Source organism: Megalobrama amblycephala, linkage group LG2 (assembly GCF_018812025.1).
Source record: "Megalobrama amblycephala isolate DHTTF-2021 linkage group LG2, ASM1881202v1, whole genome shotgun sequence".
Classification (NCBI taxonomy): domain Eukaryota; kingdom Metazoa; phylum Chordata; class Actinopteri; order Cypriniformes; family Xenocyprididae; genus Megalobrama; species Megalobrama amblycephala.
This window is the reverse complement of record NC_063045.1, coordinates 40,473,661-40,545,749: the sequence shown is the minus strand read 5'-3', so window position 1 is coordinate 40,545,749 and position 72,089 is coordinate 40,473,661. Positions and strand designations below refer to the sequence as shown.

Here is a 72,089-nt window from a genome sequence, read left to right as displayed (position 1 = left end):
CTTGGACTCTTCTCCTTTGCTGTCTTCTGTGTCTCATCTTGCAACACATCATCTACAAGGTAATTACGTGCTTTTCTGTTTTATTTAGCAAAGCTCTTTCTAATACATGTTTTTTTCTCTATTCTACCAACATGCTTTTAATCAAATCTTAAAACAACAGTTGTAGTGTCTTTCTTTATAAACATTGTATATATCCCCTGTGTCTTGGTCGGTTGTCGTCTTTGTATCCCATCATTATTTCATGTCTATTTTGTGCCATGTATGTTGATCTCCTGCATTTGTTTATTAAAGTCCTTTTGATTGGCGCTCCATCGTCTGCGTGTGTTTCCCACAACCATGCTTTGTGACAATATGTCATAAATCATAAGTCTCGTAGACGGGGTTCTAGCCTCAGAAATAGTATTCAAAACTCTCTCGGGGAGGTCCACAGGCTCCCAACTGGGGTTGGGGGCACCAAATTGTTCTGTTCACCTGAGAGAGGAGGTCCCGTCTCAGGGGAATGGGTCACGGTGCTGCAGTGAGCAGCTAAGTCAGCTCTGAGAACCAAGGTTGGTTCCTCCAGAGAGTGGGCCACTGGGAGAATCACGTGTTTTTGTTCCCTGATTCGCCTGATGACCTGAGGGATCAGAGGGATCAAACAATGAGAGTTCTTCCAAGGGACCAGAGCTGCCATGCAGGCCTGGTTCACCTTGATACATAGGTGTCCATGACACCAGGCATGGGCTGGAAACCGGGGTTTCAGCCAGTACTGTATGGGCTGCATATGTAGCAAGCCCAGCTGAAGCACTGAAGATGTGGAGGCCAAAAGGCCCAGCATTCTCTGAAACAATCTGATGCGGAGCCAACTTTGAAGAAGGCCGTGAGCTGTTGAATGGCCAGAGCATGCTCTGATGTGAATGCGGCCCTCATTTGGGTCGAGTCGAAAACTGCTCCCAGAAATGAAATCCGTTGGCTGGGAGACAGTGAGCTCTTGGTGAAAATGATCCTGAGTCCCAGGCACTTTAAGTGGCTGAGGGGGCAAGGAACTGTGAGAGTCTAGCTCAAGGTCAAGGTACTATTTATTGTCTCCCTTAGGAGAAATTTGTCTTGGATGAGAGAACTGTTGCACATCACCCCTCCAAAACTTACATTATTCATACATACATCCATACTACATGATACATTCTGCCCTATAAAATAAAATACCTATATAAAATAATGCACCTTTAATTAAATAATTTTAATTTAATATGTAATTACCTTAAAAGTGTATTATATTAGAACTATATTATATTACCTTAACTATATTAGAACTATATTATATTACCTTACCTTATTACCTTATGCATTTATATTACCTTAAACTGCCAACAGTACATTCAGTTATATCATCACCTTACTGGAGTTAACCATTAATCAATTTTATCGACAATGGAACAAATTAATGTTTATAGCGATTATGCCTACATAATGGGACCCTGTATCTCCATCCAGAGTTCATCAACACATACTCAGGATACAACACATGTGAGGGGTCCAATACAATCTTACTGACCTGCTGTATCATAGACATCTCAAACATATCTTGTAAGGTGTTTAGTGTCTGTACTCCCATAATTTTTCCTGCTACTTTAACCAAGCTAATTATTTGAGCTCTCATTTTCACCATTAGGTTCCCAAACCAAATGATGATTCCATAAGGCAAGACAGACTCTATCGTAGCTTTATAAAAAAAAAATTGCATAATATTGCTTCTGACACTGAATAACACTTAGTCTTCTTAAGAAATGTAATTGCTGATGAACTCTTGAACAAACACTTGAAACGTGTGTGCCATTTGAGCTCGCTGTCAATGTGGACTCCCAAGTATTTGTAAGAATCCACCTGTTTAATCTCCTGTCCATGTATTACAACAGAGCTCCTGTCACCCACAGATCTTGGATCTATAAAAACTTCTTCAGTTTTCTTAACATTGATCAGGAGGTGATGAGCATCACACCAGCCCTCAAGCCCTTCCACAGCTGCTTTGTACTCAATGCTGGAATCTCTTGTTAACAGGTTCTCAATTACCGTATCGTCTGAAAATTTCTATACAAATTGATTTGATTGGTGACTAATACAGTCATTTGTGTATAAAGTGAGTAGAAAAGGTGAACTTACACATTCTTGTGGGGCCCCTGAGCTGCTTACTGCAACATCAGATAACACTGAGTTAATTTTTTCTTGTTGTGTAGTATAATACCAATGTATCAAAGAAGAATTAACATTTTAATTAACTAATTTCTCCAGCAGAATATGTGGTTGAATCATGTTGAACACAGAACTAAAATCTATAAAAAGCAACCTAGCATAGGCAATGGGGCTTCAAAACAAGGTGCATTAGTGTTGAAATAGCATCATAAGTACCACGGTTAATCTTGTAAGCAAACTGAAAATAGTATAAGGATGGCTCCACTTGCCTTCGCACCTCTCCTATAATAAGCTTTTCCATTGATTTCATGACATGCACTTTGTGAAAGTGTGTGGAGCTAGAGACAGTCTGAAAGGAAGGATCGTATATTGATATGCCACGCCCTTGAAGGCGAATCTTAAGAATCGCCTGTGTTGGGAGGCTATCTGGATGGGGAAGTAAGAATCTTTCAGATCCAGAGAGAAGAACCAATCCTCTTGGCACACTTGCAAGAGATTTGTTTCAAAGTAGTCATCCTGAACGTCCATTTCATAAGGGCGTGGTTCAGGTGTCTGAGATAGAGGATGGGCCTGAGGCCGCCATCCTTCTTGGGGACAAGGAAGTAGCGGCTGTAAAAGCCTGACTCACTCTTGGCAGGCGGAACCATCTCCACGCCTCCTTTTGCCAGCAAATTCATCACCTCAGAGTGGAGGAAGCGCGGGGGTCTGCAAGCAAACTGATGTGTGTATCCTCGTTCTATTATCTCCCAAACCCCTTTTGACACTCTGGGGATGGCTTCTGTGTGGCTTCCTCAGCCCGTGTGGCAAGGGGTTGGATTGGTCTAAGTGACAGGCTACTGTGTAGGGACCTGATGCTCAAGGTGCCGAGCTGCTAGCACCACATTCAGCTGAGCACTGTCAGCACTGTGCTTGCTCTTGCATAAAGAAATGGGGACTCCCTTTACTGCGGGGGGTGGGGGGGTGAGACACACAGGAAATAGACCGGTGTGAGCTCACTTAGTTCCACTCAATCAGCCCTGCGATTCCATTGTTTCCTTGTTTTGAGATAAAGATAATGGTGGAGAACGAGGGGAGGAGCCATTTTCCAGAGAAAGCTGCCGTAGTGAGAGCACTCATTCTCAATGAACGTGGCTTGCAGGGACAGAGCTGGCAAGTGACGCGCTCAGAGGTTCAACATTTTAAAACCAGATGCCTGTGAAAAATGCTCTTTAAGAAAATAGTTATATGAGTTTTACTTGATAGTCATAGGGGAGAACGTCATACATAAATGAGCTGCTAGCGCATTGAGCTGAGTGCTGTCAGTGCTGTGCTTGCTCTCGCAGTGTGCAAAGAGCTGGGAAATCCCCTTGCTGCAGGAAGGATGAGACACGTGGGAAATAGACCAGCGTGAGCTCACCTAGTCCCATTCAATCAGCATTGTGATTCAGTTGTTTCTTTATCTCATGCTAGAGAGAAAGAGAACAGTGGAGAATGAGGGGAGGGGCTGCTGCCTTATGTGAACACAGTGAGGTGAGACTCACGCTCTCGAAGTGAGAGTGTCCATCTTCAATGGATGTGTTAATAGGAGTTAAAAAAAAAAAAGTTATAGGAAAGTTATAGGAGAGAACATCATGTCATAGAGCTGTCAATGCTGTATTCAGCTGAGCACTGTCAGTGTAGTACTCGTCCTCACAATGCCAGCAGCACCAGGAAATCCCCTGCTGCAGGAAGAGTGAAACACGCGGGGTACAGACCGGCAAGAGCTCACTTAGTCCCGTTCGCTCTGCCCTGTGACCCATTGTTTCTTCATCTCAGCTTGAGAGAAAGAGAACAGTGGAGAATGAGGAGCCACAAGGAGCCACTGCAGTCCATGAATGCAAGTGACGGGAGTGCTCAGAGGTTTGGCATTTTACAACAAACACCAGTGAAAAGATGCTCTTTCATAGTGAATATGTTCCATGAGTCTCACCTGAGTCGTAGGGGAGAATGTCATGTCATAATTAGCTGAGCTGTAATCAGCTGAGCGCTGTCAGCATTGAGCTCGCTCTCGGCCACTCGTAGTGAGAGTGCTCGTCCTCAATAAATGCGGCTTGTGGGGGCGGAGCCGGCAAGTGACACACTCAGAGGTTCGCTCTTATATAAAATATGCTCTTTTAGAGAAATAAACTCTGTATACTCACAGAAGCAGGGGAGTGTCATTCTTAGAAATGCATCGGGCAATTGTTGAGGTCACAGCACAACATACTTTACTACACAAAAGAAATGAAGCAGGCAAGATAGATGGGGCATAGTTTACAAACTGTTTCATTGAGATATAATCACATCATAACTTTTTTTTTAGAGGTCAGGAGTGCATAAGACGGACGAGGAATCATTCTGCCTGACTGAACCTCTTGCAGTCACTTAATATCAATAAATCAGCCCTGGAGAAGGAGGTCGTCCCTTTTGACTGTATATCTCCCCTGATCTGCGAGTCAGTCCACCCAGCCATGTGGCACAGATGCAACATTAATTATCATAAAACCATTGGCCATGTGCAGGGACTTCAAAGTGCCTAAACATCAGTCTGAGCGACTGCAGAGAGCCTCAGTGTGACTAATGAGCTAGCCAAGTAAAAACAACAGCAAGAGGCCAAGTGTTGGAAAACCTTCCCTAGTGAAGCAAAATCAATAAAGTAAACTGTTTTCAGTGTGGGAGGAATATTTTCTTTTCTTTTTTTTTTTTTTAATAATGCTATTCATGTCTCTCTAGCAGTGGTGTTGACTTAGTCAACATAAAACACATTTAAACATTTCTGAGTATAATGTCTGTCTACTGTATACACTTTTTCCATTTATGTTAAAGGTGGGGTAAAGTCATTTTTCAAAAACACTGTTTGGAAGTTAGTCAGGCTGACACTAACAACAACAACGTGTAACTAATCAGCATTAGGGAGCGTATGATGGTCGAGAAGAGAGAACAAGCATGAAGGAGATTTGAAGGAAAAAAAGAGAGATGCAGAAACAGAGATGAAACAAATAAAAAAAAAGAGCTCAAAAGAATGTTACTGGAATGAAGGTTTATGACTAGGCAAGCAATTTAGGACACACGTTAAGATTAGAAAAGCTTTCCAGCTGTTACAAATTTGCTGTGTTTGGACTCTTATGTTATGTTGTGTTTTGCGTTTATAGTTCATATTAAGTTTTCCAGGTGCTTCCTATTTGCCACACCCCCTTATTACCTTGTTTAGTTGGCTTTCCCTGAGTATTTATAGTCCTTGTGTTCATTCATGGTTATGAGTCGTTAACGTTTGTTTGTATGTTGTGATTCATGTTTCTTTTCTAAGCCTTATCATTAAATTGCTTCTGCACGTAGATCCACTCCTTCGTTTGCTCATCTCACATCCGAACGTTACACCAGCACTAGAGAGAGCTAAGTGGGAAGGCCTGAAAACAGACATGGAGGCTGCTTTGATTCCGCTTCACATGTGAGTAACACTGGGTTTGAGTGTCATTGATTGTCTGGAGCTGCTGTGCTGTTGACAACTAACAACAAACTCTTATTTGTATTTACTCTTGTGTACTGTACGTTCATTTTTTGTGCTTCCTTGTCGTTCGTTCTTCATCGGGGCTTTATTTTTTGTGAAGCATTATTTTGTTGCGCGTCAGCTGTGATAAACAGACATCCACTCTCACATTGCATGTGTAACCGTGGCCAGATAGTGAGAGTTGTGCAGGTAAACTACTGCGCATTGACGACCACTTGAGAATGTGGTGTTTGTGCGTCATTGTTAGTGCTCTCACCTTGCCTGCCAGCAGCGATCAAGCCAGGGTTCAAGACTGAGTCTGAGCAGGTTGGTTAGGATTGGAGGGTGAGTTTTGGAGAAAATGAGTCCAGATGAAACAAATCCCATAATTGATAACATCTGGCTTTAACACTAGAAATGCTACCGGGTAAAATTTACCCGTGGCTGTCTTTCAAATGTACATAACCGATTTTAAATAAAATATCCCAATCTTCCAGTCATTGACTTACACTAAAAATTGACTGTTATGTGTGTTATTTGCAATGTTATTTGCAGTGTTAGTTTTCATCTCTACTGCGACATAGGTCTAAGTAAAATGGCTTCTGGTACAAGAACAAATGTAGGGTGGGACTTGATTTCATCCATAGAAGAATCAGAATTGATTTGATGGTTGGATGGTTGTGGACTATTGGTGGATCTGTTTGTCAAGTGTTCATGAGTGACAGGTTGTGTCTGGTCCGCTCCTCTGTAGCGTCGAGTCAGTAAAGAGGGAGTGTGCGTGTGACCAGAGTGATCTTCTTTGCCCTTTTTCTCACTCTGGATAAGTACAGTTCTTGGAGAGTGGGGAGGGTTGTGCCAATGATTCGCTCAGCAGACCGGACTACCCTCTGTAGTCTTCTGAGGTCAGATTTGGTAGCTGAGCTGAACCAGACGGTAATTGAAGTGCAGAGGATGGATTCAATGATGGCAGAGTAGAACTGTTTCAGCAGCTCCTGTGGTAGGTTGAACTTCCTCAGCTGGCGAAGGAAGTACAACCTCTGCTGGGCCTTTTTCACAATGGACTCGATGTGGTTGTCCCACTTCAGGTCCTGGGAGATGGTGGTGCCCAGGAACCTGAATGACTCCACTGCAGTCAAAGTGCTGTTCATGATGGTGAGTGGGGGGAGAGCAGGTGGGTTTTTCCTGAAGTCCACGATCATCTCCACTGTCTTGAGCGTGTTGAGCTCCAGGTTGTTAAGACTGCACCAGACAGCCAGCTGTTCAACCTCCAGTCTGTAAGCAGACTCGTCACCGTCCTGGATGAGGCCGATCAGTGTGGTGTCATCCGCAAACTTCAGGAGCTTGACAGAGGGGTCTTTAGAGGTGCAGTCGTTGGTGTAGAGGGAGAAGAGCAGTGGGGAGAGCACACAGCCCTGAGGGGCGCCGGTGCTGATGGTGAGGGTGCTGGATGAGAATTTCCCCAGCCTCACTAGCTGCTGCCTGTCTGTCAGGAAGCTGGTGATCCACTGACAGACAGAGGTGGGCACGGAGAGCTGAGTTAGTTTAGGCTGGAGGAGTGATGGGACAATGGTGTTAAAAGCAGAGCTGAAGTCCACAAACAGGATCCTCACATAAGACCCTGGTCTGTCCAGATGCTGGAGAACATAATGCAGTCCCATATTGACTGCATCATCCACAGACCTGTTTGCTCGGTAAGCAAACTGCAGCAAACTTCATCCATAGGGAATTGATTTGATGGTTGGATGGTTGTGGCTATTGGTGGATCTCATGTGAGTGACAGGTTGTCCCGCCCTCAAGTCAGTAAACGTGACATCAGAACAGAAATTCTGCAAGAGGGAGGGGAAGTGATTTTGATTAAAGATTATGAGACACATGAATTAAAAAAAAAAAAAAAAAAAAAAAAAAAAAGATGTGCATAGAAAAATCATGTACAATAAATACTGAACTATAAAATACTGTTAAAAAAAAACAACAACAACAAAACTCTGGTAACTTTAAGAATAGCTGTGAGACTGTGTTGGAGTAACCCTGCTTGGCTAAAAATCATTATCCCTTTCCCCCTAATTAATACATTTTGTTAAGTAATTATTTGTAAATCAAATTACTTTAAGCGAATCAATGTATTTACATGTGAATTGTCTATTGTACAACCCTGTGGGAAGTGCTTCAGATAGATGCAGTTTCTATGCACTGCAGTATTGCGTTTTTGCAGTATTGGTTTATCGTGTTTACGCAGCACATCTCAAGAGCAGCTTACATGCCTCTTTTCTAGTGTATCTTTAAAATTGTCTTTAATTCACATCATAAATCACATTAAAGTCCATAATTGGTGGAAGCACATGAAAGATGCCCTGTGTCTGGGATGGCCACATCTTCAGGGTTTATCAGGCATTTCTGCTAATGAGATCACTCTCATGAGAGACCTTTCGTAATTACAATTATCTCAGGAATTTAAACCTTACAAACCTTAACTTGACCCTTAACTTGTGTGTGTGTGTGTATATATATATATATATATATATATATATATATATATATATATATATATATATATATATATATATATATATATATATATATATATATATACACACTGTATTGCCAAAAGTATTGGGACACCCCTCCAAATCACTGAATTCAGGTGTTCCAATCACTTCCATGGCCACAGATGTATAAAATCAAGCACCTAGGCATGCAGACTGCTTCTACAAACATTTGTGAAAGAATGGGTCTCTCTCAAGAGCTCAGTGAATTCAAGGGTGGTACCGATAGGTTGCCACCTGTGCAATAAGTCCATTTGTGAAATTTCCTCACTACTAAATATTCCACTGTCAACTGTTAGTGGTATCATAACAAAATGGAAGCAATTAGGAACTAAAGCAACTCAGCCACAAAGTGGTAGGCCACATACAATCACATAGCGGGGTCAGCGCCTGCTGCACAGTGTGCAGAAGTCACCAACTTTCTGCAGAGTCAATAGCTACAGACCTCCAAACTTCATGTGGCCTTCAGATTAGCTCAAGAACAGTGCGTAGAGAGCTTCATGGAATGGGTTTCCTGCATCCAAGCCTTACATCACCAAGTGCAATGCAAAGTGTTGGATGCAGTAGTGTAAAGCACGCCGCCACTGGGCTCTAGAGCAGTAGAGACGTGTTCCCTGGAGTGGCGAATCACGCTTCTCTGTCTGGCAATCCGATGGACGAGTTGGTGAACCAAATCCTGAAATGATGGCATGACTAAATCGACCATATGCGACTGTTATTATCTTGATATGTGATTATGTTACTGTGAAAATATATATATACACACACTGAACAAAATTATAAACGCAACACTTTTGTTTTTGCCAACATTTTTCATGAGCTGAACTCAAAGATCTAAGACTTTTTCTATGTACACAAAAGGCCTATTTCTCTCAAATACTGTTTACAAATCTGTCTAAATCTGTGTAAGTGAGCACTTCTCCTTTGCCGAGATAATCCATCCACCTCACAGGTGTGGCATATCAAGATGCTGATTAGACAGCATGATTATTGCTCAGGTGTGCCTTAGGCTGGCCACAATAAAAGATCACAATTGTGCAGTTTTACTGTATTGGGGGGGTCCGGGGGGTCCGAAAACCAGTCAGTATCTGGTGTGTCCACCATTTGCCTCACGCAGTGCAATACATTTCCTTCGCATAGAGTTGATCAGGTTGTTGATCGCGGCCTGTGGAATGTTGGTCCACTCCTCTTCAATAACTGTGCGAAGTTGCTGGATATTGGCAGGAACTGGAACATGCTGTCATATACACCGATCCAGAGCAACCCAAACATGCTCAATGGGTGACATGTCCGGTGAGTATGCTGGTCATGCAAGAACTGGGATGTTTTCAGCTTCCAGGAATTGTGTACAGATCCTTGCAACATGGGGCCGTGCATTATCATGCTGCAACATGAGGTGATGGTTGTGGATGAATGGCACAGTAACGGGCCTCAGGATCTCATCACGGTATCTCTGTGCATTCAAAAAACCATCAATAAAATGCAGCTGTGTTCGTTGTCCATAACATATGCCTGCCCATACCATAACCCCACCACCACGGGCCACTCGATCCACACAAAGCCATACACACTGTCTGCCATCTGCCCTGTACAGTGAAAACCAGGATTCATCCATGAAGAGAACACCTCTCCAAAGTGCCAGACGCCATTGAATGTGAGCATTTGCCCACTCAAGTTGGTTAGGACGACGAACTGCAGTCAGGTCAAGACCCCGATGAGGAAGACGAGCATGCAGATGAGCTTCCCTGAGACGGTTTCTGACAGTTTGTGCACAAATTATTTGGTTATGCAAACCAATTGTTGCAGCAGCTGTCCGGGTGGCTGGTCTCAGACGATCTTGGAGGTGAAGATGTTGGATGTGGAGGTCCTAGGCTAGTGTGGTTACACATGGTCTGCGGTTGTGAGGCCAGTTGGATGTACTGCCAAATTCTCTGAAACGCCTTTGGAGATGGCTTATGGTAGAGAAATTAACATTCAATTCACAAGCAACAGCTCTGGTGGACATTCCTGCAGTCAGCATGCCAATTGCACAATCCCTCAAAACTTGCGACATCTGTGGCATTGTGCTGTGTGACAAAACTACACATTTTAGAGTGGCCTTTTATTGTGGCCAGCCTAAGGCACACCTGTGCAATAATCATGCTGTCTAATCAGCATCTTGATATGCCACACCTGTGAGGTGGATGGATTATCTCGGCAAAGGAGAAGTGCTCACTAATACAGATTTAGACTGATTTGTGAACAATATTTGAGAGAAATAGGCCTTTTGTGTACATAGAAAAAGTCTTAGATCTTTGAGTTCAGCTCAAGAAAAATGGGGGCAAAAACAAAAGTGTTGTGTTTATAATTTTGTTCAGTGTAAATTTAAAATGCAGTTTTGCTTCCCTAAATTCAAATTCTGTTTAAATCAGGAACTGGGTTAGAATTTAAAAGTTTAATTATCTCAAAACCCTGATGTGGAGAGTTCTAAATCAGTCACTCATGAGGTTCTATTCCAATTCAGATATTGCCATAGAAGGCAGCAGCTGACAGCAGGACAGATTAGTAAGGTTTTGGAACAGAGCCCATGTGTGAGAGACGCGCGTGTGTTGAGGTACTTGTAAGCAGCTCTGATTAAAGAGACGTTGGATGTCATTCTACTAGGCAGACCTATGGGACAGCTGCCAATATAAGCCCATCCCCAGGGGTGTTGAAACAGAGATAGCAGTCAGTAACTGACACAAAGTGCATGGCAGTAGAGGGCTTCTTTGAAGGACAAAGGTTGGAGTTGTGCGGCATTGTGATAAACATCCTGGCAGTCACAGTGTGAGATGTGAATTGTTCCTGACTGAGAGATCGACTGCAATGTTACAGCACTTTTCTTTTCTTTTCCTCATTTATATCTAGCATTTGGACACACTTAAGCTGATATTCTAATATTAGTGGAACTGCAAAAAAAAAAAAAAAAAAAAAAGAATTCTGATGAGATATGTTTAAATTAAGGCTATCTGTTAACAAAAAATAATAATAATAATAATAATAATAATAATGAAACTAATTACATGATGTGCCAATTAAGTGAAATTAATTAAAAGTTTTTTCTCATTAAATTATTATGTGAATGAACTGAAAAGATATTAAACTGGCTTACTAGAATATATATATATATATATATATATATATATATTTTTTTTTTTTTTTAATTTCATTTAATTGAACATAAGTTCAATGTGCTCCCCAAAAAATGTTAAATTAATTTAAGTCATTAAAATCTGAATAAATTGTGTCATGTATTTTATGAGAAAATATATGGCACTGGCCTTGTTGAGGTCTAAATTCACACTGGGATAATAGCCACATGTCTGCTTCTAACCTGCAAAGATATTATTATTATTATTATTATTATTTTATTTTTTTATTTTTTTTGGTCATACTATTAATAGTCAGTAAGGTAACTGTTGTAGTGGTTATGTTTAGGTATGGGTAGGATTAAGGGATATAGAATAAAGCCCTATTCGGACGGGATTAGTTTTACATGGGGAGGTGGGGGTAAAGTAATGATTACCAGAGCTTCTCAGTGATTTTAGTCCCGTCCGAATGTGCCATCTCGGTAATCATTACGGACAATGTCAGTAAAGATTACGGCGACTTTTACCTTCTGTAAAAAGGTCTGGAAAAATGACCTCAGGTAATACTAATCCAGTTCGAATAGACCCGCTGTAAATATGTATGGTAAAATTCCGTCATTTCCTGTTTAAAAGTAGTTTTCTGCGCATTTTTCAAGCATGGAAGCACTTGAAGATACATTCATTTGTGTTGTAGGTGGTGGGACAAGTCTGTGGCAAACCTCAAGTATTTTCTACATACCATTCAGAGCAAAAAGAAGATAGAAGCAATTGTCAGAGGCACAAAACTAATTTTATCTTTAGCTAAGTGCCTATTACCATCATAATCCAATCAGAATTTAATTAATAAATCGGACCTAACTGTTATTTATAGTAACAGTATTCACATATTATATGTGTTTTCGCACATTGTATCAGGATGCAATGTATACCCACATGACGACAGGGAGGTGATGGCGGTGCGTAAATCGAGTTACCCCTCCCACTTCTGCTAGTTTTACTGAGAATTGGTCAATTAATATTACAGACATCCTGAGGTAAAATTACTTTACTCCACCTCCCCACGTAAAACTAATCCCGCCCGAATAGGGCTTAAGGTATTAATATGTGCTTTATAAGTACTAATAAGCATCCAATATGCTAGTAATATGCAAGCTATTAAGCAACTAGTTAATAGTGAGAATTGGTCCCCAAACTAAAGTGTTACTCCTTTTTATAATAAAATAAACATTATTCAATACTTTTTGCAATCTCCATTTGCCAATTTAACAGCTCTGAGTTCTCACCCATAATGCCTGATGAGGTTTCAGAACACCTGACAAGAGATCAGAGACCATTCCTCTAAAACGAATCTCTCCAGATTCTTCAGATTCCCAGGTCCATGACGGTGCCTCTTTTCAGTTCACCCCACTCATCTTCATAGGGTTCAGGTCAGGGGTCCAGAATCACCATGGCAGAAGGTTCATTTTGTGCTCAGTGACTTATTTTTGTGTTGATTTTGATGTTTGTTTTGAATAATTTTCCTGATGGAAGATCCAACCACAGCCCATTATAAGATTTCTAGAATAGGGGGTCAGATATTTATTTTTTACCTGTTCATATCTGATAGAATTCATGATGCCATGTATCTGAACAAGATATCCAGGACCTCTAGCAGAAAAAAAGGACACAAAATTAGAGATCCTGCAGTACTAATCTCTGTGTGTACCCATACCAAAGCTGTTTGATGTTTTTGTTTTTTGTTTTGTTTTTTAATTATTTTTTAATCTAAGCTTCTTTTTTGACCCCAAGACTCCAGCTGTGATCCTTGGAGCGTATTTGGCCAATCAAACTATCCTCCACACCATGCAATAAAACAATATAGACACATGACCTCTTCCAGGCTGATTCATAACATGTTGATTGGAATTTTTTAATTACTGACCTGATGGTGGAAATGACTTTCTATTTTGTGAAGCTCAACAATCTTTTGCTGCACATCAGAAATATATGTGCTCATCTAGAAGGGAGAAAGAACTCTTTCCGACAACAAGAGTCAAATTAACAGCTTAAGTTGTTTCATATTTCATCATCCAACGCAGAAGATATTGATTATGACTTCGGACCAAACCATCAAGGATTTCTCCTCAGCCTGCAGACCCAATGCTCCTCAACAGAGTAAAGACATTTTGCAAGTATCATACATTTGAACACTAAACAGCGATTTAGTACTAATTTGTGAACCAACTTTGTTGTCAAAGGTGCTTTATTACTGAGAAAACAGATGGTCTTTTTCAGATTGTTTTTGACTTTTTCCTATTGCTCCATTTCCTGTCCCACTTCCGGTTCCACTCTATCATTGCTCATTTTTACCTATGTATGTGTGTGACCTGTGTGTATGTTACGTGTTTGTTAGTTTAGTTATGGGTTCATGATTTAGTTAATAATGTACATGTTTTTATATAGTCAGATATTTTCTTTCAGCTGCCTTCTCAAACTTTCACTGCAGCCATAGTGTTTTTTCCCGCTTTGTAAATGCATTTTATTTCATGATATTTTTCATAACGATCTCTTAATCCTCAGAATATGTAGCAAATTAACTCAAAGGGGAAATATTAATAATTATTAATAACTCAATATGATTTATTAATTATGATTAATCATGAATATGTAAATCTGCTAATCAGATTTACTGGATATAGCTACATTAATCTTAATATTACAATCAATTAACCTGTTGTCAAGGCAACACTTAGTGTTGATTGTTTAACAATTCTAAGAAATTTTCATTTCCAGGTTATGAAAATAACATTCTTATCGCACCGTGCTACTTAGAGCATAGGTTCAGGTCTATATCACTTAAGAGGCAATTCATTAGCAGATGGAGTCAGAACCAAACATGTATTGTGCACAATCTTTATTAACTAACTCACAAACACATAACTAAACTAACAAACACATAACATAACATAACATAACATAACATAACATAACATAACATAACATAACATAACATAACATAACATACACAAAGGGTCACACACATATGTAGGTCAGAATGAGTAATGATAGAGTTGAACCGGAAGAGGTACTGTTACTAGAGCTATAGGAAAGTCAAAGACACCCTGGAAAGGACTCATCAGTTTCTTTTAGCAATAGCAAAGGTAAGTCTTAAAAATCAATACTAAATCGCTGTTTAGCATTAAAATGTACGATACTTGCAATGTGCCCTTAGGCTGAGGAGCGTCGGACCTGCAGGTTGAGGATAAATCTTGAGGTTATCGTCTGAAGTTGTTGCCAGTCTGTTGGGTGATGAGCACATGGCTGGGTGTTGTAGGCCGGGCCTAGAGAGGCCGGCCGCGAGGAGACCTGTTCAGTTGTCCAGAAGCAAGGAAGAAGAGCGGGAGTGGCACTGTTCGCTGGTTTTTAACCTCTGGTCAAAGTCCAACCTCTTAGGAATGATGGGGGCCAATGAAGATGTTGTATTTCTGGGTGACACACACCCCCTTGTCAGGGCTTTTATTACCAAGTAAGATTAAACTGGCTGAGCTTTGAAGAAGAACTATTAAAGCTTCTTGTAATACTTATGCCTTGTGCAGGTATGGACATACCGCATACACAAGCATTTAAATCTGCTCGATACGAACCCATAGACACCAAACATGGCATAATTGAAGTTACCTTGCAGGTCATAACATTTAAAAATCATAAAACATGTAAATACAATGGGTACAATACAACAACAGCAATAATGGATCCCATTTCCTGGGAATATGTATGTAGAGAATAGTCTGTCTATAAATTAATGCAGTAACGTCTTTGTTCTGTGTGGAAAATGCAGGGAAGATGCAGATTTCCTGTGTCTCTTCTCTGTTCTCAATGTGGCAGCACATTCCTCAGTGCAATAAACTTCTCAGGGGATGGGGACAGTCAAATCCCAGAGTGAGCTTAAAACTATTGGTGAACTAACAAATAATTGTGTCTGATTTGTCTCAGTCATTACAGAATAGAAGTGAATTGCACGGCTCTCTCGCGAGAAGTGAATCAAGCGGTTCAATCCATGTTCTGTGTGATTGGCTGTTTGCCGCACGTGTCACACTTTCAGATGTAAGTGCTTCAGAGTTAAATCGCAAACTCTGGATTAATCCTGAGTTGACAGAGAACATTTATACCAAGCACTGTGAGCCCATCCAGCCTGACAGTCTCCAACAGTCTTTTTTTGGTAAAAGCAGATAACTCCACATTTCATGTTTCAGAGTTAAACAAAACCAAGTAATTGCTTTTTTACTGCATTTAAAACACCCAAACACACGTGTGCACATACACACACCACTCACACACTAACAGATGGGCCAGGGGCATTTTTTTTTTTTTTTTTTTTTTTTTTTTATTAGGTCGATAGGGCGATGCACCACCAAAGTGAGAAAGGGACTGATTTTTTTCAATCACATTCAACCACAGTGTTACACTAGCTGTTACTGCTCTAGACTTTTTGTTCTGCCTCTGAATATATAGTCCAATCAGCATCAAGTCACCTTCTGTGGAGTACATTTTTCTAAAAATATTTGTTTGAATATTTTTTGTTGTTGGCGAACATAAATGTGCCAAATGTAGAATTTCAAACCTATAACTAATTTTTATTATCATTTTTATAATAGCAGTAACTATTGTAGGGTAATCAGAATAGCCTAATAATTAGTCTGTGCTTTTGTTTTTACTTATTTTCATTTTTGGTTTAGTGAATTTAACTTCTGCTTTAAAAAAACATTTTGTTTTTAGATTGTAGTGTTACAATGTTAGAATGTAGGTCTAATGTGATTTGACCCCCTTTTGTTGCACAAAATATAGCATAGACTACACGGTTACATTCACTATGTTTGTTTGCATAGCCTTTAATAAGAACATTGTTTGTAGGACAATATTGGGCAGAATGTTAAATAACATTTTTAGTGAAATAACATTTTTAAAATTAAATACAGATTTAAAAAAAAAAAAAAAGTTAGGAAAAATTTACAAAATACTGAGATTATACATAACCATTGAACCCAAAAATACAGAGAGATTTTTTTTTTAGCCATATTGACCAGCCCTACATTGTGGTATGCTTTAAATGCTGAATTTTCCATGATTTAGCTAAGCAGTAATGATAGATTATTATATCACTTGTTAAAGGTGCTAAAGAGGATCTTTTCGTTGACTGAGAAACCAAAGACTGTTACTGAGTTTTTGAAATGAGCGCATGCGTAAGAACAACCCCCCTCCTTCACAGCTCATTTCAAGGGAACGCCTCCCAAAACTCGTGCACGAGTGTTGGAACACGAGTGTTTACCACCGGCATTCTCTGTGTCGTGTTAGTGGATTCATTATGTTGGACTCACCGCAGGTAACTCATAATCTGCAGATGTTATTCCTGTCTCCTGACAAAAAACATTGCATGCAGCGCCTGTGGAGTGTGGAAAGTTACTGGAGCGCGCAGCCGCGCACGTCTCGCATAAGGACCGTCATGGCAGTGATTGGCAAGCCAGAGGGCCAATCCACGCACGTCTCTCACAAGGAACGTCACGGCAGTGATTGACAAGCCAGAGGGCCAATCGTTTACGCGATGATCGCGTAAACGATTGGCTGATGTTTTTAAGGCCCTATCTCGTGCACAGATGATGTATATTAATATTATTCCTTTCAGTGCACCTAATAAATAGTCTTTTATCAGTTAGTAAAGACAGTTTCAAGTAATATTGCAAAAATGTATAAAACAAAACATCCTCTTTAGCACCTTTAAATGGTTATTAACAATTACATTCAGTGCTGCATTTCTAATTGTTTTTTTTGTTTTTTTAGCACCAGCTGCCACTGAGATGGGCACACCTATACACACACACAGAAGCATTCACGCACACTCACACACACACAAACGCAAAAGGACAACCAAGGGTTCAGCATGTAAGATGTGTATGGTGTACAAGGAATTGCAGTCGAAATTATAAATCCTTTTAGTCAGCTTTGAGGAAACTCCCCTCAGCAAGCGCGTCTTTTTGAAGTTACAAGCAGCCTTGTCACCTGACCTGAATACTGTGCGCTGATTCGCTAAAACTGACTTATAGGGTTGTGTTTACAAACAGCTAGGGTGCTTGTCAGTTTCTGCTGTTAAAACTTGAACTCGCGATGCCTTGACAGTGGACAATACTGCTTTTGTGACAAAATGGATTTAGGGTTCAGAATGTGCTATATATGGAGAATAACGCACGGCAGTCAGTTATTTTTTATTTATTTATTTTTTTTTTTTTCTTGGCATTTATTGGTTTTTGCAAATGAACTCTTCTTATATACTTAAACTATTACATACAGTGGGTCGCTAGCGACCCTATATAATGTAGATGTTTAACTTTTTATTTCTTGTTATATTGTTTATAATTAATTTAGGTATACTAAGAAGGTTGATGTTTAACTTTAAAAAATGAACGAGGGTGTGGGGAGGGGTTGGGTTGGGTTGGGCTAATGAATGACGTCCAAGATCGATAAAGACCAGAGGTATGCATTTAAGGGTTAAGGTTGAAATGTTCAGTCACTTTTCTGCTGCCAGGTCTTTAAGGTACGAAAATAAACTTAAATATTAAATAACTGAAATATTAACTGTAGTAAAAACAAAGCCCTAAAATGAAAGCTTTCAAGTGCAGCACTTAGTACAAACAGAATTAGCTGATATATTACGACATTAAGTGCCCTCTCCGAAACATTGCATCTACCTCTCACATAAACAAATGCGTATGATTTATTTTGACTGACTCCATCAAAGTGGAAATAAGGTCATTGAATCTCTGAAACTGCAGCACGAAAGAGCTTGAAGGCAGGTATACAGCTTTCCATAAAATTAAGACAGAAAAAAAAAGAAAAAAAAGGGGGGGGAAAAGACATCCTTATCAGGTTTGGAACAGCCTTGACATTTTTATCTTTCAGCTTGTGACAGATAGATACCCTGTATCAAATGTCTGTGGATTTTTTTTTTTTTTACCAGCTTGAGGATCAAGCTTAATAATGATCTGGTTTAGGCATTAGCATTGACTGAGAAAGCTCTCTTCACACAGCTTTATACAATTTAATCTTTGAGTTAGAATCCATTTAAGATATTTGTTGTCACATCTGTCAAGTAGAATCTTGTTAAAGCGAATGATCAGTCTTGCACATATTTGACCCTGACAGAAAATGCAAAACATTCATCTCAAATGCATCTCCGTCAAGCACTTTTGATCACCACTAAAGATAAATTCTGTAGCTCAAACAGTAGAGCATGGCACTAGAAACGCATGGTCATGGATTCAATTCACAGGGAATACAAATGATAAAACATAGCTTGAATGCAATGTCAGTCTTCCAAAGCCAGAAATGCGAATACACCAGGACACATCAGTTTCTGACTACCTCTAAATGAAGACTGAGTGATTGGATAACAAAATGTTCCAGATAGATATATATTGTATGTAGCACTGTCCACTTGTGCGTTGGCAAAAAAGTATAATATATATATATATATATAAAGGGGCTGTACAAGCCATAATTCACTGAGCCATGGCACTATGGCACTCTCACATAGGGTTGTCATGATACAATAAAAATGTCTTACGATACTATACCAGCTAAAGTATCACGATACCAAGTAGTATCGCGATATCATGCAGTATACAAAATGAACCAAACTTTCATAAAAACATGAAAACAGACCAGATTTTTCTCTGAATACTTCATTAATGAGAATGAATAACAGGCTTTTATTACCAATCAAATGAATCATTGTAAACAAAATTCATCTTAGCACTGCACAGCATTTATGCATTTACACTTCAATTACAATTGCATAAATAATGTTATGATATGAATGTTTCAAATATAAAAATTTGAATATAGAAATAAAAATGTTGGCGGAAAAAAATTATAGAATAGACCTACTTTTAGATGGGAGACTAAAGTCGCCAATAGGTGGCAGTAAGTGTTAATGATTAAGTCAATGAATCATTCAACCGATTCGTTCAAAACGGCTGATTCATTCAGGAACGATCTTAATGAATGGATTAGTGAGTCAGTGAGTCGCCCAATTTGTTCAAAAACAGATTCATTTAGAAACGAAACAAAAACAGCGCTCTTGCTCGTGTCACGAACTATCAGGAGCATTTTTGCCAGCCTATCTTGAAATATCTAACCCTGACTGGAGAGCAGTATGTATATTAAAACATATAATACATTTATAATTATAAAATCACGATTGATATGATTGATAAGAATCGAGTGCAAACACGCTATAGCTTATTGATGAATGGAATTGCATTTGTCTGAATCGTGTTCGCAAAGATGTTTCTAGAAACAAACTATTTAATCTTTTCCAGAAGTGGCCAAATGAGCAACGGAAAAACTGTGAGAATTCATTATTATATAAAGATTTTATGATGTTAATTAAGTGAATTTCAGACCCTTTCTCCAGATAAAATGCACTGCGAACAACAACGTGCAAGTGCAACTTTATCTAAATGCAAAATTAACTGAAACATCAGAAAACAATAAGGCGCTAATTCTACAGAGCATTTACTACACAGGGCACAGCAGACAGTCAACGGCAGTCTCTTGTAATGTTTTTGCAGGCACGCATGTTCAATTGAAGTGTACCTGCTGCACATAGGCTACAACATTCCTTACGGTACTGACGATACTACCGTTTAAAAAATACAATGGCATCGCCAGTATTTTGAAGCTTTAGTATCGCGATACTACCGTAGTACCGGTACACCGAGCAACCCTACTCTCACACACTTACATTCTCCTTTCGCGTACATACATTTTTACTCTCACACACATACATTATTCTTTCACACACAGACTTTTCTACTCTCACACACACTTACATTCTCCTTTCACAAACATATATTTCTACTCTCATGTGACCGGGGATTTAAATTCACCACCAGGAACACATTTAGGGGTTCTATTTACTTTAAGTTTATTCATTTACTGGTTTAAAGAAAATAATTCACTATCAAAAGTGGCTTCTCAATTTAATTGAGAAGAAAGTTCACAAAACGATCAGGAAAAGCGAAACAAAATTCAGATAAACAAAATGAGAGCTTTCACAGAGCTGGTGATACAAATTAAAGGGGACCTATTATGCAAAATTCACTTTTGCATGGTGTTTGGCTATAAATGTGTGTTGGCAGTGTGTGTACACAATCTCCCTAGAAAGATAAAAATCCAACCACTCCTTTTTTTTTAATCCCCATAAATCATAAGCAGTGTCTCAGAATAAGCAATTTCTAGATCCCTGACAGTGTCACGTCACATTAGCCACAGGCCCCACCCACGAATGTTGACAGACACTGACGTTTTAACATAGAACTGCCCTGAGTGAGTTCACAGTGAGTTGTACAGTCCATCATTGCTGCACTGAAGAGAATATCTCCCAAGCGTTTAAGGTGTTCTGTAGCTGGATGGATTAATCCACATAGCTCTCTCCATTTACTCCCTAAATCTGAGCCGCTGAAGACGAGGTGGATTAATTTTGTTTTCGAAGAAAATTCTCCCTCAACTCTACCGAAATTCGTTTGTCTGCGCGAATCATTTCACACTGGACTTCTTTGTGAACGAATGTCAATACAAAGGGACAATACAAAACAGAGGTTGTGCTAAAAATGTGTTACTCAAGGATAGATCAGTAAACTATTCGTGATCCAGCTTACAGTCTCCAGAGTGATACTGGAAATGGCAGTAATGAAGGTGAGAGCACTTTATTACAGTTCATCGGAGTTGATTTACCAGTTTATTAAGCACCACCCGAAAAGGCACAAGGTCTTTATATATCTGTTTACTGTTAGTTGTAAAGAGTGTTTCTGTGTACTTCGCTGTGTATGTTGATGTTAATGCAAGGTAGATATTAGAGAAAGTTAGAGAAAGGTAAAGAAAGGAAAGGTAGAGAAAGTTTATGGATGATATTTTAATGTTTTATTTTAATGTTCACTTGTTTTATTAAGCTCTTACAGAGGTTTTCTAGAGAGAAAACGGAAGCTTCACCTTTTGTGTGAAGTACAATAAACATCATAAAACTCATCTGTAAAGTTTTGGCCATCATTCGGACGGGGTCCGGTACAACAGGCTTGTACTAATATAGTGGAAGAAGACTTGTCATACAGAATAAATTATAACCGTAATTGAACTAAACTATATGTGTTCTATCTCCATGCAGCATGTATTCGCAGTTTCTGACATTATAGTGTGTCCTGACTGACTCCTGTCACCGGAGAATCAGCTCTTGAAGCTCCGACCTCTTACCTCATTTGCATTTAAAGGACACACACTGAAACGGCACGTTTTTGCTCAACCCCAAAAAGTGGCAATTTTAACATGCCATAAAAAATTATCTGTTGGGTATTTTGAGCTAAAACTTCACATACACACTCTGGGGACATCAGAGACTAAATTTACATCTTGTAAAATGGGGCATAATAGGTCCCCTTTAAACCTCCTCACAGCTCCACATTACTCAAGAGTGCAATTTTTTTTTTAAATACAAAAAAAAAAATTAAAAAAAATCACTACACAAAAATCTCAGTGCAAAAAGATAGAAAATCAAAAATACAAGTCATGTAACACAATATCAAAGTGTTATCATACAATACAATACGACAATGGGAATACTGTACAAAAAGAACAAAACAACATAAGTACATTTTTATATTACCCACTTACATATCATTTGAGGGAAATGAGAGAAAATAACACTCACATCACAATGAGCTCCTACATAACACCACATTCACTTTACAAAAGCTGAAATCCCCAACATAATATTGTACACTGTGTAAAGAATCACATCAAATACAAATCACATGAAAAGCACAAAAACATTTGCAAAATGAAGTGTATAACATTTCTTAATGCTAAATGAACAGGCCAACATGGTGTTACGTTATATTGTAAATGACATAACTTTTCAAATATGACAGTTCTCCTAATTAACACAACAAAATATACATCCACAATTGGTATTGATCCAAAATATATTCATAAAACATTGTATTTTACCATGGATATTCACAAAAACTCCACAATTCCCAGAGATTGCGCATTGCTCGCAATCTCATAGATTTCCCAGTGTGAGAGCGCATGCACACTGTCTCATACACAATGCACAGTGCAACCTGCTGACGACTCCAGGAAAATACAGGTAACCACTGTTTATCATGACTTAATTCACTGAACATAATAAGAATAATGAAATAACAGATTTTAACATGCAAGGAGAGAAACAAATTTTAAGGTTATTTACCACCTTGTTACTCGCTTGCTTCTGTGTAAAGCTGGAACTAGTACTTCTCTCAAATCACTGTTACACGTCACCAGTCTCTAGCTCCTGCGAGGACCACACCATCATATTCTGCAGAGTCTCTACCAGTATCCGCTGATGCTCGTACTTGGTTATCTTCAGAGCTGTCACCTCCCAACTCCGAAGTAACTGGTGCCTCTGAGTCCATTGGAGTGTTTGCGGCCACCCCCACAGAGGGTTGCACAACCTCCTCTACCACCACAAAATCTGGATCAGACATCTCATCCATGATGACAGGCTGTATATCTGGCTGAGATTTGTCCTTACTCCTAGGCCTAGGAGTGGGCACAGCACCTGGATGCAACTCCGACCTGTGAACCCTCTTCGAGGGCCCTCCCTCTAAAGGTTCCACAGTGTAAGTTGTGCCTACAATTTCCACGACTCGGTACACAGTCGGGCTCCAGGCATCTTGAATTTTGTTCCTGCCTGGAGGCCGCTGGCACAGATATACCAACTCGCCCACACTGACCTGGGGACAAAATGTCTTCTCATTCAGACGAGTCATTCTCTCTAAAGCTTTCTCTTCTGAATACTCCCTAGCCTTCTCATGGGCATATCTCAATCTCTCTTGATGCACAGACAACCAGTCTCGTTTCCCCTCAGAGACTTCCTCACCACCCAACAACGCATCAATGTGCAGATGTGGTTGTACCCCAAAAAGAAGATAATAAGGGGAAAACCCTGTAGTTGCATGCAGAGTCACATTATATGCGTGGACTAACTCCGGAAAATACTCTGGCCAACGCCGCTTGTTCAGTGTTCAGTTGTACCGTTCACATTGGGCATTTCCTTGCTGCTTATAAGGGGTCATACAGGTCTTTTTTGCCCCATAGAGTCTGCACAGCTCGGCGATTACCTCACTTTCAAAGTTCCGACCTTGATCGGAGTGCAACCTTTCCGGGACGCCGTACTTCATAAACCACTCCTTTAACAAGACCTTTGCTGTGGTATTGGCCTTTTGGTCTTTTGTGGGAAATGCCTGTGTAAACTTTGAGAAAACATTGGTAACAGCCAAAACATTTTCACGCCCGTCAGAAGCAGGCTCTAAGACTGTAAAGTCCACCGCAATCACTTCCAGGGGTCTGAAAGCCAAAAATGCTCTCACTGGGGCATGAACTTGCTGAGGCATCTTTGTGAGGATGCACCATTGACACTTCTTTACCCATTCGTCCACATCCTCATACATACCAGACCAAAAACACCTCTGCTTCAACAACCCCAACATCCGTTCAATGCCCTGGTGCCCCAGATCGTCCTGCACACTTCGCAGCACTTGTTTCATTAAACACCCCGGCAACAACAGTTGCCAGCAGCTCTCCTCAGAAGGGTCATCTACTACTCGATATACAGCAACCCATTTTGTTCTTTTATGAGGCTCCACTGCTTCAGAAGGCATTTCACAGACCTGGACAGAGACTTTCTTTCCAGGTGAACTGGTTTCTTTTTCTGGTTTCTGTTTGTTGCTGCCACGCTGTTTGAGTTAGATCTCTGTCGAGTTGATTCCTAATTGCTTGTTTTTTCTCTAAAATTTAAATTTATAACCTATCATTCTCTCCTTTTACAGCAGGGGAACACATCCCCAACATTATTTTATTTAAATTGACTTAATATCGCTAGTTTTTATCTGACTTCCTGAACATTCGCTACTAGCTTTAGCCTGTTAGCAATAGCGGCGTGGTCACACTAGCATTTGAACTCTTCTCACTCATGATATTATTGTTCATCTATTCTAATGGCGAGTGTATCGGATGTGTCTCTACCTTTGAGTGCAGGTGAGGACACGTTCGAGATACTTTAGAACTCAGGATACTTTTGTTTTGCTGATACTCACCAATCCGTGGTAAGTTTGCAGTGAGAAATTAACGCTCCTGCTTCCTCTACGCCGTGTGTTTCTCTGCACAGGGCCCGAGCACCCAGAATGCGTTCATCCCAGCCCTTGTTCACTCCGGCGCCATAACACCAGGGACCTTGGTTTCTTCAGCAGTGGAAGGCGCGAGCCAGGCCTCGGACCAGGACCTCTCCCTCTCCGCCGCCCCTGGTCTTTGAGGTCTCGAAGAGGAGCCACTTCTCCCCTCTTCGCGAGGCGGAACACGGAGACTCTATTGTCCATCATGTCCACGCTACCACAATCAAAGGTAAGATGCGCATTCACTGTTTTCCTGGTGCTCGTGTTCTCGATGTTGCTGCGCAGGTACCCGCGATCCTGAATGATGATGAGAGCATCGGAGCTGTTGTTCTGCACGCGGGGGTGAATGACACCAGGCTGTGGCAGACGGAGGTGCTGAAGTAGGACTTCAGGAGCCTGATCGAGATGGTACGAGCCACATCGCCTGCAACGAGGATCATCGTATCTGGACCGCTTCCGACGTACCGACGTGGACGTGAAAGGTTCAGTAGATTATTTGCTTTAAATGAATGGTTAATGTCTTGGTGTAATGAACAGCAGCTGCTCTTTATAAATAATTGGAATCTTTTCTGGGAGCGACCTAGGCTCTTCCGTGCTGATGGCCTGCACCCCAGCAGAATCTGAGCTGATATTCTGTCGGAGAACATATCAAAGATGCTTCGCACCCTATGACTAGTAAGTCAAACCTCAAATCACAGTCTGTGTTCTGCCCACTTAATTGATAGAAATGTGAGTGTAGTACAGTCCATAGAAACTGTGTCTATTCCCCGAATAGTGAGGTTTAACAATAAAAATAAAGGATCTAGAAAAAATCTGATCGTGATCAAACCAGAAATTTGCGAAATTACTGAACAAAAACAGTTTCTAAAGCTAGGGCTACTAAACATTAGATCGCTGACACCTAAGGCAGTTATTATAAATGAAATGATCAAATATAATAGTCTTGATAATCTGACTTACTGAAACATGGCTTGAACCAAATGATTATTTCGGTCTTAATGAGTCTTGTCCACCTGGCTACTGTTATAAAAAAAAATGCCGTCTGATTGGCCATGGCGGTGGTGTTGCAACAATCTACAGAGATATTCTTAACGTTACTCAGAAAACAAACTACAGGTTTAATTCATTTGAAATTCTTGTGCTAAATGTTACACTCTCAGATATAAGTTAAAAGTCGCTACTATCTCTTGCTTTGGCTACTGTTTAAAGACCTCCAGGGCCTTATGTTGATTTCCTAAAAGAGTTTGCAGACTTTCTCTCAGACCTATTGGTCAATGTTGATAAAGCGCTGATTTTAACATTCATGTAGACAATACAAATGATGTATTAGGGGCTGCGTTTACAGATTTACTGAACTCCTTTGGGGTCCAACAAAACGTCACTGGACCCACTCACCGTTTTAATCATACACAAGATTTAATTATATCACATGGAATCAATCCTACTGATATAGAAATTCTACCGCAAAGTGATGTCACTGATCACTACCTTGTAACATGAGTACTGCATACTGATGATATTTGTCAAATTGCACCGCGATATCGACAAGGTAGAACAATTCTCCCAACAACTATAGATAAATTCACAAATAACCTGCCTGATCTGTCTCAGCTGCTCATTGTACCTAAACAAACAGATGAACTTTAGGATATGACTAGCAGTATGGGTACCATTTTCTCTAGTACATTAGATACTGTTGCACCCATGAGATTAAAAAAGGTTAGAGAGAAAAATACAGCACCATGGTACAACAGTATTACTCACGCTGTCAAAAGAGAAACTCATAATCTAGAATGCAAATGGAGACAAACTCGTTTAGAGGTCTTCAGAATCGTGTGGAAAGACTCTAAAAGCAGCCAGGACCGAGTATTTCCGCAAACTCATAGAAAATAACCAAAACAATCCAAGGTTCTTGTTTAGTACAGGGCTAGATTAACAAATAAACAGACATCACCGGAACAAAACATTTCATTACAGTTTAGTAGTGATGACTTTATGAATTTCTTTACTGAGAAAATCGAAAGCATCAGAAATACAATTATAAATGTGCAACCTTTGACAGCGTTTTATGATTCAGCCTCAATTATCGCCCCTCAAGAACAGTTGCAGCGCTTTACAACTATAGGGACAGGAAGAGCTAAATAAACTTATCATTGCATCTAAACCAACAACATGTTTATTAGATTCAACACCCACTAAACTACTGAAAAAATTGTTAACTGTACCAGAAGAGCCTCTTCTCAATATTATCAACACGTCTTTATCTCTAGGTCATTTCCCAAGACCGTTCAAGCTAGCAGTTATTAAGCCCCTCATTAAGAAGCTACATCCAAATGTATTGGCAATATACAGACACATTTCAAATCTTTCATTTACGTCTAAAATACTAGAAAAATGGTGTTGGTCCAATTGTGCTCCTTCTTGCAAAAAAAAATGCTATCTATGAAAAATTTCAGTCAGGATTCAGGTCTCATCGTAGCACAGAAACTGCGCTTGTTAAAATTACAAATTACTTACTTCTAGCTTCTGACCAAAGCTGTATCTCAATACTAGTGTTACTTGATCTTAGTTCTGCGTTTGACACTATAGATCATAAAATACTCCTAGATCGACTACAAAATTACACTGGTATTCAGGTACAGGCATTACGGTGGTTTAGGTCGTACCTATCAGACGGTCACAATTTTGTCTATTTAAACGGGGAAAAATCTAAGATAACGATAGTAAATTATGGAGTGCTGCAAGGATCTGTGTTAGGCCCTCTGCTATTTTCAATATATAACCTGCCACTTGGTGATATTATAAGAAAACATGGAATTGGTTTCCACTGCTATGCCGATGATACTCAGTTATATATTTCATCACGACCAGATGAAATCTCCAAATTATCCAATCTGACAGAGTGTGTTAAAGAAGTAAAACACTGAATGACTAGTAATTTTCTTCTATTAAATTCAGATAAGACTGAAGTATTACTTATTGGACCAAAAACCTGTACACAGAATCTCTCAGACTACAATTTGCATTTAGAACGATGTACTGTTACTTCATCCTCTAAAGATAAAGGCCTGAGGGTTTCCCATTCCGTGTAGATCTGGGCCAGCTGGTACAGTTATGGTTTCATTTTCCACTGTGGGGCTGATAACGGCCCCTCTTTGGAATGTAATACAAAAGCATCCATTGTTGGCTTGGTAACGTAATGGTTTACTGATGATAAGAGATGTAAATAACAATACCATACTGATTAGTTAACACTTCCTTAGTAGTCAACAGTAATGACATTGTAGAATTACCTATTAATGAAGAATTACCTATTAGTTCTTCAGTAATTCCTTATTAGTTTTGCAGTAAGTAAAAAACAATATTCTAAAGTGTTACCACACTGCCATCTGAACCCTGGTGCACACCAAAGAAGTGGAGAGACCCCTGAAAACATGGGTCTCGGGTCTTGGGTCTCAGGTCTCGATTCCAAACCAACTCTGGTGTGGTTCGAATGAAATATAAACACAATATGGACCAAATACATGTAAACAAGCCAAAAACAGGATATGATGTCACAAAATGCTACCCTAAAAGGACAGAATGCTCAATCATGCCTGTTTTTTCTCGTCATAGTCGCGATGTTGCCCGTCACAGTTTGGTATAGGCATCAGAACCGCATCTCCTCGCAGGAGATCTTCGTTTGAGTGTGTAACGGAGGGATTCCTGCCACTGTTTGACTCCTTTACACATTTTAAAATCTCTTCACGATTTCTCAGTTCCATCATATACCATCTTATGTACAGGCAAACAGCAAACACATTTAGCCCAGCACAGTGCATTCTTTTGGATGTTCAACAAGTTCCAAACAAATTCGCAAAATATACGTCATAGATGCCCTTTTTTTAGGGGGTTCAGAGTTAAAAAGGACAGTGTGAATGCTAAGCGAACCAGGACCAAAAGAACCAAGAGAAACAAACTACAAGTGTGACCACACCATTAATATTTCTATAATCATTCCAGAAAAGTACTGTTGGGGCCAGTTCATGCAGAATGCATTTTAAAACACAAGATGCAGGTCAGTGGAATGCAAAAAAGTGCAAGGACTAGAGACAAGTGCAAGGAATTTTTTATTTTTTTTAAATCAAATTTCCTTTAACTTGAGCAGCGCATTTTTAAAATGCTGCAAAAGGCGTGAGATGTGATTGCAATGGTTAAAGACGTCTGTCTAGTGTGTTTACATTTGAAAAACAATGGAAAAGTAAAGCAGTCGAATGGACAGATGCGTTGTGTGAACGGTCCCATTTTGTTGTAAAGTTAGTGGAAACAGTAAACCTATGTTTCTGAATTTTACCCTACAAACTCTTTCAGACAGGCAGTATTTGCATTTGAATTGTGTTTTGATGACAGACTGACTTCATCATATCGACCTTCTTTGACAGTGGTCTTTATGACAATCCCCCAGCCCATTAATTCCACCCCCTCTCCTTTCCTCTGCTGTTTCTGAGGTTATTTCCCCAAAGACTTCCATTACCTTAAATTTTATTTGCCTGTTTGCATTGCATGCTGGGAATCCCCACGGATTGTTGTGTGATATCTGGTGAGTGATGAAATCGGATAGATTGAGGGTGAGTCACACATTCGCTCGGGTTGGCATAAAATTAATGAACTCATCTGAATAATGATCCTGTCTTCCTCAGAGTCCCACCTCTTATAATTGAAATCTAAACTGCTGCCACATTGGTGCAATATCTCAGCAAGACCTCTGACCTCTGAAAAAAGATGTTTATACTTATTCTGCATGACCATATTCTACATCCCTTAATCCTACCTAATACCTAAACATACTTACTAACTATTAACCCTCATGCACTGTTCGATTTCTGGCGACTGCCTGTATGGTCCGGTTCAAATTGACCCTAATTGGATTCAATACAATTCCAGAAACAGTAAGAACATATCAAATTTCTGTATGCACATTTGACAACACATCAGCATGTTGAAACTTTGCATGCATGTTCATGACCCTAAATGAGAAAGTCACAAAATTTCAAGAAAAACAATGTAGGTTAGATAGCATTTCAGATAGATTGAAAAAATAAATGATAGCTCATTTTTACCATATGTAGCTGACAAAAGATTTTTTTGTATTGAAATAAGTGAGGAAAAGCTCCTTTTTTACCTTCATAGGGTAGTAAAAAACTAAAATAACAAAATATATCCAAGATGTTATTATTTTGGGTCTGTGCCTTAGAACATTAAAATATGTGGGTCAAATTGACCCGCGAACATCACTGTAGGGACTCGTTCGACAGACGTTACCAAATGGCTTTATCAGCCAGAGACATGATTGAACAAAGCTTCATTTGGTCCAAAAGATCCATTTCCTGACAGGAAAAACCTAGCCTTAACAGAAGTGATGACACGACTTCTTTTAGCAAAGGACTCTGTCTAAAGGACTTCTTAGCTCATCAGCAATAAACTAATCAGAACCTATCACGAGGGTCTGATCACATTAAATCTATTGACTCTCTCACAAAACCCTCTTGTATTATCGGAAGGAACAGGAAAACACCCATCAATGGATTTAAAGACTAATATGTCCTATCTATACCTCCCTTTGTGTGGAGCAATCCCTTTTTACCCGGTCACTTGTGACTCCGGTCGCTGTTCAATGACTTTATGCTTACAGACTCAATCTTGAATTTCAAATGGACCATCATTAAGAGATAATTTTAAACTATATACAGAATAATACATGCCATGATGTAATTACTAACATGTCTATTCAATGTATTCAATATGTGGGTTTTCTTCAAATGCATTATTGTAATCATTGTTTTAATTAGGTCAGTCTAGTAATATGTGTGTAAGAAGTGTGTCATGTTTGAGTTCTAAATGCAGAATTTATAATTCTCTGTAATTCTGTGTGAATGAAATATTGAAATTTGGTACCAGAGAAATATTAGGAAACTTTATGAAGTTACTGATAAACATGATTATGTTCCACGGACATCACAATCAATGGACAATAGACGGGGCGTGTCTATTGTCCGTAGCAACGTCTCATTGGAGAAACACATCGGGGGACGGAGCTAACTTCCTCCTTTAAAACTATGCTTTCCCAATAGCTAGTGGTCAGAAGTCAGTCAGAAATCAGTCAGAAATCAGTCAAAAGGTCGGTCAGAAGTCAGACTGAAGCACAGTCGTTGAAGCCCAGTAGCCGAAGCACCGCTACTTTGACCACGGCGGAAAAGTCGCATGGGTCATTGAGAACTGATCCTTACCGGGGCTGATTTTCCATCTAACAGTCGCCGACTTCAACCACGAGCCGCGCAGCTGACCATTCAACAGCCGTCACATCCAGACTCCAAAACACTCCGTGAAATATCTGACCAAAGTCTCCAAAGAAGAAAACTGCTCAGAGCAGCACGTTTCACCAACTTTAACTTTAAAGCTTCCGCGCAACCCACAAAGGGCTTTCCCGAGAAGACGTCACCTGAAAGACAGCCAATCCAGAACGGGACTCCGCTGCACGCGAGTCGCAGAACAACCCGATTACCTCAGCTGTCAGAGCAAACGCAGGTACAAGCAAACTTCTCTCTCTTGCTGGAAACTGGTGAAACTCCTTTAAACCTAAAGAATCAAGTCAAAGCTCTGCTTTTGTGATTTTCCTCGGGTTGCAATGTTTAGTTAGTATTTGGGACTTTCTTCATAACTCATATCAACTCCGTGAATGTGTGTGTGTGTGTGCGTATGAATGTGTGTGTGTGTTTAGCCTTAGTTTCTTGTAATCATTAGAAGTAGTCAATAAAGCTTGTTTTGATTTTCACATATACGAGTTTCTTGTGCTGTGTGTCAAATTACTGCCTTAAACTTAAAAGATCAAGTTACCTCTTGCTTATAATAATATAATAATTATAATCATAATAATCATAATAAAATATTGTTACTGTTGGCCGCAGAATAATATTTTATCCAGAATTGGTAAAATACTTTAACCTCAGTTTTCGCTGGACGAATAATTGATGAAGTGTTAAATATTAATTCTGAATAATTTACAGTGAATCATTTACAGTTGATTCAATTCTTATTCCCTGTAACAATTAAATTGAGCTAATAAATGACCTAAGGTCCTTACAATCACCATAGTTACCAAAATTTAGTGTGTATATGTCAAAACACATCAGCATGTTGAAACTTTGCATGCATGTTCATGACCCTAAATGAGAAAAAGTAAAAAATTTCAAGGAAAAAAAAAACAAAAAAAAAAACATAGGTAAACTGATGTTTCCAACAACTCAAGAATCAAAACGGGTCAAACAGCAGTACACGAGGGTTAATATAAGCAGTAGTTGGGGGTTTATTGAGGCAAAAGTCATAGTTAATAGTGAGAATTGGACCCTAATATAAAGTGAAACATGCTGTAGGTATAAACTAATGCCAAGGTCTCTAGAAAGAGGTTTGCTAAGTTTATATCTACATTCCACACAGTTGGGTGATAAGTCCGGTGGCAGAGACGTGTGATAACAGATAACATCCCGTGGGAAGGGCGCAGAGTTGCCATCCATTAGTCGTTGCCATGCTGGGCCAGAGGATGCTGAACTTCAGTTGTGTCAAGAGAATCTGTAAAGGATGGACTAGACAGCTGGGTCTGATGAATCTTCACAGGTTTCTTTATTGGTGGGCTGCCTCACTGATGAGCCGTGTGGGACAGACAATGTCTGCTGATGCAGAAGTCCTTTGCGGACTGGGCTGCACTGCTGGAGGAGCCGTAAGGGTCAGATGAAGTCCCTCGATGCTGAGGCCCTTAGTGTAGCCGGAAGCAATATAAAAGATTTTGTTTGCAAAAGCTTAACCTTAACTATCTTGTAGTCTCTTTCCACTTCAGATCAAAACTCAGGACGTGGTGTCTGTTAAGGTCTTCTTCCCCCATTGAGTTGGAAACACAGTGTGTCTACTCGGGGGACATATTTGTCCCATATATATTATCTTGGAGTGTGATTGGCCACCGGTGTCAGAAATAGCCACGCTGTTGCCCGTCCTAGTGTGGAACTTATTTGTATAGCATAAAGTACAGTGTTAAAACAGTGTCTTTAATGTATTGCCTTTGCATTGTTCCTTTACCAAAACTCTTTCAAATTATTACATTATAAAGACTCTAAACATGATAAGAAATGGTTGTGTCATCATCATCCATCCAGCAGTTAGGCCTCATTTACACTGTCAGTGACCCAATTCCGATTTTTTACTTATGTGACAGATCAGATGTGTTCTATGACCATGTAAACAGGAAAAAGATGCATGCATTCGGATATTTCGAGATTGTTTTCAGGCCTCATTCATATGTGAAAGTATATCAGATATAAAACAGATATGTGCCAATGCAACTGTCATGTAAACAGGCAGATCGGATTTTCTGAGGCATTATGTTCTGTACGTCATTAAAACTGCGACAATTTGCTACTTCTCTGTGGTTTAATGATGTGATATTATTCTCAGGAGGAAGCATGTGTGGAGGCGGTAAATGACAACAATGCAGGAAACATGGAGGAGGAAAATGCAGGGCAGTGGTCGACGGCTGAAGTTACCTGCCTTCTACGGAGCCCCGCACATGACATGCAGGAAAAAAAAGTAAATTGTGCACAAGATTTGCTAATTCGTTCCCTTGATTTACTAAATTGCACTGAATTGTACTTTTTCCTCACCACTTTTTGCCAGGGTCAATATTGTCCCCACCACCTTTTGAAACATCTAGTGGCACAGATGTATCTAATACAAAAGAAACATCGGTAACACTTTACAATACAGGTACACTAATATGCATTAATTCATGCTTAACTAATGCACAGATAATCATGTTTTAATGTATGACTCATGAAGAACTAAAACATTAATTAATGATTACTGCATCAGCAACTAATAAAGTTTCTATATGATTAATAGATTAAGTAATATATGCATTGGTATTAATTAAATGTGGCATAATATATTAATTCCTTAATAACATATTTTATTAACTAATAGTGTAAGTTAATGTGTTAATTACCACAATGGGTTGAAGCCATGTACTTCAACTTCCAGTTGTCTGCTTTAATTAATCATTAACTAATGATTTGAAAATGTATCATTATGTTATTAATGGGTTTTGACAGTTGCACATGAAGTGAGTGTAATGACAGATAATGTGTTTGAAGGATGGGTAAGTTGGGCTGTACACAAATATCAGCACACCAGAATCTGAACTACAGAATGATGTTACACTGTGTTTAAACTAGATGTGGCTATTATCGAGACATGTCGCAACAGCTGTTTACACTGGACATGACGGACCATTGCACGTTAATTTGTCCTTAAAAGAAGTGACGTTTTGTTGTGTTGTGTTGCGTCGTGTAGTATCACTATCACTGATTATAATGGGTTATATTCTCTTTGTCCGGTCTTGACACAGTGTTACAAAATAGCAGTGTCCGGCCACATGTTCTCAGTGTTCCACCTTTGAATTCTAGACCTCACGCGTAACCAGACACATTCCTGTGCCATGAACAAAAAGGTTCCGAATGCAGCGGTTCATCTGGTACAGTGGAATCATGGTTGTAAATAGTTTGTAATTGAAATCCATGGCTTAGTGTAGATGTCAAAACCCATTAATTATATATTACTTAACAATTAGTTAATAGTCATGTGCCTCAACAAGTAAAGTCATAACATGATACATTTTCAAATCATTAGTTAATGATTAATTACAGCAGACAACTGGAAGTTGAAGTACATGGCTTCAACCCATTGTGGTAATTAACACATTAACTTACACTATTAGTTAATAAAATATGTTATTAAGGAAATAATACATTATGCCACATTTAATTAATACCAATGCATATATTACTTAATCTATTAATCATACAGAAACTTTATTAGTTGCTGATGCAGTAATCATTAATTAATGTTTTAGTTCATCATGAGTCATACATTAAAACATGATTATCTGTGCATTAGTTAAGCATGAATTAATGCATATTAGTGTACCCGTATTGTAAAGTGTTACCGAAACATCTATAGCTGATTAGCAATTCATTCGTTTGCATTAAATAATATGCGATCTGGCGCTGAGATGTGTTGTTTTTTAAATCATGCTGAGTGCTCGTTGCTGCTGTTATCAGTGGCACAACAATGTTCTCTTGGTGCTCGTGCACACTGCACAGTCTTCACATGAATGAGTGCTTCAGTCTATTGCTTAACGCTGTTGCGGAGACTCTCTATTCGTTACACATAATACACATAAACGTGTCCCTGCTCTTGATAGACAAGCACTAATGAACATTTTTGGTTTTAATTAGAAAAAAAATAAAATACATTATACAAGGGCAGATTAGAACCCACCCAGAACCTCTGGCACACTAAACAAGGAATCTACCACTAGTCCATCAGGACAATCTGACAGTACATGTGGATCCACGTATTTGACTAAAGCAAATACCCGAGACTAACAATATATTGTATTATAGTAGATGTAAGGATGAAACTATCATAATAAACATGAGGTCTATGTCAATAAATTGTGTGCATTTATTATTGTGATGATACAATTACAATACCACCCCACCACACACCTCCCTGCCATAAACTGGTCTCTGGAATGTCATCTTAAAGTGTAAACATGCCCAACTAATGGCATGTACAATTGTGAGACATGTTAAAAAATGAAAACACTTGAAATTTTGGATTTAAATTCCTAAAAAATGGTTGCATAACTTGTGATGGACTGGCCATCCATTAAGGGTTTTACATAAGAAAAGTGGTTTGGAAAATGGATAGGTGATTGTTTGGATAGATAGATAATTGGTTGTGAAACTGCATGAAATTACAAGGCACATAAAAAAAAAAAAACATACTATCATACAAACTATCAGCATTCCACACATTTTCTGTTTTATTTTTTTGCTGTATTGGCTGATAAATTATTTAAGAATGAGTCCTTTAAGTCACCTTATAATATCACGAGACTGAGCTCAGAAGAAGAAAAATATTTGAAAGAAATGGTGTTCAATTTTTAATGGAAGAGAAAGTTTCTCAATATACGAATGTCTGACTCATCATTTTGCTCACCATTGTCTAAAAAGGACCATAGAAATCAATAACTGTCGTATCCTTCATCTCTCCAAGTCAACTTGAAATCACCCTCCGTTGAGACAGCATTCTTTTTATTTACAACACATACCGGCCCATTCAGGCATTAAATTAAATCATACTGAATTTGAAAAACCATGCATGCAAACAGACAGGTGCTTTTGTAGCTCATCAGTGTGAAACATTCTGGAAAGTGGGCCTTTAGGCTTCCCTGCAGTGAAGCCACACTGGAGTGGGCTTGATAAATGGGCAGTGGAGAATAGTGGTTCTAAAGAAGTGTTCGAGCAATCAGCAAAGTAGCAGAATAAAGAGATTGGCCTTTGGCACATATCAGCCTGTACTAGAGGAAGAGTGCAAACATGCACATGGCAGCAAGCTAAAAAAATGTATTCAATGTTTTTGTGCTAACAGTACTCATCTAGCCCAACAGCAGCTGATCCATTTGCACTGAAGTGACTTTTCTCTGCTAAAAAGGAAAATGTTTGTTTTTGAGAAAATGGAGTTTTTTTTTTAGCACACAGCCTCTAGGTGTAACTGGAGGTTGTTAGAATATGCACTTCAAAAGCTGTGTCAGATTACATGTTGAAATGTCAAACAAAATGTCTTGTCATAAGGTAATTGGCTCTTTTCATAAAAGCTATTGCTTTGGAGTTTCACACATTTAGACTGCTGCTGTAGATCAAAAGTAGATGAGGAGTTATGTTCACTACCATGCATTCATATGCCATCGTAAATCTTTGATATGTCTCTGCTGACACATCACAACTATTGCAAATATCTGTGATTACTTCGAGGTCATGACAATGAGCTATTCCAAATCCAAGGAAACATTCTGAGCCCAAAGGCTTTTAAGCTAATTGCTTTCACTCTCTTTCATCCACTTTCCCCACAATTAATGACAGTGCCATATGAAAGTTCTCACTACAAAACATGCTCATAAAGCTAATTAGGGATGCATTTACTCACAGAAAAGTGCACTGATATGCAAGATTGTGACATTTTGATGCACAGCCCTTTAGTCTTTAAAGATTTTTGTTCTGCAGGTGGTTATTAATAAAAAAAAAATGTTCCTAAAAAACAGTACACAGATCTCATACCACACAGTTGCCCACTAAGTTGGCATCATAAACTTGATGCCAACTTAATAGGTGACATCAGAAGAAAGCAACCAGAGAACCAAAGTGATTATTTGATTCGTGATTATGATTGCCCTAAATAGGTATGTATCTGTTAATATACTATATGTAGCCTTGAATGATAAACATCTCAGGTTACGCATGTAACGTCTCAGTTACATAATTATGTAACCCTTGTTTCCTGAAGGAGGGAACGGAGACGCAACGTTGGTTACCGACGAATTGGGGAATCTCCTCAAAAAGACCTGTAACTCTACTGATAAGGGCACGTAAATCAGCAAGACCTGGGCTTCAGCAATTGATGGTGAGTTGGCTGGGTTATCTCTGGGTTATCTCTTATTTCTTATGTTTTATAGAATTCTAATTTCTGATGCGGTGCCTCCAAAAATGTGTCAAATATATACACAAAGAAAATAGTTTGTGTACACTTTTACTCTTGATTAAATAAAATGAATCTCCCTATTTGTTATGGGCTGGTTTCTTTATAAACCACCTGCAATCAAATTACTAAATGAAAATATACAAATGTAGATATATATAGATATACAGAAGTTTTGTATTTGTTATACAGAAGTATAACAAATACAAAAGTAGTAACAAAGAGAACTGTTTATTTTACCAAACAAAAACTCTAAAACTTAAAACACAAATAAAATATCCCCATTCTTTTTTAGAAGAAATCTAATGAAACCCCCCACCCCTTTTTTTTATAGTGTCATTAAATTATAGAATGAACACAGAACAAGGAAAAAAAACTACAGACTGGTGGATAATACCAGTTATAAGTTGCAGTTGTATATCTCTATGAATCCAAAACTGTAACTTAAATCACATATTCACCCATACGTGTGTAACCCTCTCTCTCTCTCTTCGTGCGCTTACTGGTCTCCAGCACCGCCACTGCTACTCTGCGTTGTGTTGTGTGTGATTGTGGACGGTGGTAGAGGAAGGGGACGCGGACACAGAGGGGTTCGGGATTGTGGCTCGACCGTTTATTCCACAGCACGGCATCTATAGTGTTGATAACATGAACTCACCTTAAGTTTTAAACAATCAAAGTACATTTCAATGTACTGTACATATAATCTAATAGCAAGCTCTCGCTGCTTATATTATAACAGATAGCTTTGTATTAGGCACCACACATTAATCACATTTAAAAGAAAGAATAAAACATTTTAACTTTCCCTATTACTCTGCCTTTAGGTCTTTAGCAGTTTAAAACACAAAATATCTCAAATAACTTAACTTTAGCGTGATAACAACAAAGATATTTTACATTGCAAACTCCACTATCATTAACATGGCTTACCTATAGTGTTGATAACATGAACTGAAGAAAAGCATCAACACTACGGTACATCAAGAGGCTCAAACCGTGCTAAGGCACTTGAATTTGCCTTAATACAACAGTGGTATAGTGACACCTTGTGGACAACACAATACACTGCCTTACATCCACCCCTTCTTTAATTGATGGCGTCCCAGCCATCTAATTGACCCAAAACTCAAGTGTGGTCTAATCTATGACCCTCAATGCATGTGTTGTGAGTGAATGTATATCACATGATATGTGTAATAAGTGTGGGCGTGGGTAGCTAACTGTTATCAGGGTGCATGCAGTATGGCTCCCTGCTGCTCCTCTTACTTCTGGCCTTTAGCCATAACTTTCTCCCTCTTTCTATCTTTTGGTGGTCTCTCTCTAGTTTCACAACTTGGGACTCGAGTGAGAGTTTAGTTGGGGGATGCCGGCTCCTTCTCGGGTTTCTTCTTGGAGGGTTGGGCCCTTGAGTGGGGTTGGCACCATTACCATTCACAAGCACTCCCTCTCCACTACTTGTTTCTTCTGTCTGCATGTCATCCTCCTCTGTGTTTATTTGCTCCTCCTCTTTATCTGTTGTTCCAATCAGTGTTCTGTCCAGCATCTTCTCGTTTCCTCTTCGGCTTCCGATTCAATGCCTGCCTCACATATCTCACCATCTGACTCGTCCCCTTCTTCGATCACTCTTTTGTCTCGCTCCACTGGGAGGAACATACACTGCATCAAAAGGTTTCTATGAACCACTCTCTCTGCTCCTCCATCTTCTGGTCGCACCACGTACACAGGCAAACCTGGTTGCTTCTTCACCACAACATATGGCCGTGCCTCCCATCGATCTCCCAACTTCTGCCTCCCCTCCACATGACAGACCTTGACTAAGACTCTATCCCCTGGACTAAAGTCTTCACTCTTAGCTTTTTTGTCATAATACTTTTTCTGCTGTCCTTTCACCAGCTGAGATGTCTGATTAGCCAGGGCATAGGCCCAGGACAGGGAGTCGTGCAGGGTCTGGACATACTCGCTGTATTTACAAGGCTGGTTCGTTGTGGGTGACCCGAAGATGAGGTCCACTGGGAGCCTGGGATGTCTACCAAACATAAGGTAGTGCGGGCTATATCCAGTGGAGTCATGCCGCGAGCAGTTATACGCGTGTGTCATGGCATCCACATGCTCATGCCACCGGGGCTTCAGGTGCACATCTAGAGTTCCCAGCATGTTCATCAGGGTGCGGTTGAACCTTTCGGTGGTTCCGTTGCCCTGGGGGTGGTAGGGCGTGGTGTGGGTCTTAGTGATGCCAGTACACTTGCATAACTCCTTCACAATTGCGCTTTCAAAGTTGTGCCCTTGATCTGCGTGCAATTTTGCAGGGAAGCCAAAACGGCAGAAGAAGTTCCTCCACAAGACCCTGGCCACTGTGCCTGCCTTTTGGTCCCTGGTGGGGTAGGCCTGTGCATAACGAGAAAAGTGATCTGTAACAATGAGCACATTCTCCATACCTCCCTTGGACTTCTCCAGCATCAGGAAGTCCACACAAACCAGCTCCATGGGGGCACTGGTATGGATACTGACGAGGGGGGCCCTGACGTTGGCTGTGGGAGTTTTTCTAAGGCAGCATCTCTCACACTGTTCGCACCAAACCTTGATCTCCTGAAACATTCTTGGCCAATAAAATCTTTCCCTTATCATCTGTAGTGTCCTCTCAAATCCCAGATGCCCGGAGTCATTGTGAAGGGCTGTTTTGATGGTTTCACGCAGCCTCTCTGGCAGTATTAGTTGCTCCACCACCCCTTTATGGGAATCTCTGACACTGCGATACAGGATCCCTTTTTTTACAACTAACCTCCTCCACTCTTTTAAGAGGAGACCCCCAGTGGCACCCACTTTCATCCTCTCACTGTGGCTTGGTTTGTGGTTCCTGCTCTTAAAGTGGAGGATGGGACCGATAACTCGGTCTTCCTTCTGTCCCGCTCGAAGCTCCTTTGTGGTCATAGCAGGTAATGCCTCCATCCCCACATCCACATACACCTCACTGGGCTCCAGCAGCAGACAGCTTTCGGGCTCCTCTGTGACAGCTGTGTCCTTACCTAAGACCTCCTCAGGCTCCTGGGTGGTTTGTGCCTCCTTATATCTCGGTCCACCAGTCCTCACCTGCTGCGGACATGATTGCAGGGTTTCCGCCACCTCCTGATTGGACATACGTGAGAGGGCGTCAGCGTTGGAGTTATCTTGTCCCCTCCGATATTGGATGTCAAAGTCAAATATGGACAGATGAGAAACCCATCGCTGACCAGTGGCGTCGAGTTTGGCTGAGGTCATTACATATTTCAGAGGATTATTGTCCGTCAGAACAGAGAACTTGCGCCCATAGAGGTGGTCATGGAACTTATCTGTCACGGCCCACTTGAGAGCGAGGAACTCAAGCTTGTGCGCTGGATACCTTGTCTCAGATGGACTCAGGCCTCTGCTCACATATGCAATGACCCTTTCCACCCTATCTTGTACTTGTACTAGCACAGCACCAAGCCCCATTCCTGAGGCATCAGTCTGCAGCAGAAAGGGCTGACTGTAGTCCGGATAGCCAAGCACTGGTGCGCTTATCAGCTTTTCTTTTAAAGACTGAAAGGCCTCCTCACAGTCTGCAGTCCACAGAAATGGCTGGTCAGGGTCTGGGTCTATGCGGTATGGCAGTCGGAAGGGCCTTGGGTCAACCAGTGGAATCTCATGCTGTACGGTTGTGGTGTGACCATAGTCTGTGGGATGCTGGGAGAACACATCTGCATTCTTGTCCAGCAGATCCTTAAGTAGAACACGTTGGTCTTCACTTTCCACCGCTGCTTCGCTTAGGTTAACTCCACAGATAGACACTATTTGGTCCAGACTGAGACATGCCTCTCTGTTCCCGGCTTCACCATGCTTTCTATCAGGAAACTCCACCACCTTGTCCACTAGGACTGCGCTGGCCAGATTTGTGTGTTGTTTGATTGTAATGACTCGCTGGGAAAGATTCATCACTCTAACCGGAGTACAACCTCTTTTCACATTTGCAAGCACTTTGGCTACCAGGATATCCTGGGGGAGCTGCACAGAGGGATGGCCTTCTATCAGGGCCATATAAGTCTTCCTTTGAGGTCCAGCTTTAATCCTACACCTTAAATCTATCTCTTTTCCACCTGGGATGTGTACTGTACGACCGGTGTAAACAGCAGGTCCCACAACATCATGCATTACACTTTGCTCGGCGCTCCCCACCTTCACCGTAAAGCTGTATACCACTCTGGATGCTTCTCTTTGACCTGGAGCAGGAATTGTGGGCCATAGGCTGCTTGAAGGTGGGTTTGGGAGGCTTGAATGACATTGGTTCCCACCAGCAGAGGGACTGAAGAGTGATAGTCGGAATCAGGAACAACGAAGGTAGGTACAGCCTTAAGCTCTTTCCCCAGCACTTTCAGATCGATGTGCAAGACACCATGGTAGGGCACGGTCTGACCTGCTGCACCCTCTATTGGTATTTTAGAAGACTGTAGCTTCTGCTTCTGAAGAGCTGGGTGGCTCTGCCAGTAGTTGTATGTAATACTGGTGATCTGTGAGCCAGAGTCAATGAGAGCCTTACATGCCTTCCCATTGACTTCTACTTCCCCTTCGTTCCTGGGTCCCACTAGGGGTGTTTCCCCTCCTTTAGTGTGATTCCTCTTTGCAGGCGGTTGGGGGCCTTGCTGTGTACCCATGGATGCCCCAGCTGCCATGGGCACTAAGCGTTTAGGCTGCTGGGCTTCAGCTGGGCTCGGATCCGGAAGCGCTGCTCGGCACACTCTGGCTGTGTGGCCTGGCTCTCCACAACGGTAACAGGTAAAGCTTGGACTCTGGCTTGCTTTTCCCTTTGCTGTCTGGAAAGCTAATGGGGAGGCAAGGGGTGGGGAGGTCATTCTCATCTCCAGTTGTGACAGCTTAGCCATTTGTTCTTCCTGAATGAGAGCTAACTTCTTAACCATTTTTGTCAACTCTGATAATTCAGATGTGTGCTTTGACCTTTCTGCTTTGGTGTTTCCACCCCCTCCTGATGTTAACTGCACCTGAGTATATGTTTTCTTTGCTGTACTCATTGCTGGAACTTTTTACTTTCTCTAGCTAAATTTCGGAGCTCCGCCTGCAGCTCTCGGAAGCTCAAGAGCCTGGGTGCCATTCGTGCAATTCTGGTGTACACTTCCTCATCAGAGAGGCCGCTCATGAACTGCCGGGTTAGTTTGCTATCTCGATCTAGGAAGGGCCTACCTCCTCTTTGTTTCTCCTCTACCGTTCGCAGCTTTGCCTCCAGTGCTATAGCATAAGAACAGGCAGACTCCCCTGATTTCTGGCTCCGCTCATAAAAGTCAGCCAAAGGGTCTAGGGAGCCTCGTGTGTCACTGTATTCGGCCCTCAGTTCCTCCAATGCTTTCTCAGGGGTCTGATCATGGGGAGGTAGGTTAAGGATTAGATTTCGAGCTTCACCCCCCAGGTGCCGCACAACAGTGGAGAAACGAAGGTGCATTGGGAGCTCTATTACCTCCAAGAGGTATTGCATGTCGCGAATCCAGTCTTCCAGTATCTTACAGTCTGGATTTCCCGTGAAGACTTGAACATTTTTTACCTGATGTGTTTGCATGAAACCTCCATAGGCTGCCATGAGAAGGCTTTGGTTGGTGACCGCTCGACCTGGAGGCCCGAACTGTGTCACATATGGGTGGGCAGACTGGCTAGCAGACGCAGGGGGAGGGGCAATTGGAGAGTGAGCATCAACATGCATGTTGAGGTGGGAAGTTGGAATTGGTGTCTGTTGAGGAGACAGACCAGGAGGAGCAACAGCAGCGGCCTGGTCTAATGCTACCTGAGGGCTGTGCAGAGTTGTGTTGGGAACACAAGCATTAGCAAATGGAGGTGATGGGGTGACTCCACTATAGCCTGGAACTTGAGTGGTAAAAAATGTGGCTTCGGGGGAATGCATTTGGTAGGCCTGCTCAGCAGCTACGTGCTTAACTGTAGTATTTGCCCCAGGCAGGCTCTGACAACTCGGCGCGGGCCCAGAAGGGGGATACGAATAACTAGAGTAAACCTGGGGACTGGGCCTAATAGGCTGGGCTGGGTACGGTGCAGCAACTGGATAGTGTTTGAGTGACTGCTGCGCAACAGGCATCTCAACAAAAACATGATGTGTGGAACTTTGCCAGGGCGTAGCTTCTGAGGGCCCATGTTTATTGCGTTTGCGAACAGAGGCATCAACTGACTTATCTATCTGGCCACCTGGTCTTGCATCTGGGCTGTTGTCAAAACAGAGTGGAGGTACTTGCCCTGAGGCCCCAGCGCCTGGCAGCCTTGGTGCATGGACAGGTGTCACATTCTGGTCAACATAGGGTGAGTTCATAAGGGCTGGAGGGTCATTTGTGACTTGCTCTGCTGGCAGTAGGAGACTGGATGCACCGTTGGAGGAGCACTGCATGTTTTGAGTGGAGTTTGTATATGTCTGTGAAATAGAATCCAAATATGTGTTTACTATGTGCAAGCAGGTTTAATAGCAGTGTAATTAGGTTGTATAGAGGTGCTGAATCTATGTAAAATAATACAATCTTGTAGAAATACAAATGTTCCAAAGTAAGTTGAATATTTCAGTTAGATCAGCACAATGAAAAATGTAACCAACTTATCCCAAAAACTAAATGACTCATACACTAAAAGAGCTCGTCAGTTTAGACTTAAATATCCATCTTAGCGTCTCACTGAATATCAAGCAAATGCACAGTCAGATAAATTTAACAAATCTCAATAGACAAAAATAATCGATCTTATTAATAAACCATCAAATATGTTTTACATCACAGCAAATTACTCAAACTGAAACAGCAAAACAGTTAAGATTCCCAGCAGACTGTAAAGGATATAACGGTGATGGTCATCTGTTTCCCCAAAATCACCAGTTCAGTTTAGAATTTCAGTTTGTTCATTAAATATAACTCAGTATTTAAACCACTGGCTGCAGAATTATCTTCCTCTTCGGTCCATCAGTGCCACATCCGGGTCACGGCACCAAAGATGTAACCCTCTCTCTCTCTCTTCGTGCGTGTACTGGTCTCGAGCACCGCCGCTGCTACTCTGCGTTGTGTTGTGTGTGATTGTGGACGGTGGTAGAGGAAGGGGACGCGGACACAGAGGGGTTCGGGATTGTGGCTCGACCGTTTATTCCACAGCATGGCATCTATAGTGTTGATAACATGAACTCAACTTAAGTTTTAAACAATCAAAGTACATTTCAATGTACTGTACATATAATCTAATAGCAAGCTCTCGCTGCTTATATTATAACAGATAGCTTTGTATTAGGCACCACACATTAATCACATTTAAAAGAAAGAATAAAACATTTTAACTTTCCCTATTACTCTACATTTAGGTCTTTAGCAGTTTAAAACACAAAATATCTCAAATAACTTAACTTTAGCGTGATAACAACAAAGATATTTTACATTGCAAACTCCACTATCATTAACATGGCTTACCTATAGTGTTGATAACATGAACTGAAGAAAAGCATCAACACTACGGTACATCAAGAGGCTCAAACCGTGCTAAGGCACTTGAATTTGCCTTAATACAACAGTGGTATAGTGACACCTTGTGGACAACACAATGCACTGCCTTACATGTGCTTAAATGTCCCTTAAATTGGCAATCCCTAACAAAGCACCACAGGCAGAGTTGGCAGAGCGGACTCACACGGCCAAGGGTAAGGCACAGCAAGCCGACACTAAGCCGGGACCTCTCAGTGCTTCTACCTGTTTGAGGTGAGAACACAGGAGAATACCAGCTCAACACAAAGGAAAAATCAAGCAAATGTGTTAGGTGTTGCCCGGCCCGCAGCTCTACAAATATCCCAGGAGGATGCAACACTTACAGTAGAGTGAGCTCTCAACCGAAGTGGGCAGGGCACAGCTCGTGCTTAGTAAGCTGGGTCTGCATACTCCAGAGGCAGTGCTTGCAGGTTCGCCACCTGGTCCCTGAAGAGAGTGGTAGAAACCTTGGCCATGTAGCTGGACCAGGGCCTCAGGGTTGACCTGGAGTCAGCCGGCCCAAACTCAAGGCACAATTTGTTGACTAAAAATGCTTGTGGGTCCCCTACCCTCTTGATGGAGGCCAGTGCAACCAGCAACAAAGTCTTCATAGACAGAATCTTTAGATCTACTGACTGCAAAGGCTCGAATGGGACTCTCTGAAGCACTCTAAGCACCAGAGACAAGTCCCAAGAGGGTATGAAGGGAAGCAGAGAAGGATTCAACCTTCTGGCCCCCTAAGGAACCTGATGACCAGGTTGTGCATCCCTACCGGTTGCCTCCTATGGGGTCGTGATACACAGATATTGAGGCAGCATATACTTTGAGGCGGGAGGGAGACAGCCTTCACTCTAACCCATGCTGCAGGAAGAAGTACACCACTCAGCGAACAGGTTCCACTTCAAAGCATAAGCATGTCTCGTAGACGGTGCTCGTGCCAAAGTGATGGCATCCGCTACCTCTTGCGTTAGGTCACCTAGAACATCCGCATCCCATCCAGGGACCATACATGGAGTTTCCAGAGGCCTGGACATGGGTGCCATAGGGTGCCCTGTCTCTGAGGAAGTACACGCTCTATGGCTCCCTTCTCCAACAAAGTTTTTACCCCTTGTTCCATGACCAGAGCCTGCTTGGGGCCTACCACTGTGGGCAGGACCCCCATAAATCTGGGTGGGTGAGACCCAAACTGAATAGTGTAACCCTTTTCTGTGCGCAGAACCCAACAAGATATATTTGGCAGTAGCTTCCACACTGTCAGATAATCTTCTAAGGGAATCTACCTCTTGAGACTAGCCTCTGGTGTTTTTTGAACAACCACTCTGATGCCCAGAAACAGGGAACAGCCGAACTGGTCATTCTGGGACCCTCCTCGGAGGAGGCAAGCATCCCAACACCGCTACATTCCTGGGCGGATGCTGAGATAAGAACTTGCCGGAGACCGCTGTGCCCTGAAGCACACGAGGGGTTGGCAGAACAGTCCCCTGAGGGTACAGAGGGCAAATGGGCACTGAATAATGAGGTGTTTGTCACTTCCCCTGAGAGGGGACTACTCTCAGAGCTCTGACACCACTGGCATCAGGACCTCTTTCCCGCAGCTTTCGTGGTGATAATGACGGTCCTCAGATCTGTCTTACCCCTTGAAGGCTGCAGTTGAGAGTGCCTCCCCGGTCCCCATTCTTTCTGTGGATGAGCTCGGGTAGCGACACTCTGCTTTTGGGTGGTACAGTGTGAGGAGCTGGCTTTAGAAGCCACCCAGCAGCCCCTGAGACCTGAGAGTGGCGGAAGAGAGGAGTTTTTGGAATTCCGCTTTTAAGGAAAATGTAGACTGAGGGGAGAGATAACTAGCTAGCGTCTCTTCCACCATAGGCATTGTCCCATATCCATGCTCTTTATAGCCTACTACCAATGAATAGTGGGATGTTTGTGCACTATACACTCGATAAGAGACTTCGGTGTGGAGTTTGGGAAAAAATGGCAAACCCCGTTTAAAAGTTTGTGACCACGAGGGCAGGAAGCATTTGTCTACCTTGCTTTTAGGACGAATGTCCTGCTTCTCAGCTGGCCAGTCATTTTTATAGTCACAGCCAGACATATTTAATCTGGCAACGTCTGGCAACAGTGCGAGTCACAACCTCCACCAGCTCTTCGTATGCTGGAGAGTGAGGTGGCAAATCCTCAACATCTCCAGCATCGATGCTTACAATATCCACCTACTCAGAGCTAGATAATTGTAGCACCAGTGCCTCACTTGGGGCGGAACAAACAACAGAGCGTGCTTTGGAGCCCTGAGAAAAGGCACTGGATCTAGCAGATGAGGGCAGAGATAAGGCTGGGCCCGTCTCAAACCCCTCTGTTACACCCATTTGCGATCCCCATGACCTAGATCGACACTGTGCCTCAGCAGCAGCAGGACCGAAACCATGAGGAACGTGAGCCTGGGCGCCCTCCTCAAAGAGTGCCCGGCAGGAGCGGAGTGGAGCGTCCGTAATGGAAGGTGTTCACAATGCACACAGCCAGCACACTCGAGCTCTGACTGTGCGTATTCCACTCCCAAACATACAACACACAATTTAAGTGTATTTACACTAGGGTGGCCTTTATTTTTGGACTTTATAAATCTTCTGCTCTCACCCACCCAGTCAACTCTCCTTCATGAGAAATGGAAACAAACCAACTTTTGCTGAGATTGGAATACGTTTAGGGTGTGCTCAACAAAACTGAAATTTCCGTCTTAATGACCATAACAGCATGTAATTAATAATTATACAAGACCATTAGTAAATGGTGAATTAGGTTAAAAACAAGAAAAAAGAACAGTGTTGTTAGTCTTAAAATGATAAATTACAATGCTGCTGATGAAAATTGAACTTTGAAAAATTGCGATCTGATCTAGATCATGATAACAGTCCGACATATCCTTCAGCCACAAAGTTCTTGCAGAATGTTAAAAAGTGAAATTACTGTACTATAAAGAAAGTGAACTTAGAACAAGATTGAGATCTGATCTAGATATTTATGACAATCCGACATTCTTCGTTTTTTTTTTTTTTTTTTTGGTGTGTTTCACTCCTTCACCCCTTGTTCTACTTCAAGGCCTCCCAATTTCTTCATAGCGTACTGAAAAGGCCTTATGAGAATGCGGGCTTTTTCCCAAAAGTCTGCATGGTCTGCATTGATGCTTCATGCTTCACTATACCCTTTTTTCCCATTCGGTGCAAATATACTCAAAGAACATTGACAATGAAAGTGAAAGGGGAAAGAGACACGTGAAGGCCAAGTATGGTAACACCATCCTCAGAATGTGTCCTCTGTATTTAAGCCATCCAAGTTAGTGCGCACACATTAGAAGCAGTGAGTAGTGAACACACACACACACACACACTGCAAACCATGGACACACAAACACGGAGCGAAACTTGGGCAGCGATAAGGGGTTAGGTGTCTTGCTCTAGTTATTTCCTGCCTGTGCTGGAATCAAACCAGCAACCTTTGGGTTACCCCCAAAGAAAATTGCTGATAAAGACTCCTTCTAGCTTTAAGCAAATATACTTCATCCTGGCCATCTGATATCAGAAACAGTCAAAAGTTTATCAGTGAATGAAACCTTTGCTAATATCACCAATCAGATTTCAAGTACCTGTTGATAAAAAAGATGCATTCTTTGAGTATACCCTAAATGACAAATTATCTGGATGGAATTTTGCATACATTACTTACTTCTAGTGAAGAAACAAATGAGGGGGTGAGAGGTTAACATTTCAAAAAAATAAAATAAATAAATAAAAAAAATATATTTTTTGAAGCCCCCAATAAGAGCTAACCTAATCTACACCCATGATGTAGTGTAGACAGGGAGGAACACACAATCTGAAATGCTGCTTATGCACCATAATATGCTTGTACTGAGACAGACAACACCAAATAAGACACACAATTTCACATATAGCACTTACTGAAGACATAGAAGCTAGCGCTGCACTGTTTGGACATGCTTTATAGTTTCCTGGTCATGACATCATCTGCCTCTAACATCTCATCACACCATTGGACTGATTTTACATGTGGTTCACAACGCAATCTGTAATGCAGAAAATGTTGTTGCCCAGAGAGAAAAACAAATGTGTAGAGCTTGAGGAAATGATGCACATGTGGCAACAGCTGGCATATTTTCCCTGGGTTTAATAAAATGACGTAAACATCATCACACTCATCTGTATACACAGGGATTGAGTTAGAGTAATAATACAAATAAACATTCAATTTAGATCGCAAATAGAAAAGGAAAAGAGTACAAGGTTGGTAGAGCGGTTTTCTGTTCTCCTGTTCGCCTTTTACATGCACATGCACAGTCCTCATTCTACCTCGAATTACTGTAAATGCTCTAAGTGACCATTACAAATCACGCAGAGAGTTCCCACAGCATCAGTTGACGCAGAGTGAGTTCCCTTGAAAGGGAACACACGCTTTCAGCTGTGCTTATACTAACATTTCAATTTCCTGGGTTTCACACAGAGTGTATGCTGAAGACAGAAAGCTACCTTTACTGTGTTGCTGGCTTCCCTTTATAGCTCCCTTCAACTCCGTTACACATCATGGGGTGAAAAAAATAATGTCATTGTCCAGCTTATTACGTAATTTTATTGTTAATTCGGTTACATTGTAAAAATAATAATTATTTAGTTGATGAATCTATACAGCAGCTCTGGAGAAAACAGTCATGTCATCGTCCAGCTCAGTTCAGTTCTTATACAATAGTGCCAATGCAGTCAGATCAATAATATTGTTTAATAGTAGGTGTCCCCAACTACCAAGCCAGAGACGACAGTGGCAAGGGAACCAAACTCCATGAGGTGACAGAATGGAGAAAAAAACCTTGGGAGAAACCAGGCTCAGTCGTGGCAGGGCCAGTTTTCCTCTGGCCAACAGATGAACTGTATGATTATGTTTCAGAAGTCAGAAGTCAGATTAGGATCTGAGCCAGTCTTGGAGCATTCATAATATTTAATCCAGTTCCATCTGGTTGAATATCAGATTCATCATGCCAGTATGGAGATGGGTTTTGCTGAGGATCTGTACTGCTGGCTATGAGGCATTCGTAAGGGATTGTGTAGTTGTCTAGTTGACCTCTGCTGACGCTTCAGGGCTGTCTTGTGGTTGTGTCTAAGGCAGGTCCTCCATCTGATCTGGATATGGCCCACATTCGGCTGACTATAGTAATCTTGGGAAACTAATATTATTAGTGTGGATGCCATTCTTCTTATGATGTAACAGCCCACTTCTGGGATGTAATCATACTGAAACACTTTAACGACAGACTTTGCTCAGGCATTATAGAATGACCAAAACAGCATTTCAGATGCTGTGCAATGAGATCGGTCAGCTATGCCATCCCATTGCAAAGTCACTGTCTTTTTTGATGCGCATCATGGACTTTATTCTGTAAAAGTGTTTCCATTGTAGATTATGCTCGTGTTTTCTTGTCACATAAAAATGTATCCGCACAAGTTTTTTTATGAGCATTTTTAGAATGTAAGCGCATCTTTGTGTTTCAATCTATTGTTTTTTTTTGTTTGTTTGTTTGTTTTTTTGTTTTTTATGCGATATTCCAAAATGCCCATAAAATAGGTGGATGGAAACATAGCAGGGGCTTCTGTGTACACAATACTACTTTAAACACATGTCTTGCAAAGACTTTCATCCTTACTTGATTAGTAATCTAGGACCGTTGGGAAAGATTCGATCTTCAGGAAAGTATACCAGAGAACACAAGGAGGACTGAAATTATTTTTGACTGAAATAGTAGATTTTTTTATGGCAGCTGTTTTTTTTTTTTTTAATTATTATTTTATTTTAACCTTATTTTAACCAAGTACATCAGGTGTTATAGGAAGTGTTCCTGGTTCTGGCTGACCTAGTTTATGCAGCCTAACAATCAATTAACTAATTTTAATTATAGATATTGATAAAGTGTTATAAAAAGACTCTAAAAGCAGCCAGGGCCGTGCATCTCCGTAAACTCAAAAAATAACCAAAACAATCCAAGGTTCTTGTTTAGTACAGTTGCTAGATTAACAAATAAACAGACATCACCAGAACAAAATATTCCATTACAGTTTAGTAGTAATGATTTTATGAATTTCTTCACTGAGAAAATCGAAAGCATCAGAAATACAATTGTAAATGTACAACCTCTGACAGAGTCAGTAGCGTGTTTACCCACCACGCAAAGCATGCAATTGCGTGGGGCCCCCCGCGATTTCTCCCTTGGGGGATCCCCCCAGTAGTGTAGTTTATGTGATACGCAGGTATTTGCCTTATACCCACTAGGAAATGTCAAGGATTTCCGTATATCCACTTTAAAAAGCGCGAGGATACGGATCTGGTGCTCTTTAATGTGTCGTGACTCGTGATAGATCGCTGTAGCCTCAGTTAAAGAGAAGCGACAGCCTGACGCGCACATGAACTGATCCTCTCCTCCGCTTTAATACCAGTTACAGAGCAAAATAAACATGAATGAACACCTAAAGGTATGTTAAAAGATACAGTTCAGTTTACCGAAATCCATATCATGTCTCGTGTAATCACTTACTCAGTGTTCAACCGCGGAAAGAGGGTAATAAAAAAGCTTGTAAACAAGTGTAATGTCACATTTACCTAAGAACAAACATATTCAGTGACCATAAACTTGTTAGTCAGCTAGCAAAAATAACTCTAGAGAGGAGCATTTCGCTAAATATATGCACCATATTACATATTAATTATAATTTGTATTGTTCTTTAATAGCCTATACAATGCATGTTTGAATAAATCCATCAAGTTGACAGCCACCATTTAAATGTTTATATTTAAAAAAACGAATTTGAGTAGAACTAATTTATTAGTTAGTAGGCCTTTTCTAACCTTATTATTATAAACATTTTGTGTAATTTAAGTTTGTAAACAAATTGGTTCATTTTAACCCTCAATCTTAATGTAGTACCAACTGATTCCCATATATATTTTAAAGCATTAGTTGAGAGATTTTTTTTCTTGAGAATTATTGCCATGTACTGTACCTGATGTACAGTATATCCAAAACAACTGATATTGAATCTAATTGCAAGCTTGTGAATCGAAATGCATAACTATGATGACAGACTGGCAGGAAATGGTACAAAACAGGGTGATATTGTGACATAAGCCTCATCTTTCCATTATTGTTAATAATAGTTGCAACTTGCACTCTTAAATGTGCATTGAAAACTGCCAGCTGATAAAACCTATGATCCAGGGACCATAATCATTTAACATTTAAGGCTAAATGTAGCTCTTAACTGGCAGAGTTAGATGGTGATTGACACTAAACAGTAGAAAATCAGTTCAGTCTCTTCAGCTGTAAATGTCATTGGCGGTTAAAGTCTTGTGTTACTTTATAATAAATTGACATGTTGATAAGACACACATAAGCATTGTTTCAGAATGCTCTAAATTACATGTAGCTTAGATCAGATGCATACTAAATGCATTAGTGAGTGTGGTGGTGCTTATGGGTGGTCGCTCTGGGACAGGTGGGTATGAGGCTGGGAGGAAAAAATCACAGTATACTGACTACAAAAAAGTAGACTCCTCAAAAGATATAAAACTTTGGATGACCAGTAATTTTCTTCTATTAAATTCAGATAAGACTGAGGTATTACTATTGGACCAAAAACGTGTACACAATCTCTTATAATACAATTTGCATTTAGAATGATGTACTGTTACTTTTCCTCTACAGGGTGTTATATTAGACTGCAACTTGTCCTTTGAAAATCATATTTCATATGTTACAAACGCAGCCTTCTTCCACCTCAGAAACATTGCTAAGCTACGGAACATGTTATCTGTTTCTGATACAGAAAAGTTAGTTCATGCATTCTAGACTAGGTTACTGTAATGCATTACTAGCAGGTTGTCCTGCATCCTCAAAAAACAAGCTACAACTAGTCCAAAATCCAGCTGCTAGAGTTCTTGCCAGGTCAAGAAAATATGATAATATAACACCAATTTTATCATCTCTACACTGGTTACCAATTAAGTTCCGTATCGATTATAAAGTATTTCTACAGACCAATAAGGCCCTAAATGGCTTAGCTCCTGTGTATTTAACTGATCTTCTATCACCCTACAATCCATCACACTCTTTAAGATCACAAAACTCTGGGCTTCTGGTTGTACCTAGAATATTTAAGTCCACTAAAGGAGGGAGAGCGTTTTCACATTTGGCTCCTAAACTCTGGAATAGCCTTCCTGATAATGTTCAGGGCTCAGACTCACTCACCCAGTTTAAATCTATATTAAAGATGGATCTCTTTAGTCAAGCCTTCACATAATGCATCTCATTTCCTTGTACTCCAGTTATATCAGATCAATTGCTCATGACAATCTTTGCTTAATCTTATGAACCACAGCTATGCTAATTATTCTACCATTTGCTTTTTTGTTTTTACCTCGGGATGCCCAACCCCAGCAAGGACTTCAGATGATGCAAACTCTTGATTAGCATGCACCATTTCAAATTTTGCTATATATCCTAATCATTGTTAACATGTTTTCATTACTTCCATGACCTCATTGTTTCTACCTTAAATTAATACATTGCTTAAATTAATACATTGTTAGCTAACTGCGTGATTTGTATATGTACATTGCTGAAATTACAAAAAATTGGACACAGCCATCTCTGATAACAGATTACTCTAAATTGTAATGTTGACATGCATTCTCTGTAAAGCTGCTTTGAAACGATATATTGTGAAAAGCGCTATATGTAAATATGTATATATATAAATGTGAATTGAATTGAATTGTATGCCAGGTCAAAGAGATGTGGTTTTAGTCTAGAGTTAAACTGAGAGAGTGTGTCTGCTTCCTGAACAATGCTAGGAAGACTGTTCCAGAGTTTAGTTGCTAAATAGGAAAAGGATCTACCGCCTGCCATTGATTTTGATATTCTAGGTATTATGAACTGCCCAGAATTTTGAGATGTATGATGTTTAATAGGGAGCCTATGTAGTGTTGATAGAACAGGGCTAATATGGTCATTCTTCCTGGTTCTAGTAAGAACTGTAGCTTCTGCATTTTGGAACAGTTAGGCAACCACCCAGTAGAGAATTAGAATAATCTAGCCTTGAGGTCAATAACACATGAACTAACTTTTCTGCATTTGTCATTGAGAGCATATGCAGTAGCTTAGATATATTTTTAAGATGGAAGAATGTGGTTTTACTAGGGGTGTGACGAGATCTCGTGGCACGAGATCTCGCGAGACTAAACTGTGACGAGATTTCTCGTCGAGGCGAAAAGTAGTCTCGTGATGTTGCCATGACAGAGTGTTAGGATGATTAGGAAAGAATATGCCACCGCTACGTTTACATTATGCCTCCACTGTCGTTTTGCTTTGTATTTAAATAAAAAAAAAACATTTAATTCAGTTGGATAACGGTCGCCGCCGCTCCATATTTACAGAGTACACGCGACCGTTTAAAAGTGAAAGTAAACGCGCGCGCGCATTCAAACGTGATTTCAATACCCCGCATTTTGAAAGCGGCTCACTGATGAATACAGATATCTCTCAGTATGAAAGCTATTTTAGGCTGGGCAGTGTAGTTGTAACCATCTCTCAGCTCTGTATCAAAGAAAAATTTGGTCTTATTTGATCTTTGAATATTGAGAGAGTGCGATTATGGTTGCACTTATTGTAAAGTGTTACCATAAAAATAAATAACAGTTGTATTTACTAGTACAAACAATAAGGTTTCATTTGTTAACATTAGTTAATGCACTGTGAGCTATCATGAACTAACAATGAATGACTATTTTTATCAACAAAGATTAATAAATACTGTAGCAAATATATTGCTTGTTGTTAGTTGATGTTGGTTAATACATTAATGTTAATAAATGAGACCTTATTGTATAGTGTTACCATTTTTATTTATACTGTTTTTATTTCTGTGATCAGATTGTGGAGAGGAGTTCAGTTAGGAGGTCAAAAGCTGTAGAAGCTCATAATTCATGTACAGTAAGATCTGAAGAGAAGCCAGTCAGTTGAGTTAGTGGCAAAACCTTTTACATTACTTGAGTATTGTTGTCTTTTACTGCATATGATAATTCAGTCTCAGAAAGTAGAACTGAAATGACATTCATTACAAAATGATTAGTTAAAACATTTCAAATACACCTGCAGAATATTTTTCTAGTCATGTATTTCGCCATCTTGTCTCGTCTCGTGAACTCAATCTCGAGTCTCGTCTCGTCTCGTGAGATACTGGTCTCGTCACACCCCTAGGTTTTACATATGCTAGAAATGTGGCTTTCAAATGAAAGATTGGTAACAAAGAGCACACCCAGGTTCCTAACTAACAACGAAGACGTAACAGAGCAGCCACCAAGTGTTAGACAATATTCTGGGTTATTACATGCAGAGGTTTTTGGTCCAATAATTAAAACCCCTGTTTAAAAGATTAAAAATTAACATTTTTTATTAAGGCAACATGCTACATAAGACAGACATATTGTCACCTTTATGTTCAGTTTGTTTTTGTTTTTTTTAAATTTTAGTATGTTTTCATTAGTTTCATGTTTCCTTTGTTCAGTTTTCCCGCTTCTCATTTGTTTACATTTGGTTCAGCTGTGTTTGATTAATCATCTCGTTTGTGTTTGCAACTTTAGTTGTACCTTGTCTTTTATTTTCTGTTCGGTCACAGTTATATTATCCGTGTTTGCTTCCTGTCTGCCTGCCTTTAGGAATATTATTATTAAAACTATTGTTGTTTGGAACCTTCTTCTCTGCCCTTTGGGGCAGTCGTGGCCTAATGGATAGAGAGTCTGACTTGTAACCCAAAGGTCATGGGTTTGAGTCTCATGTCCGGCAGGGATTGTTGGTGAGGGGAGTGAATTTCCAGCGCTCTCCCCACCTTCAATACCACGACTGAGGTGAGACCCTTGAGCAAGGCACCGTACCCCCAACTGCTCCCCGGGCGCCGCAGCAATGGCTGCCCACTGCTCTGGGTGCGTGTTCACTGCTGTGTGTGTGCACTTGGATGGGTTAAATGCAGAGCACAAATTCCGAGTATGGGTCACCATACTTGGCCACATGTCACTTCACTTCACTTCACTTCTCGTCTTTGTCTGTTTGCCCCTGCAAATGCCCCGTGACACATTATTATTATTATTATTATTATATTACTACAGTTATATTAATATGTCCATAATATTGCTGTGGAAATAATTGGTTTCCACATGGTTTCCACATGGTCACAGTTTTTCATGGTCTGTGGTATTAATTTGTCAATGCTTTTACACTTTAATATGTCCTTTTAATGTTTGATAGTTGAAGAGTGAGTAGAATAATGTCATCTCATTGTACACAGTTTTTGAAAATGTTTATTGCATTCATAGAGAGGAACTTTCACTAATTGTTTACAGTTTAATGTAAATTAATCCCATAATTCACGCAAAGAGTAGGAAAAAATGGATATAAGTTGCATGTTGCTTTATTTCAAAAGTAACTACTGTGTGCATAATAATAGTAGTAGTTTATTTGCAAGTTACATTGAACCTGCAACATTGCTAGCTAATATATAACTCCAAATTATGTGTTCTTTTATAGTTTCCTCATTTGATTTTAGTTGAAATGTAAAGATTTTCACCCATATAAAAAATAATCTTAACACTGACAAAGCATGTAACACAAAGGCTACTCATTTTCATAAATACACGCGATGAAGTAAAAAGATTATATGAAAACAATGTCTATAATAATATGAAAGAAATATTTTAATAGGTTATGACATTTGTCTGTAATGTTATGTTGTATTTATTGTGCATTAGCCACTTAGCCAAGATGCTGGGACGGTCAGTTGAACAACAAGATTGCAGCACATCTCAATTCTCACAAGGATGCTTTCTGTGTCCTCGCGTCCTTCCGAGTTCGTTCTTTCAAGGTCGCCTGGCAAGACTGAACAAGTGTTCTTGGAATTGAGAAACAGTCCATGATGACTCAGTAGCCCATGTAATGAATGACAATGAAAAAAAAAATGAAAAAAAAAAAAACTAACTAGACATATAAACAGTATTACAAGATTGTATTCAATATCAGTATGCTTAAATCTCATTAGCATAGCTTCTTTCCATTCTCTTGAAAAATCTACAAAGACATAAAAGATGTGTTTGAGCTTCCCCGAGTTGTACAGTACATCTTACAATGGCCATCCAATGGACTCTGCCATGACTGTGAATACTTCATCTGGAAATTGTGCTTTTCCGCCTGGAAGTATGTGCAAATGGTTGCCATATTGGATTTTATCAGTTTAATCATCCTAGCCCATCCCAGCATTAACCTCACCTGCTCTTGGCACCCTGTGTACATCATGAGGGCAGACAGTTTTCTACAGTCTCATTGAACATCTGCCATCCAGAGAATGACAAGTAAACATTGGGGTTATTTGACTACTCCTGCTGCCATTTCTGCTGGGTGGGACTGGCCTGGTTCCAAGAGATATGCAAATCATGACTGCAGCAGAAACAACACTGAAGTAGCTTTCCAAGCTTAAGAAAATACCCAGCTTCATCTGGTACTCCTTGCTACAGATATTGATTGAGTGGATGAGAATAATTTTCACAATTTTCATGTGAAGTATGTGTAAATGGTTGCCATACTGGGTTTTATCAGTTTAATCAGTCTCTTTCTCTCTCTCACGCAGAATGGGATCCTCCACCGCCACGCCAAGTTAGGTCCTTACAACACGGCCCACATTCTCACATTTTTAGACAGACTACACAACATCGTCACAGCAGAAGAACAAATGGATGCAGAGCAGATGAGATACATTGTCAACTGGGACAATGTATCTTTCCACCAATCTGCCCTGGTCCAAAACTGGTTTCATTGTCATCCACAATTTTAACCCCATTGAAGAGTTTTTTTTTTCTTTTTTTTTTTTTTTCTTTTTTTCCAGCATGGTGGTGGAAGGTTTACAATCTCCAGCCCTATGTCAGGATACCCCTCATTCAAGCCATGAAGGAGCCTGTGACCTAATTGTTGCAGTGTCTGTGCAAGGATGGATTCACCATTCAAGAAGATTCTTCCCTCACCAGAGAGGACATCGCCTGTGATGTGGATGAAGTGCTATGGCCAGATCCAGCTAGGCGAAGAGATGATGCTTAGGTGTTTTTTCTATATATATATTATTTTTTTTCCCCCATTTAAAATTTGTATTTAGAACATGTTCTGATTTTCAGTGCAAAATGCAACCTTTGGAAAGGCATGGCTGTATTGAATGATTTACAATGTGGTGAGAAATAAATATTTTCATCAATGTACAGTACTGGTGTGTGTGTGCGTGTGTGAGTGTGTGCGTGTGTGTGTGTGTGTGTGTGTGTACTTGTTTTGCCTATACTTGTGAGGACCAAATGTCCTCACTTACATTGTGAAATGCTTTCACAACCCACTAGTGAGGACATTGACTGGTCCTCACTAATTTTATGTCAGCCAAAAGAGGTTTTTAAGTCTAATGAAGATAGCAAAACAAACCTGTGTGTGTGTGTGTAGTGTAGTGTAGGGGGATAGAAAATACAGTTTGTACAGTATAAAATGCATTACGGCCTATGGAAAGTCCCCACAATTCACAAAAACACAACATGTGTCTGTGTGTGTGTGTGTGTGTGTGTGTGTGTGTGTGTGTGTGTGTGTTTTTAGTTTTTTTTTTTTTTTTTTTTTGTCAATATATTCATGTACTTTAACCCAGATCAAACCCAGACTACAAACCCAATTCCAAAAAAGTTGAGACACTGTACAAATTGTGAATAAAAAAGGAATGCAATAATTTACAAATATCATAAACTTATATTTTATTCACAATAGAATATAGATAACATATCAAATGTTGAAAGTGAGACATTTTGAAATGTCATGCCAAATATTGGCTCATTTTGGATTTCATGAGAGCTACACGTTCCAAAAAAGTTGGGACAGGTAGCAATAAGAGGCCGGAAAATGTACATATAAGGAACAGCTGGAGGACCAATTTGCAACTTATTAGGTCAATTGGCAACATGATTGGGTATAAAAAGGGCCTCTCAGAGTGGCAGTGTCTCTCAGAAGTCAAGATGGGCAGAGGATGACCAATTCCCCCAATGCTGCAGCGAAAAATAGTGGAGCAATATCAGAAAGGAGTTTCTCAGAGAAAAATAGCAAAGAGTTTGAAGTTATCATCATCTACAGTGCATAATATCATCCAAAGATTCAGAGAATCTGAAACAATCTCTGTGCGTAAGGGTCAAGGCTGGAAAACCATACTGGATGCCCGTGATCTTCGGGCCCTTAGACGGCACTGCATCACATACAGGAATGCTACTGTAATGGAAATCCCAACATGGGCTCAGGAATACTTCCAGAAAACATTGTCGGTGAACACAATCCACCGTGCCATTCGCCATGGTTCATACATTCTGATTCTGTTTGATTCATTTACACACTGCTGTGCACAATCATAAATGTGTAACTTTTATACCAATGATATACAAACCCGATTCCAAAAAAGTTGGGACACTGTACAAATTGTGAATAAAAACAGAATGCAATGATGTGGAAGTTTCACATTTCAATATTTTATTCAGAATACAACATAGATGACATATCAAATGTTTAAAATGAGAAAATGTATCATTTTAATGGAAAAATAAGTGACTTTATTGCATTGCGTTGGATGTGTTTTTTTTTTTTTTTTTTTTTTTTAATCATTATGGTTGTTCATTGTTAAAATGTTAGGGTTCCTATGTTTTTATTGTGTTTAGGTTCTGTCTACCCTGTCATGCCTGTCATTTGACCCAGTTTCCCTGTGTGTCTGATTATTGGATTACATTCACCTGTTCAGTTAATTATCTTATCAGTCCTCCATATTTAAGCCCAGTGTTTCCTGTGTTCTTTGTGTATTGTATGTGGATGCTTTTTCTCTGATTGTACGTTTCTCATCTGCGGTTTTATTCTTGAACTCTCCCTTGTTGTTCGCTTCCTGTTAGCAGCCACCTGTGACAAAGAGCACCTCATAGCACCAGTAACTTGACAACCCCTATCTAGCACGTTTGCGACGTCTTCACAAAGAACACGTCTGTTACAGGTGAGGCTCCCTCTCCGTTTCCTCCGGATCATCAGAGCAAGCTCTCACCAGAATATTGACTGTTGCTGTTTCACACTCCATTTTCCATAGGCCCTCATACCTGGGACTGATTGCACACACACCAGCAGCTCATCACTCACACACTATTTAAGCACGCCACACACACACCACCTTTGCGGAGTCTTGATTTGCTACGGTGGTCATTTCTGAGCGTTTCTATTGTGGAAGGTTATTCTGTGTTTGATCTTGGACTGTTTCCTTTTGTTTGATTCTCTGCTGCCCGCCCCGGCTATTGACTGTTTATTGGATTGTAATTGTAAGCTGCCAGCCCTGACCTTTTTGCCTAATTTTTGGATTGTGTATGTTTGCCACCTGCCTCAACCCAAGCCTGTCCCAGTTTATGATTCTGTTTTGCCTTCTCTACTGCCACTGCTGTGTATTGACCCTGTACTGTTTAACTCTGACCAAAATAAAGCTGCAGATGGATCCTCACTCCGCTGACTCTGCATTACAACGTTGGGCAGCTGCTCGAACATCTTGCCTTTGAAGAAGACTGTTGATTTTTATGCAAGTATCCCTACTCTCAAATTAAGATTACCCCAGAATAAATTGCATTGCTAGCGCACCCCAACACTTATGCACAATAATAATGATAAATGCTGATCAATACTTAATTATATTACTTTTTTTTTTTTTTTTCTTACTGAAAAAAAGGTATGTTTTAGTAAAACAAGCAAAACGCAATTTGTTTTGTCATATGACAGCTCTATATGACCTGTAATAAGTGCACTGTAAGTCGCTTTGGGTAAGAGAATCTGCCAAATGCGTAAATGCAAATAAATGAAAATATGATTTTTTTGTAAATCCTTTTTTGTTAGTGTCGCTAGTACAAATGCTCAAAGCTGCTTATTTCTAAGTTTATTTCTTCAAGGTACTACTATAATATAAATGCATGCATTTCATTCAATTTCTATTTGGGGACATAAAGGGTTAGATCACCCAAACACAAATATCAGTCATTATTTACTCACCTTCATGCTGTTCAATCCCAGAGGTTTTTTTTTTTTTTTTTTTTTTTTTTTCTCTGAACACACAAGGTGATTTGGTCACGTTTGTTCTGCTGGTTTCTGTTCATTCAATATCAAAGGAGCCTGACTTCCAGAAGCTTCATGATATTATTTGATGATGCTTTTGAAGATTCTGAAAGTCGGTCTCCATTGTGTGAACAGAAACCAGCTGAACAAACATGACCTAAATCACATCCTCAATGTGTTTTGGCTCGAGGCTCACTGAGGATGAAGAACCACAGCAACATCCTGTGGGTTTGGGCCAAATTTTCGAGCTCAGAGCCTTCCCCCAGACAGCACGCCAAATACGCATAACCTTTATTCCATCTAATTTTATGAAAGTGTGAACTCATGAAACGGCACAATGTCATTTGATTTCTGTATTTGAAGTAACAAAATGATCTTACTTCATATTTTTGTTTCAGGTTTCCCTGAATGGCCAAAACTAGTTTTATTTAAAAAAAAAAAATAAATTAAAAAATAAAATGCTTTAAGTAAATGCAGTAAAGCCCACTGTTGCAGAATTACAACATCACTTTCAACAATTTTTAAAAAAGGCTTGCAAATGTTTTTTTTTTTTTTCTCTCAAGACCACATTTCCATAGTTAATGGGTTCTATTGTTTGTCCTCAAAATGCTATTGAATAGAATAAGTGTTTATAGATCCAGTCATCTGGCCATGAAGTTACTCTACCTGCAGACTTCGCGTCAAGCTCATCTCCTTTTTTTTACATGACTGGATTTGTCAAGATTCAAGTAAGTAAATTTCCTTACTTTTTTTTTTTTTGTTTGTTTATTACAATGTCTAGAACACAGATATATTTAGTTATTTTGGAAAACATTAATCAAATTTGATTTAGAGCTTAAGTCCATGTTGTAATTCTACAACATTGGGTCAGAGTGGTAGTCAAAATAGCCTGTGCTCCTACACATTACATAAGGACACTGCACTTCTCACATGGTCACAAATTGAAATTTAAACTGTTAGATTCATTGTAACTAAGTCCTAAATGTGCTTTTCTGTTAAATTTGTACTTAGTTTAGACCATAATTAAACACAGGAATAAACTGTATGTGGGATTTAAAACTCCATCATCCAGAGCAGTGAAACTCCCTGTATCTATGTAGTTTATTTATTTTATTTTTTTTAACTTCTAAATGATCCTGAGATTTTTTTTTTTTTTTTTTGTGTTGGCCAAGTAGCAGTTTATACCATTAGGAGCTCTGAATGATTTTGGGGGGATGCCTTTTGCATTCTTCAGGGACAAGTGTGAATGGTCTTGAACATGAACCTGTAAGTGCTCTGGGGGGGGATGTATGTGTTCTCTTAGTATAAGTAGAGAGCATAATAGGCCAGACAGACAGTATTTGAGTGAATGGACAGTACTCTTTTGTCCAGCCTTTCTAGATGACATGGTTAGTAATTGTTGTCTGCATTTCATTTGAAACTTAAGCTCTATTTTATTCTCTTGTTACGGCTCCTACACCACACATGCAAACCCTTCTTCCTCAGGCCCATGTGGCCTCTCTGATCCATGCATGCAAATAGCAACACAGAGGTAGCATCTTTTATAGATGGATGAGGACCGATTGCTGATTGAAAAGTTGTCCAAACGAGTTTCACACAGGTGCATTAAACATTCATAATAATGTAAGTACTTTCTATCAGCAGTGAATAGATGTTTTCCTTTTGTTCAACAATGTTAATCCAATAGAGTTATTTTAAAATAAGCATTCTACCTTCATTAGAGGTATTTTAATGAGATCTGTGGTAGTTGTTTTGACAAAGGGTGTGGAAAAATGTGAAACAAATAAAAAAGTATTAAAACATTTGCAAGAGAAGACATCTGCTGTACTAAGAAGGTGATCAAGTGGATCCCATTTTCATTTAGTGTGTCTTAGCAAATGAGAAAAACTACTTCCTTGATTTAGGCACATTGAGCTGTTATGGCACAACAGGGGGCTCTGTTTTTATGCCAGCATTCTATGCACTATTTTATCATCCCAGAGGGGAATCCAGTTTTAAAGGGATAAAGAGGAAGAAGAAGCTGTTTAGTATATGGAAATCACATTGACCAAGTTGTTATTCTCTGAAAAAAATACAACCAAGATAGAGTTTTTATGCATGGGGTTAGTGACCCTTTTCAGGGTTGCAAAAGAGTTAATTTCTAAAAGAAACAGGCATTTACATTAGAGTTTTTTTTTTTCTTGTTCATTAATCTCCCAAATAGGATGTCAGTGTTCCTTTTGTGCTCACCACTAATGGGCGTTCAGTGTCTCCTTGAGACTATGTCATGTTCCTGTCCATGGTGCTGGAGCATAATTGTCAAAGGACCCAAAATAATGCTGACATACACAAAGAGGGCTCATTTTCATGGTCTCAAGGCTCAGCAGCCTGCCCATGCCTCATCCTAGTCATGCTGTCCATGGCATAAAGGGTGAGCCAAGCTGTTTTCTAATCCAGTATGGCAAAGAGACAGCTTGTGTTTTTCATATAACAGGAGTGAGTGTGATTGCTTAGAGGACATTTAATGAACATATGCCTATCCATGAATATATATATTCATTGTACATCCATCCTTTATATATCCATCCTTATATATCTTTTATATTGTTTTAACAAGGAAGAGCAAATGAAATGTTTAATAATGGCTATAGACCATCTATTTGTGGTTCTGAAGAAATCGTTATATGCTGCTGAGTAATAACATATTTCAGAATTGCTGCTCATTGTTTCTGCATTGTACATGAAAACATCAAAAACAAACAAAGTTCCATCTGCAGGCAAATAATGCTAGACCTCATAACTACCTAAATTATGAATATTTAGTAACTGGTAACAATTAGATTTTTAGTGGGGGTATGATGTCAGTTCCCCTTAATCAAACACACCTTAATCAACTCATCAGCAGAGACTCCATAACCTGAAATGGAAGGGATAAGGGAGATATCCAAAATGTGTACTGTTGGTGTGCCTTCAGGAACAGGGTTGGGAAACAGTGATCTATTGTCAGTTGTGCAATGATGTATAAAGCACGGCTCACAAAGTAGTCACTTCCAAACCAAGAAACTTTCTGTTGGTCAACAAGTCAACTTTGCATAACCAACTTGAACACTGCAAAAAGACTGTAAGCAACTACTTCACGGCCCGGTTGCGCAAAGCTCCTCAAGTTTTTCCCTTGAGTATGAGACTTAAGGCATGCTATTCCTTTACCTATGGGAATTACTGAAGGGTCTTGCATATAAATTCTTTGATATAATTCCATACACGGTTCTCAAAGGGAAACAATTAAGTGTTTTACGACAGCGACCCAGGTTTTGCTGTTAAATTAAAAACTTATTTTGATCATTTTTTGTCATAAGTGTCTATAGATAATACATGCCAAATTTCATGTGAATTTAGTCAAGTGCTTTAGGAGGTCTTAGAAAAAGAAATTTTGCCAAATGCATAAGCTCATTGTTTTTTATTCGGTAGGAACTGTAAAAGGTGGCTGGTATTTGTTTTGTGCTGTTCCATCTGTCTACATAAACATTTTATGGTCCTACACCTTCCACAGAAAATGTATAATAGATACATAAAAAAAAAAAAAAAAATACATTTAGACTGTTTAACATAGTGATTGCTATCAGAATATGATGAGACTTTCAACCAGTATAACAACAACAAAATATCTCTATAGAGAATTGCCTATTGCACCTTTAACAACATGAGGGTTGAGTAAATGATGACAATTTTCAGTTTTGCATGAACTATCCCTTTAACAAAACAAAGTATATGTAACGTTCACATTTTTCATAATCCTAAGCTATAAGGCATCAGTCTTGATAAAATACTTTTAAAATAGTCCATTTAAAATCTTGCATTACCTTTAGGGATAGCAGTTGTCAACTGTCAGCTGCATGTGACAACAATCTAATGACAGCAGACTGTGAGTTAAGATCCCAGAGGCATATTGCATCTTTGCCAAGAGATGAGTCTATATGAAAACCTAATTTGCTTGATTTACACTATATTTCAGAATTATGAAATGCCTTGTCAGTCAGTTCTAAAACATTGTCTGGCAGTGTGAAGTCAAATACCACAAAAATTACTCAGATCCTGACTGACACAGTGCTATACCTTTATTCATATATGCATTAATTTGCTCTTTGGCTGCAGCATCTCCACTGGTGTCAAAAGTATTCACATTCAATACTCAAGTAGAAGTATAGATACTAGGTTTTAAAAATACTTCTGTAGAAGTTGAATTATCAACTCAAGCTTTTTACTCAAGTAAAAGTCTAAAAGTACTGGTTTCAAAACTACTTAAAGTATAAAAGTAAAAGTAATGTAAGGAAAAAAAATGCCATTAGGGACAAAAGCTTAGGCCGTGTCACAGGGGTCTATTGTGCACTCCACCTCCTCAAAATGTCATCAGTAACCTTTATTGGGATGTAAATGTACATCCAAGCTTAAATGCAGGAATCTGTGAGGGCAACGGACAAGAAAAATGTGGGTAGTTTTGGTGTACCCAGGGCAGGCTTAGTAACAATCAGGGCTTGACATTAACACCCGCCAACCCACCAAAGTTTTCAGCTGTTTCAGTTCACACCGCACTGACAAACGGCAACAAACTTGTCTGTTGGAGTTTATTGGATACGTGTTGGCATTGGTTGGAGTCTGTTTTTACCAGACTGAACATGTTTAATCGTCGTTTGTTTGGTCGTCTGAGCATCCAACAAACGGCAACAAACTCTCGGTGCGTTCCAAATGGGATATATCGCCCTCCGAAGGGCACTTTGGAGTGAAAACAACCATGGCCGCCATATTGAAGGGTCGTTCCAAACTGAAGTGTTCAAAACTGGCCACTTTAAAGGGAATGAAGGATTTCGAAGGGTACAACTGATGGACACTTCGGGCCCCCATGATCCTTTGCACAGTGAAGTTGTTTGTCGTCACAGAATGGGTACAGGAGGCTCGGAGTTCGATTTTACCTATATATGAATGTATAGTATTTTTCTATACTACTGTAATATTTATACAAGTTAGATTTGGTACATTAATATGGTCAAAACGACATTGTACTTCAACAAAAATACTTTACAGCTCTCTTTATCAGTCCATTCAAATGTTTCAAATACATAGACACAATATACATTATGGTGCGATAAACCAAACCTTGCGCAATCTATCCTCCTTGATTGTCTCGTTAAAGGTGATAGAGAGGATTTTTTCGTCGACTGAGAATCCAAAGACTGTTACTGAGTTTTTGAAATGAGCGCATGCGTAAGAACAGCCCCCCTCCTTAACAGCTCATTTCAAGAGAATGCCTCCCAAAACTTGTGCACGAGTATTGGAACACGAGTGTTTACCACCGGCATTCGCTGTGTCGTGTTAGTGGATTCATTATGTCGGACTCACCGCAGGTAACTCATAATCTGCAGTTGTTACTCCTGTCTCCTGACAAAAACATTGCATGCGGCGCCTGTGGAGTGTGGAAAGTTACTGGAGCGTGCAACCGCGCTCGTCTCTCACAAGGAACGTCACGGCAGTGATTGACAAGCCAGAGGGCCAATCCGCGCACGCCTCTCACAAGGAACGTCACGGCAGTGATTGACAAGCCAGAGGGCCAATCGTTTGCGCGATGATCGCGTAAACGATTGGCTGATGTTTTTAAGGCCCTACCTCATGCACAGATGATGTATATTAATATTATTACTTTCAGTGCACCTAATAAATAGTCTTTTATCAGTTAGTAAAGACAGTTTCAAGTAATATTGCAAAAATGTATAAAACAAAACATCCTCTTTAGCACCTTTAAGATGACGCAGAAGTGCGTTCCAAAAAAGGAGTGAAGGGTGAAGGGCGTAGGACCTCTACACCCTTCATCCCTTCGAAGATCTCACTCCGGAGGGTAAACACTTTGAAGTGATTAGGGCATAGGGATGAGCCCCTCCGAATGGAACGCAGGGCCTGACGTAATCTGACCTGGCCACGAACCGTTGCCATGACGATGAGGCAAGTCCCCTGCAAAGACAGCTGTTTGATCGCGCCCGCGCCTCACGCACACACAACAAAGCACTGGAAACGTGACATCGCAGCTTGTTCATTATAAAAAATAAAATACAGTTTAAAAAAAAAAAACGTATAAAAGGTACAGTAGTCCGTAGAGCAATCCGTGTCATTCAGCAAGAGCACTGCTCCACTTCACCGAAAGAGAGAGGTATAACACCATGAGAGCAACGCAGGTTTACCTTCAGTTTCATTTTAAATTAATTTGTTTAGGCATGTTTAGCTACATGGTTGTATATGACTATGGGTCACATAAATAAAAAGGGTCGCGCTAAAAAAAAGTTTAAAAACCGGTGTATACGCTAATTTATTCAAACGTCTCTCTACCGAACTACCTAGCTTAATTTGCAGAGGACGAAGAGAAAGCACCCGTTTGATAGCCTAAATGAGCCAGTAGTAGAGAAATAATAACTTTTAAGAAATAATCTTTTTTGAGTAACGACCCCCAGCACTGTCGTCCTTGCTGGAGTGTGACGTGATTTGTGACATGTGCAGGTGTGATGGATCGCGTACAAACCAATAGGGTGTCAGAATGGTATATGTTTATTCTCATCCAACCACAATCAAATTCACTCTATCCAGATGGCGCGATTTATCTGGATAGTTGTTTTTTTGTTTTTGTCGGAATGAAAACAAGCCGGAATGAAATAGGAGTAACGAGGCTATTTTTAAAATGTAAGGAGTAGAAAGTACAGATAATTGCGTGAAAATGTAAGGAGTAGAAGTAAAAAGTTGTCTGAAAAATAATTACTCCAGTAAAGAATAGATACCCAAAATTTCTACTTAAGTAAGGTAACGAAGTATTTGTACTTCGTTACTTGACACCTCTGAGCATCTCTTTAACCTTAAACACGTTTTATTTTGCTTTCTAACAATGGCACACATTTCCTTATCCTGATGTAGGTCACTGTCACATCTCTAGGACAAGAATTTATTCACTGCACAACTGGATATTTATAGCACAAGTACAGCAGTGCTTGTTTGCATGGACAGATGTCAAACTGTGCATTACTCATGATTCTGACACCTGTTTGTTATTGTAAAAAAAAAAAGAAAGAAAAAAAGAAAAAAGGCTGCACTCTACTGTCACACAGTTGTTATTCTTCGAAAAATCTCAACATCTGCCCTGTGTACAAAGCGCATGATGCAGGAGAATAACACAAAAAAGGTTTTAATCGGTTTAACAAGATCGGACCAAGAACTGAAACAAATTTCAAGAACTTGAAAGCAGTTTTCTGTTGTCTTTGCAGAAGTGTAATATGAAGATTGTGCAAAGCAACGTTTATTTTAATCAACACTATGGAAATGAATAGGTTACAATATGCGTGACACGACTAAACATGCATTAGCGTTTCTTGAATACTTACATTTTCACAGTACACACAACATTGCGAAAATAGCATTTTTTTTACATTTATCTGCTTGGTAGAGTGTCTTCAAAAAGCTAAATTTTCACAAGACAAAAACACCACCTCAGTGCAGACAGAAGGCAAAAATTTAGAAAAAAAGATTTTCAGATATATCTGGATTAATGCAGATGAAGCCAGAAAGTCAGGTTTGGTCATGAAGGTAAAACAAGACAATGTTCATTGATCTTCAATCCATTCCAAATAATTCTTTAAAGGTGAAGTGTGTAATTTGTGCACCAGTGGCATGAACAAATGAAAAAAAAATAATTGTTCAGGTTTCTTGAACAATTTCCCCATTTGGTTGAGCCACTGTTCCTGTATTGGGGTTACCGGGACACCCAAACAAACAAATATTTTGCACATCATTTACACTTCTCTGGGAACTGAAACCTTAACATAAAACATTGCACAGATCACCTTTAACTTCTTTAACTTATGAGAGGTGTGTCCCTCTATTATGCTAGTCTAGTATATGAAATCCAGTGCCTCTATTGCAGGAATACTAAGTATATTATTATAGAAATACCTATCAAGCCTCAGAGATTCTCATGAGCCAATCATGCTGATACACAGTTTTTGAATTCTCCTGTACGCATGCCACTTGACTGGTTTTTACATTTAACTCATAACCCATGGAGATATATCTCCAGAGGATTCTTGGACATGACTCTCTCATAAAAAGGTACTGTAGCTGATGCACATTCAGTATCCCTGCATACATGGGTTGAGAATCCGAGCCGGGAATCATTACGGCCCTGATCATAGTTAAAATTACATTTACAATTCAGCAACATTTCAGTGGCTTTTATTAGATTTGTGATGACCTTGGGTGTCTATGACGAAATATTATTATTATCATTATTATGTTCATCAAAGCATTATTTGATCAAATATATTTTCTAATTTATTTTATTTTACATTTTAATTTTCTCTGTGATGGCAAATCTGAATTGTCAGCAGATCCTTCAGAAACCATTAATATGTTGATTGTCTGCTCAAGAAATATTTCTTCTTATTATCAAAGTTATTATTATTATTTAATTAGAGTGCCAGAAGTTACAATGCAGGTTTCCTTTATTGAATCTAGAGAATAATTTTATTTTGACACACACCACCATTTATACGCAAGCTTGATTACAACAAGAAAAGTTGCATGCATCCCTTAAATATGCAATGGGTAATTTACATTTGAAATCAATAGACAGTCCTGAAGGCACATCCTGCTGAAAGCATTTATATTCAGATGCCAATAAATGGCAGTAAAATGATCATCATACAGATTTTGCTCGTCTTGTGGAAAAAGAATTGGCAAGGAGTTTTCATCACAATCCAGGAGACATTTGGTTTGATATTAATCTTGTTTCAAGAGATCAATATGCTCTAAAAGCAAATTGGCTTGTGCCTTTAATCACCCTGAATGCTGCAAATTGCTTAAAGCCCAATTATGCTGGTTATGCATGTTTGTATAAAAGCTTCCCTGTTTCTTTCTGCAGATTTAAAGGGTGGCTTTCGAAAGCTGTGTTGTGTTCATGTAAAGATGTTTCATTAATGTTCTTAATGCAAAGGAGTTATTTTAATTAAACACAGAATGTCACAGTCTATTTGTAAAAGGTTGTTTACACTTTGCAAATAACTGGAATTTGACATTGACTCTCAGAATAACAAGTGGATGATGCTGGATAAAGTTTTGTCAATGAAGTACTTCTAATAACATGCGTGAAAAATGTTTGACGTTTCTTGCTTCTGTGCATTGACAAATTTCAAACTTCATTTTCTTTCTTGTTTTAAAAATACATTTAGAAACTTTAACAACTGAAAGGTTTTCCCCCTTGTTCACATTAATTGCATGTATTGACAAGAAGTTACAGTCGGTTATTTTATAGCAATGCATTTTATATGATAAAATGTTAATCTCACAATTTGTAAACATGGAAATTGTATTAGTTCATTCATTATAAATAAGAGAACATCAAGCTATAATAAATATTTAATACAAGTTGAAGTCCCTGGGTTCAACTAGACCATATGTCCGAGTGACTGTTATACTCTTTTATAGAAATATTACCTTAAACTGATGTTAATGTGAGAGGAATTAAATATTAAATACACAGAGAGAAGCAGTTGTTTAAATGAATATAGGAAAATTAAAAGATTGCAGTCACTGCAAGCTAAGCCAGGCAATAATAATAATAATAATAATAATAATTAGTCTACATTTTCTATTTTGAATAATAGCAAGGAGTATAGACAACTCACCATTGATGCAGCATCCCTGACACAAAGAAAACATGTAGTCACTGTTTCATGATCAGAATGCCAGTTAAAGGCAAAGTATTACAAGACAAACAAGCAAATGGGTATTCAGAGCTTTATAAATTGTAATTCTTAGGAAATAATTCATTTTGCATTCTGCCTCAGAGTCAAAGGGTGTGTTTACATTTTCTCATTTAAAAAACAACAAAAAAAAAATAATAAAAATTATTAAAAAAATTATATATATATATATATATATATATATATATATATATATATATATATATATATATATATATATATATATATATATATATATAGTGCGATGAACTATGTGCGTTGTTTCTTTAAATTTGCCACAAATGCATGAGTTGTCCAATCATAATACTTTCACGGCTACATAAAAGGGGACTTTTAAAGGGGCTATAAGTAAGCTTTTTACTTTAATAAAGCATAAAAATACCCCAATATGTTTGCAGATATTTAGGAAACATGCTTAGTTCACCTACTTGTTTCTCAGAAAAACAATGCTACAGCCAGATATTCTACTTTGAAATGTGTGTTCCGTGTCGGAATGTCTGTCTTTGTTTTGGTCTGTGCGAAACCATGTGCTGCCAGTTTATCCAATAGTATTTCGACATCACAGGTTGCCAGTTGGCGGAAAACAACGCGTATTGCAGCCATGGAAACCAGCAAACAAACTGAGTCAGAGAATCACAGATTCTACCCAACCTAAAAAGCCTCTGCATCCATCTAAAAATCTCTACGAACGACAGCATATTAAAACACAGATAAATCAATTCATCATCTTACAGTGCGTAAGTCTCCTCAGCTTTCATTGTCAATTGCGCTCCCTCTTGTTGCGTGTCCTCTTGTTGCGTGTCTTTAAACTGGCCACCCGCATCTTTGAACAATGGGGCGGGGCAAACAATATTTTGAATTTGGACTGCAGTACGTTGCCTATTTCGACCACTGGGTGTCATTCCTACATAGAGCCCCTTTAAAGCACCGTTGTGTGTTTGATCACCGCTTGTGCATCACTGCCTGAGGCCCGCCCATTCCGGTTTTGGCTCTTTGATGTCTGTTTGTGCGTGTGGCCAGACTCGTGACTATAGCGATGACATGGAGGTATGTCTAATCTGTCCCTTGGCGTGAGTTTGCGCTATTTACCAGCTGCGCAATGATTAATCACGATTAATCGTTTGCAAAATAAAAGTCTGTGTTACGTAATATATGTGTGTGTTCTGTGTATATTAGTTATGTATATATAAATACATGCACATACATGTATATATTTAAGAAAAAAATTATATTTATATATAAAATATGTATATTTATATGTAATCTAAAATATATATAAATATGTATATTTATTTATACATGTATATATTTTTTTAATTTATACATGTATGTGCATGTATTTATATTTACATAATTGTTAAGCATTTGTACAATTATCCTTATTTCTTTTGTTTTGAGGTTA

At 39.6% G+C, this 72,089-nt stretch overlaps 1 long non-coding RNA gene across 3 annotated transcripts; it reads left to right on the top strand.

Moving 5' to 3' along the window:
• Window positions 1-19,342: 19,342 nt before the first annotated feature.
• Window positions 19,343-58,248, top strand: LOC125258496. 3 transcript variants are annotated; one of them, XR_007182639.1, is made up of 5 exons: window positions 19,343-19,486; window positions 24,541-25,219; window positions 33,026-33,157; window positions 36,977-37,093; window positions 57,667-58,248. It is a non-coding gene; the product is annotated as an uncharacterized LOC125258496 (long non-coding RNA). The 3 variants fall into 3 exon arrangements; XR_007182642.1 differs by having other exon boundaries at window positions 57,412-58,248; XR_007182640.1 differs by lacking the exon at window positions 19,343-19,486 and adding an exon at window positions 21,111-22,479.
• The last annotated feature ends 13,841 nt before the right edge of the window (window positions 58,249-72,089 follow it).